This window comes from Coregonus lavaretus (genome assembly GCF_964263955.1).
Source record: "Coregonus lavaretus genome assembly, chromosome: 10".
Taxonomy (NCBI): domain Eukaryota; kingdom Metazoa; phylum Chordata; class Actinopteri; order Salmoniformes; family Salmonidae; genus Coregonus; species Coregonus lavaretus.
The window spans coordinates 52,995,101-53,067,189 of record NC_139997.1 but is presented as its reverse complement, the minus strand read 5'-3'; the positions used below and the strand labels follow the sequence as shown (position 1 = coordinate 53,067,189).

At 42.2% G+C, this 72,089-nt stretch overlaps 1 protein-coding gene across 2 annotated transcripts; it reads right to left on the bottom strand.

Moving 5' to 3' along the window:
• Nucleotides 1–19,866: 19,866 nt before the first annotated feature.
• On the bottom strand, nucleotides 19,867–66,663 carry LOC311136438 (gamma-aminobutyric acid receptor subunit gamma-2; the record flags this gene model as incomplete). Of its 2 annotated transcripts, XM_084170566.1 has the most annotated exons (9): nucleotides 66,528–66,663; nucleotides 63,074–63,141; nucleotides 51,641–51,861; nucleotides 50,951–51,033; nucleotides 49,627–49,764; nucleotides 27,419–27,571; nucleotides 24,191–24,396; nucleotides 22,835–22,858; nucleotides 19,867–20,145 (listed from the first exon to the last, which is right to left on the bottom strand). In XM_084170566.1, the coding sequence occupies exons 2-9, from the start codon at nucleotides 63,113–63,115 to the stop codon at nucleotides 19,867–19,869; spliced, it is 1,146 nt and encodes a 381-aa protein (XP_084026692.1). In that variant the 5' UTR covers nucleotides 63,116–63,141; nucleotides 66,528–66,663. The 2 variants fall into 2 exon arrangements, with proteins under 2 accessions (XP_084026692.1, XP_084026691.1); XM_084170565.1 differs by lacking the exons at nucleotides 22,835–22,858; nucleotides 66,528–66,663 and having other exon boundaries at nucleotides 63,074–63,135.
• Between the last annotated feature and the right edge of the window lie 5,426 nt (nucleotides 66,664–72,089).

The window sequence follows — 72,089 nt, the reverse complement described above, 5'->3', positions numbered from 1 at the left end:
AAGACAGAAACAGTGCAGTGATATTCCCAGCTGTGGTCGTATTCTCTAGTAACCAAATGGATTTTTTTTTATTATTTTATTTATTTTATTTAACCTTTATTTAACCAGGTAAGCCAGTTGAGAACAAGTTCTAATTTACAACTGCGACCTCCGAAACAAGGAGGGACTATGAACTTGTCCACTAAGAAACTCTAGTTATCATTGCAAAAAGTTTTGGTACAGTGTGCAGTAATTAACACTACCCTGACTGTAGGAATGTAATAATGCTACCTCTTTAACATTGACTGATCCAGAGCTTGTGTTTTGTAACTTCTAAGTTCTCCAGGTTCAGTCATAGTGAGGAAGCCACCGCGGGCAGTCTGGCAGATTATGGATTAAAACATTTGCATACCTGGGGCCAGCCCAGCAGGGGGAGCATACTAACAAGCAGCCATAGAGAATGATAGAAGCCACTAGTGGCCTAAAGCCTGTCTTAGCATGGGCAGCACCATTGAGAGATTCCACCATTTTAATGAAGTCAACTGGGTGGTACTTCCAACTTCTTTGGCTGATCCCTCCTGGTAACCCTGTTCTAGTCATGTCCAACCGGTTCATCAGGAGGGATCAGCCAATCCTGAAGAAGAAAATGGACAACTTCAAAGCCTCAATGCCACTGCCAATGTTGTCACAGGTACATTTATATTTACTTTTTTGTCATTTAGCAGACACTCTTATCCAGAGCGACTTACAGTTAGTGAGTGCATACATTTTCATACTGGCCACCCGTGGGAAACGAACCCATAACCCTGGTGTTGCAAGTGCCATGCTCTACCAACTGAGCTACACAGGGCCATGATACAAAGATGAGTATTCTATCTATGTAAGCAGCATATCAGATGCATGGGTGGAACTTCAGGTCTGAAGAAAATTAAACACTGGATTATATTATTTATTCCCAGGTAGTTAGCTTTCACAAAGTGTCAAAGTAAAACCAAAGTTCATAACCTTTTAAATTACTAAAGCACTGTAAACTTGTACTGTACCAGCTCTAGGAAGAGTCTTGGTGGTTCCAAGCGTCTTCCATTTTAGAATGATGGAGGCCGCTGTGTTTTTGGGGTTCTTCAATGCTGCAGAAATATTTTGGTACCCTTCCCCAGATCTGTGCCTCGACACAATCATTTCTCGGCGCTCTACGGACAATTCCTTCGACCTCATGGCTTGGTTTTTCCTTTGACACGCACTGTCAACTGTGGGACCTTATATAGACAGGTGTGTGCCTTTCCAAATCATGTACAATCAATTGAATTTACCACAGGTGGACTCCAATGAAGTTGTAGAAACATCTCAAGGATGATCAATGGAAACAGGATGCACCTGAGCTCAATTTCGAGTCTCATAGCAAAGGGTCTGAAAACTTATGTAAATAAGGTATTTCTGTTTTTTTATTTTAATACATTTGCTAACATTTCTAAAAACCTGTTTTCGCTTTCCCATTATTGGCTATTGTGTGTAGATTAATAAGGATTTTTATTTATTTAATCAATTTTAGAATAAGGCTGTAACGTAACAAAATGTGGAAAAATGGAAGGGGTCTGAATACTTTCTGAATGCACTGTAGGGTGCAATGAAGTCAAACACACTGCAGTATTTAAACACTTTTTCCCCGTGTCACATCAAATTGACATACTGTTTTATTTCGACACAGTAAAAATAGCAGGTAGACTCATTTTATAGGTAGATGCTTCTTGTTTGAAGAACAAGATGTCCATGCACTGTAGTTCTATAAACAACAATATTGCATAAATCTTGCTATGGGAGTGTTGATGATATCTGGCCTGTAGTTTTGATTTGGACATAATGAGACGTGGATGTTAGTTATTTGGACATGGTAGTATATTTGTCAGTCTGCTGCCACCATAACACCATGATATAAATATACACAAGACCAAGCCACCATGAAATCGTATCCAAAGTTTATCACAGCTATTTGACCTTGAATTATATAACAATTCAAATGTGCATGTTTGGCATCCAAACAGCAAGCCCAATGAGGTAGAAAGTCTGCCTCTCTGCAACTCCCAAGTGTCTCTCCATAATGAGCGGCAGCTGCTTGCTAGGCAGTGTTATCAGTCCCCTCCATGGTCAATCTTTCCATCCTCTTCTTTTTGATGACACATTTTTCATAAAATATTCAGTTGGGTAAATTATGAACTTCCCCGAAAACAACATGGAATAACAGAAGTTTGAGATATTTACATATGAACAGGTGTAGATGCTGTTGACAGCTACCCAATTGGCCATGAAGTCCAAATCCCATGTTTCACTGTGTAGTGCTAACTGTGTAATGGGATCTTATTTTTCTTATTTGGCTCAAGGTGACAAACTTTGGATCGGCCAAGTCATTCAGCAGGGGAAAGCAGCATCGACTGTTTTCTGACTATCACCATAAGCATAAACATTCAAGTTCAAAACAAAATGCCAGCTTATGTCATCGATATTAACTGCATCAAATATGTTTTTACAAGTTCAGCCATAATAGGGTGGCACCTCTGGAGCAAATTAGGGTTAAGTGCCTTGCTCAAGGGCACATCGAAAGATTTTTCACCTTGTCAGCTCGGGTATTCAAACCAGCAACGTTACGCTCAAACCACTAGGCTAACTGCTGCCGTAATAGCAACACATACAGTGGGGAAAAAAAGTATTTAGTCAGCCACCAATTGTGCAAGTTCTCCCACTTAAAAAGATGAGAGAGGCCTGTAATTTTCATCATAGGTACACGTCAACTATGACAGACAAAATGAGAAAAAAATATCCAGAAAATCACATTGTAGGATTTTTTATGAATTTATTTGCAAATTATGGTGGAAAATAAGTATTTGGTCAATAACAAAAGTTTCTCAATACTTTATTATATACCCTTTGTTGGCAATGACACAGGTCAAAAATTTTCTGTAAGTCTTCACAAGGTTTTCACACACTGGCCCAGCGTCGTCCAGGGTAGGGGAGGGAATGGCCGGCAGGGATGTAGCTCAGTTGATAGAGCATGGCGTTTGCAACGCCAGGGTTGTGGGTTCGATTCCCACGGGGGGCCAGTATAAAAAATATAAAAAATAAAAATTGTATTCACTAACTGTAAGTCGCTCTGGATAAGAGCGTCTGCTAAATGACTAAAATGTAAATGTAATGTAAAATGTATTTTGGTCCATTCCTCCATGCAGATCTCCTCTAGAGCAGTGATGTTTTGGGGCTGTCGCTGGGCAACACGGACTTTCAACTCCCTCCAAAGATTTTCTATGGGGTTGAGATCTGGAGACTGGCTAGGCCACTCCAGGACCTTGAAATGCTTCTTACGAAGCCACTCCTTCGTTGCCCGGGCGGTGTGTTTGGGATCATTATCATGCTGAAAGACCCAGCCACGTTTCATCTTCAATGCCCTTGCTGATGGAAGGAGGTTTTCACTCAAAATCTCACGATACATGGCCCCATTCATTCTTTCCTTTACACGGATCAGTTGTCCTGGTCCCTTTGCAGAAAAACAGCCCCAAAGCATGATGTTTCCACCCCCATGCTTCACAGTAGGTATGGTGTTCTTTGGATGCAACTCAGCATTCTTTGTCCTCCAAACACGACGAGTTGAGTTTTTACCAAAAAGTTCTATTTTGGTTTCATCTGACCACATGACATTCTCCCAATCCTCTTCTGGATCATCCAAATGCACTCTAGCAAACTTCAGACGGGCCTGGACATGTACTGGCTTAAGCAGGGGGACACGTCTGGCACTGCAGGATTTGAGTCCCTGGCGGCGTAGTGTGTTACTGATGGTAGGCTTTGTTACTTTGGTCCCAGCTCTCTGCAGGTCATTCACTAGGTCCCCCCGTGTGGTTCTGGGATTTTTGCTCACCGTTCTTGTGATCATTTTGACCCCACGGGGTGAGATCTCCCAGATCGAGGGAGATTATCAGTGGTCTTGTATGTCTTCCATTTCCTAATAATTGCTCCCACAGTTGATTTCTTCAAACCAAGCTGCTTACCTATTGCAGATTCAGTCTTCCCAGCCTGGTGCAGGTCTACAATTTTGTTTCTGGTGTCCTTTGACAGCTCTTTGGTCTTGGCCATAGTGGAGTTTGGAGTGTGACTGTTTGAGGTTGTGGACAGGTGTCTTTTATACTGATAAGTTCAAACAGGTGCCATTAATACAGGTAACGAGTGGAGGACAGAGGAGCCTCTTAAAGAAGAAGTTACAGGTCTGTGAGAGCCAGAAATCTTGCTTGTTTGTAGGTGACCAAATACTTATTTTCCACCATAATTTGCAAATAAATTCATAAAAAATGCTACAATGTGATTTTCTGATTTTTTTTTCTGAATTTGTCTGTCATAGTTGACATGTACCTATGATGAAAATTACAGGCCTCTCTCATCTTTTTAAGTGGGAGAACATGCACAATTGGTGGCTGACTAAATACTTTTTTTCCCCACTGTACAGTAGGGTACCATTCAGAATCAAATGAACAAATAACAACAAGCAAACACTTTGGGAAAACATTTGGAAACTGCAATGAAAGTGGAAAGTTAAATATCTCATGGATCTCAGAGCTAGTTTTGTTCAGTTAAGGTTCATTTAACTTTTGTGGTCCATTGAGTGCTTTAGGAGACTTTAGGAAAATTCTGTTCACAGGTGAGAAAGCATCATGCCTGGCTCTCATGGTGGATAAACAGAATACTCTACCATCTGGATTTGGGTCAGGTGGGTCTATAAATAGATCAACATGAAAAACACTAATGCTCTCTGTTGTGACATCATATAGGCTATGATACATATGTAAGGTGCTACAGTGTCCTCACCTACTGTGCACTATGCCTTCTGGGAGAAACGAGCATTCTATTATCATGTGTTTATCATAATGTACGATCTCTGCCTATGGCATGGTGGCTAGAGTGGCTGGTGCATCCTATCTCCTACCATTAAACTGATGTTGTTTTCTTGAACCTAATCACCAGAGGTTCAATTAGTATGTAAAATATGAAAGGCTTAATAACTGGAGAGAACCACAGCGTTCCTCTTTGAACTTCCAAATTTGTTTGCTTTCAAAAACGCACATTTAGAGGGAAATGAAGAGCATACAGAAAGTATCTTGTGGACTTTGATCTAATACCTAAATGGGTTCTCAGGCAGTTACAAAGTTTCATAATATAGCAGAGAGGATTACAATGTAATTACAATGTTTTCACCATAAGATATTGTAGGTCCTCCATACTTTAAAGTGACATATCTCGCTAATATTGATGCATAACATCAAGCTAAATGTGCTAAGTTGATTGATGACTCAGCAGTTTATCAGTTGAATCTCTCATCAGTTAGAATACATTTTTTTCCACGTATTTATTTGGACAGTGAAGCTAAAACGTTTAATTTGGCTCTATACTCCAGCATTTGAGATCAAATGTTTTATATGAGATGACAGTACAGAATGTCACCTTTTATTTTAGGGTATTTTCATACATATCTTTTTTTTTTTTTTTCAATGTAATTGTCTGCATCACTTCCAATCCCCAATGTTTTATATATATATTCAGTGGGGAAAAAAAGTATTTAGTCAGCCACCAATTGTGCAAGTTCTCCCACTTAAAAAGATGAGAGAGGCCTGTAATTTTCATCATAGGTACACGTCAACTATGACAGACAAATTGAGGAAAAAAATTCCAGAAAATCACATTATAGGATTTTTAATGAATTTATTTGCAAATTATGGTGGAAAATAAGTATTTGGTCACCTACAAACAAGCAAGATTTCTGGCTCTCACAGACCTGTTGTCACGATCGCCAATGAAGTATGACCAAAGCGCAGCGTTGGGAGTGAACATGATGATTTTAATTTTGAAACACACGACAAAACAAAACACGATCCGTGACGTCCTCAGTTACACCGACTGAATAAAGAACAAAAACCCACAACCACAAGGTGAACACAGACATTTAAATATGGCTCCCAATCAGAGATAACGAGCCGACAGCTGACACTCGTTACCTCCGATTGGGAGTCACTGACCAAACATAGAACGCGAACACCTAGACAATACCCACAGTACACAACACACGGAAATCTACACACCCTGACTAAACACAAAAAGTCCTAGAACCAGAGTGTGACAGTACCCCCCCCCAAAGGCGCGGACTGCGACCGCGCCTAACTACAAGCAAACAGGGGAGGGCTGGGTGGGCATTCCTCCTCGGCGGCGGCTCCGGCTCCGGCTCCGGGCTTCCTCCCCACTTCCTCTCCAACCCCCCAAAGTACCCCTGGTCCTGCCTAGCCCCGCTGGCCGGAACCGGACTGACGACACGCGCCCCTGGCTTGGTGCGTGGATCCTGGCTGGACGGCTCTGGCGGATCCTGGCTGGACGGCTCTGGCGGATCCTGGCTGGACGGCTCTGGCGGATCCTGGCTGGAATGCTCTGGCGGATCCCGGCTGGAAGGCTCTGGCGGATCCCGGCTGGAAGGCTCTGGCGGATCCTGGCTGGACGGCTCTGGCGGATCCTGGCTGGACGGCTCTGGCGGATCCTGGCTGGAAGGCTCTGGCGGATCCCGGCTGGAAGGCTCTGGCGGATCCCGGCTGGACGGCTCTGGCAGATCCCGGCTGGACGGCTCTGGCGGATCCTGGCTGGACGGCTCTGGCGGATCCTGGCTGGACGGCTCTGGCGGATCCTGGCTGGACGGCTCATGGCTGGCTGACGGATCTGGCTGCTCATGGCTGGCTGACGGATCTGGCTGCTCATGGCTGGCTGACGGATCTGGCTGCTCATGGCTGGCTGACGGATCTGGCTGCTCATGGCTGGCTGACGGATCTGGCTGCTCATGGCTGGCGGAAGGATCTGGCTGCTCATGGCTGGCGGAAGGCTCTGGCTGATCCTGTCTGGCGGAAGGCTCTGGCTGATCCTGTCTGGCGGACGGCTCTGGCTGGACAGGGCTGACGACGCACCCCGTAGGCTCGGTGCGTTGAGCAGGGACAGGCCGGGCTGGGCTGGCGACGCACCCCGTAGGCTTGGTGCGTTGAGCAGGGACAGACAGAACCGCACTGGGGACACACACCCCTGGCCCTACACGGGGATCAGGAACGGGCCGGACCGGACTGGAAACACCCCCCAGTACCTCTCGCCGTGCCTCCACACTTTCCATCCCCTTCGTAACCAGTGGCCCCCTTAAACTGGCGGCCATATCTGCCAACCTCTTGCACTCCTCCGGGCCGTACACCTTCTGCCCCGACGTCGTGAGCCCCCCCCTAAAAATTTTCTGGGGGTCTCTCCTCTCGGTGGACCAGGCCTCCATAGTCCTCTCCCAACCTTCGCTCTTCTGGCTCCACCACCCGTTATCCAACTGCTGCTTGGTCTCGTTGTGGTGGGTTTTTCTGTCACGATCGCCAATGAAGTATGACCAAAGCGCAGCGTTGGGAGTGAACATGATGATTTTAATTTTGAAACACACGACAAAACAAAACACGATCCGTGACGTCCTCAGTTACACCGACTGAATAAAGAACAAAAACCCACAACCACAAGGTGAACACAGACATTTAAATATGGCTCCCAATCAGAGATAACGAGCCGACAGCTGACACTCGTTACCTCCGATTGGGAGTCACTGACCAAACATAGAACGCGAACACCTAGACAATACCCACAGTACACAACACACGGAAATCTACACACCCTGACTAAACACAAAAAGTCCTAGAACCAGAGTGTGACACCTGTAACTTCTTCTTTAAGAGGCTCCTCTGTCCTCCACTCGTTACCTGTATTAATTGCACCTGTGTGAACTTGTTATCAGTATAAAAGACACCTGTCCACAACCTCAAACAGTCACACTCCAAACTCCACTATGGCCAAGACCAAAGAGCTGTCAAAGGAAACCAGAAACAAAATTGTACACCTGCACCAGGCTGGGAAGACTGAATCTGCAATAGGTAAGCAGCTTGGTTTGAAGAAATCAACTGTGGGAGCAATTATTAGGAAATGGAAGACATACAAGACCACTGATAATCTCCCTCGATCTGGGGCTCCACGCAAGATCTCACCCCGTGGGGTCAAAATGATCACAAGAACGGTGAGCAAAAATCCCAGAACCACACGGGGGGACCTAGTGAATGACCTGCAGAGAGCTGGGACCAAAGTAACAAAGCCTACCATCAGTAACACACTACGCCGCCAGGGACTCAAATCCTGCAGTGCCAGACGTGTCCCCCTGCTTAAGCCAGTACATGTCCAGGCCCGTCTGAAGTTTGCTAGAGTGCATTTGGATGATCCAGAAGAGGATTGGGAGAATGTCATATGGTCAGATGAAACCAAAATATAACTTTTTGGTAAAAACTCAACTCGTCGTGTTTGGAGGACAAAGAATGCTGAGTTGCATCCAAAGAACACCATACCTACTGTGAAGCATGGGGGTGGAAACATCATGCTTTGGGGCTGTTTTTCTGCAAAGGGACCAGGACGACTGATCCGTGTAAAGGAAAGAATTAATGGGGCCATGTATCGTGAGATTTTGAGTGAAAACCTCCTTCCATCAGCAAGGGCATTGATCCCAAACACACCGCCCGGGCAACGAAGGAGTGGCTTCGTAAGAAGCATTTCAAGGTCCTGGAGTGGCCTAGCCAGTCTCCAGATCTCAACCCCATAGAACATCTTTGGAGGGAGTTGAAAGTCCGTGTTGCCCAGCGACAGCCCCAAAACATCACTGCTCTAGAGGAGATCTGCATGGAGGAATGGGCCAAAATACCAATAACAGTGTGTGAAAACCTTGTGAAGACTTACAGAAAACGTTTGACCTGTGTCATTGCCAACAAAGGGTATATAACAAAGTATTGAGAAACTTTTGTTATTGACCAAATACTTATTTTCCACCATAATTTGCAAATAAATTCATAAAAAATCCTACAATGTGATTTTCTGGAGAAAAAAAATCTCATTTTGTCTGTCATAGTTGACGTGTACCTATGATGAAAATTACAGGCCTCTCTCGTCTTTTTAAGTGGGAGAACTTGCACAATTGCTGGCTGACTAAATACTTTTTTCCCCCACTGTATATTTTGAGAAAGCAACTATATTTTGAAAATGCATTTACTGTTTTGCAAAAGGCCACAAAGTTCTTTGTATGGAATTGTGAAAAGCTGTTATAGACGGATTGGCTGACAACATCACGAAAATGTTTCATGCGCATCGATGAGGCAGAAGGCTGTGTGGTGTTATGATTCTGAATGGTCAGATATCTAGCAACAATGACAAGAAGCTGCCATGTGGGGAATCGTTTCAGCTCGTTGTATCTTTTTATTGAAACCTTCTAACCCCAAGCCATAAGACTCCTGAACATCTAATCAAATGGCTACCCAGACTATTTGCATTGCCCCACCCCTCTTTTACGCTGCTGCTAGTCTATGTTTATTATCTATGCATAGTCACTTTAATAACTCTACCTACATGTACAGTGAAGGAAAAAAGTATTTGATCCCCTGCTGATTTTGTACGTTTGCCCACTGACAAAGACATGATCAGTCTATAATTTTAATGGTAGGTTTATTTGAACAGTGAGGGACAGAATAACAACAAAGAAATCCAGAAAAACGCATGTAAAAAATGTTATAAATTGATTTGCATTTTAATGATGGAAATAAGTATTTGACCCCCTCTCAATCAGAAAGATTTCTGGCTCCCAGGTGTCTTTTATACAGGTAACGAGTTGAGATTAGGAGCACACTCTTAAAGGGAGCAGGGGATCAAATAAAAATCAGCAGGGGATCAAATACTTTTTTCCCTCACTGTACATATTACCACAATTACCTCGACACATTTACTAGCTAGCTAACCCACATCTGTAACGATATATTTGTGAGGCAACAAGTGCTCATTGTGCAAATGTATTTATGTTTTCAATAAACATTTGGAGCCTATATGTAGTTTACTTGTTGTCAACAATCTAAGCCAATCTTGTCTGTTCTGCCCCATAGTTGCGCACGCGTCGGTTTTGTTGCTAAACAACCAACCCGTCTATAGTAACTAAAATGTATTCTATGGACCGAAAGAGTCAGTAACGATTTGTATTTTTTAAGCAGCTGCAGCTTAGCTTTAACATTGATGATTGCAAAACTCTAGGGGCATAACTGTGGGAAGTAGGGGTGCTGGGGGTGCGGCCCCTGTGTTGAAATGGCAAAATGTCAGCACCCCCTGCAGAAGAGGCATAAGAATTTGTGTTGTTGCAATACATTTTATTTATTTATGCATTATTGATATAAATAATAAGAGAATTGGGGTAGGGGAGAGAAAAAAACATGGGATATATATAAGAAGAAATCTTCAAGCTGTAGGCTACAACCAATCATTGACAATGCACTACTGCGAGGTTCATTCCTTCCTGTAGGGTAGCAGTTAGAAGATCAAGGTCAATCAAAATCAAAATTTCTCAGATTTTTTTTGTGGATTTCTTCAATCCTGGTACAAGCTAGCCAAAAACACCCCCCAATGGATGAAAACCCTGGGCCTGGTGCATCTAGCACCTGAAGAATGACAAGAGTGTCAAGGGGACAACAAGAGCAAAAATCGGGCGACTGCACAAACAGGCACCCAAAGGAAGAACCTACTTTGGCATACAGTGTTGTGAAGCACTGTTCGGGCCCTGTGAGGCAGTGGCCAGGACCCTACAGAGCACCAAATTGAGTACACTCGGCACCCTCGAATGTGCCAATGTGCTGAGGGAACGGGTCAGAGCACTGAGAGATGACTGCATCACTGAGATATGACCATGCCTCTGTCTTCCGATCTCTGTCGTGTCCTCGGAGAGTGCGTTTTCCACCCTTTACCACCTAAAGACGTGGATGCACAATGAGCCAGAAAAGGCTGACACACCTGACACTTATGCAAGTTCACTGTGAAATTCTGGACACATTGGACTTACATGCACTGATGAGGGCCTTCATCAGGGTCACCCCGGAACGCAAGGCCACTTTTGATGTTTTATGATTGCCGGCGTGCAGTTAATATTCTTTATTTGAGGATGCATTCATTGTTTTTATTGCTGTGTTACAAAATGTCACATTATTGCAATGTTAATGTGTTGGGTACTCTTGTGCACCATGCACAATAGCTTGTTGATAGTATGGTGTTAGCTACTGAAATTAGTGCCTTTTCTCTTCTTGAATGCGGTTGTTGTGTTGTGGTTTGTTTAGCAATTAATTCTAATGATTGTGTGCTTTGGTGGGAGTTTCTGGTGATAAGTGCTTGATTTAGTTGAGTGGCACTGGCCCGCTTCTGCATGGAGAGCTCACAGCTCTGTTTTGTAAGCGGTGTGATCATGATTTATGTTCTTATCTATTCAGTTGTGGGGGTTAGGATTCAGACACATGCTCTGCTGTACAATAGAAAGTTTGAGTTGAGTCGGGTCTCTCTCCCTCCTCTCTGTCCCTTTCCGTTTCCCTTTCCCTTTCCCCCTCTCTCTCTCCCTCTTCTCTTCTCACTCCCTTGTGGTGATCTGGAGCAGTGCTCACAATAGTCTCCCACTTCTATTTTCTATTAGTTCTATTACTTATATTTTCTAATTCTAAACCCTAGCGAAAAGGGAATGGGAACAATATTAAATAAGGAACATGGCACTCTCTCACCCTCGGCTTGCAGGCCTGCTCCGGCCCATGTCAAACACGTAGGCTTACTAGCCCACTAGCAAGCAACACAGGGCGTGGCCCCGTCGGTGCTGGATCAAGGTGAGCGCTTTTCTCCTTGATGGCTCGTATAGCTGTCAATGGTGCACAATCTTGTGTTTACTAATTTACACACCCCTCTCATTTTCTCTCTCTCTCTCTCTCTCTCTCTCTCTCTCTCTCATATACACACCCGTTGTAAATATGGAGTACAAAGAAATGTGTGTGCTGTTCACAACAGGCATTTTTGCAAACAGCCATGAGTTAAACTAACTTTTACCAAATCTGGTCCTATGCTTAGGCTGCTCATCACTTTAGGAAATGTATTTTATTGTTAGTCTGCATAGATGCATGCAATGCTTTATTATTAACTTTTTATTCTATTTTAGTCATTTAGTAGACACTCTTATCCAGAGTGCATTCATCTTAAGATAGCTAGGTGAGACAACAACACATCAGAATCGTATCATGTACATTTTCCCTCAACAAAGTCAGTGCTAATGGGAAAAGGTGATTTTCCCCCAATTTTGGATAGCACCCCCTACTCAAAACAACTTATGTCTAACGGGATTTTCCTGGACATTGATTAAGCAACGTCTTGGACTAAAACATGCTCAATGGAGCTATCAACCATGCTTAATTAATCCGTAAATCAAAATGTTGTGTTATTGACTCTCCAGGTCCATATAGTATTTTATAAGTAACCTATCTGTAGGATGAGAGACATTTGTTTTTTTGGAGGAACTCTCCTTTAAAGTGCAGCATGTCTTGTAATTCGCATTACTAGAATCCTTCTTTTGTTATGTCCATGGAATGACTTTGCTCTCCAACCACCTAGCCTATGTAGGTTAGTAAACCTCTATCTTTGCTTGCCAAGCTTATGGCAAGCTATAATCCCGGTGAAAAGCAATTCCTATCGAATGGAGTTCATGACAACATTCTAGGGATATGCACACCTCAATCAACAACACACCTCAATCGATGTACTGTAGGAGTGAACTGTAACTTCAGCAGCATAATGGATCCTGAATATTGCCTCACCTCGCCATGGACCAGAGAGCTGAATGGATGGCACCAAGATGATAATAATGTTGAAAAAAATGAGTGGCTGTGCTGCATTATTAATGGTGGACCCTTGTAATTCCAGTTTTTCTTCAGAAGAGCTTGTACCCCTGCAGATGAAAGGCTACCTTTGATAGTGCGTTGTGTAATAACCAGGGGGATTCGCTGTCATCTCTGACCCAGCAGCTGCGACTCAACCCAGGGGATGAAGTGCCAAAGCAGAGGTCTCCCTGCGCCTGCCAGCCAGCCTAGCATGCTGCTGCCCTGAAACACATCAAACAGCTGCAGGGCTGCTGCTGATGCTCCCATTACATCACTGAACAGTCAACCACACCTCAACTCGCAAACCAAAAGGTTATTCACATGCCTCCGTATATGCATCTTTTTTTGTCCAGGAACAGCACCAACAGCTTTATCGTAGATCAAAAAGGATTTTAACCTGTTCTCACAAGTATTCTATGGTCAATACAGTGTGAGAAATCAGCAGCAAATATTAGTTTGGCATGTTTTGATGCATGGTCACATTTGTTTTGTTATACCATGCCATCCCATTGAATAACAGGGAAGTGCATGTGTAATGTCCACAAGGCATTAATGTGACAAACAAGACACACTGATAATGCAATCATTTTATTGTAAAATTCCACAACTGTGTGCAATTCCCTTATGAAAAGGATTTTTTCAGTACATTTAGTATATTATGCAGACCCTAACAATAATCAATCAGTGTCCATTTTGTACAATACTCAAGAAACACAGAGATGGCAAACAACTAAGATATCAATGGAATTTATAATAGATTTATTTTGTTTTTGGAACCCAGGTACCCAGTACTACAATTATGGTGTGATATATACACTACCAGTCAAACGATTGGACACAACTACTTATTCAAAGGTTTTTCTTTATTTTTACAATGTTTTACATGAAATAACACATATGGAATCATGTAGTAACCAAAAAAGTGTTAAACAAATCAAAATATATTTTATATTTGAGATTCTTCAAATAGCCACCCTTTGCCTTGATGACAGCTTTGCACACTCTTGGCATTCTCTCAACCAGTTTCATGAGGTAGTCACCTGGGATGCATTTCAATTAACAGGTGTGCCTTGTTAAAAGTTAATTTATGGAATGTATTTCCTTCTTAATGTGTTTGAGCCAATCAGTTGTGTTGTGACAAGGTAGGGGGGTTATACAGAAGATAGCCCTATTTGGTGAAAGGCAAGTCCATATTATGTCAAGAACAGCTCAAATAAGCAAAGAGAAACAACAGTCCATCATTACTTTCAGACATGAAGGTCAGTCAACATGGAACATTTCAAGAAGTTTCTTCAAGTGCAGTTGCAAAAACCATCAAGCGCTATGATAAAACTGGCTCTCATGAAGACCGCCACAGGAATGGAAGACCCAGAGTTACCTCTGCTGCTAAGGATAAGTTCATTAGAGTTACCAGACTCAGAAATTGCAGCCCAAATAAATGCTTCACAGAAATCAAGTCACAGACACATCTCAACGTCAACTGTTCAGAGGGGACTGTGTGAATCAGGCCTTCATGGTCTAATTACTGCAAAGAAACCACTACTAAAGGACACCAATAATAAGAAGAGACCTGCTTGGGCCAAGAAACATAAGCAATGGACATTAGACAGGTGGAAATCTGTCCTTTGGTCTGGAGTCCAAATTGGAGATTTTTGGTTCCAACCGCCGTGTCTTTGTGAGACGCGGTGTGGGTGAACGGATGATCTCCACACGTGTAGTTCCCACCGTAAAGCATGGAGGTGTTATGGTGTGGGCGTGCTTTGCTGGTGACACACCATCCCATCTGGTTTGGGCTTAGTGGGACTATCATTTGTTTTTCAACAGGACAATGACCCAACACACCTCCAGGCTGTGTAAGGGCTATTTTAACAAGAAGGAGAGTGATAGAGTGCTGCATCAGATGACCTGGCCTCCACAATCCCCCGACCTCAACCCAATTGAGATGGTTTGGGATGAGTCGGACCGCAGAGTGAAGGAAAAGCAGCCAACAACTGCTCAGCATATGTGGGAACTCCTTCAAGACTCTTGGAAAAGCATTCCAGGTTAAGCTGGTTGAGAGAATTTCAAGAGTTTGCAAAGCTGTCATCAAGGCAAAGGTTGGCTATTTGAAGAATCTTAAATCTCAAATATATTTTGATTTGTTTAACACTTTTTTGGTCACTACATGATTCCATATGTGTTATTTCATAGTTTTGATGTCTTCACTATTATTCTACAATGTAGAAAATAGTAAAAATAAAGAAAACCCCTTGAATGAGTAGGTGTGTCCAAACCTTTGACTGGTACTGTAGATGTTTTTTTTCAGTCTGACAAAATATATAACAATATAAATTATTTACATGTGCTCTTCATATAGGCCTTATTTGTAGTTTCCCCCAAATAAAATAACTCTGTCTTCTTTGATCTTTGAATGCTCTGTCTTCTTCTAACCTAAATTAGGTCATGAGATGGTCGAATAGATGGAAGCCAAATTAAAATAAGCTGAGTAATACCACCTACTATTATACTATACTATAGTAATACTACCTAAATGTAAAATATATTCATATTTGTGATTGACCTATATATCTTGTGTACACTATCTTTTATGATTATCTCATTCCAAGTACCAGGAGACTTCCAAAACCTTTAACCGTGTGTAATACTGTATGTACCATACTGTATATGTGTGTAAACTAACATAAGAAAATAAAGAAATCACAAAAATACAATATAATGTTTTTGTGGGTATAGTAAAGTAACATTTAAATAGTTGATATAAATAATCTAATTTTGTATGACAGCACCGTTCAATATGACGGGTTGGTCATTGGGTATTTATAAACCATACATACACTTGATACCTCAGTAACTACTTTCTCACAGTTAAAAACATCTCTACTTTCTGACTGTGCTCGCTCAGCCTTTCTTGCAAACAAACAAAAATGTTGCCCTATGCTAACTCATTCTCTTTTTCAAAGGGTATACTTGAATTAATTCAAGTGTGTCTCAAAGACAGAGGGTATACTTGAATTAATTAAAGTGTGTCTCAAAGACAGAGGGTATACTTGAATTAATTAAAGTGTGTCTCAAAGACAGAGGGTATACTTGAATTAATTAAAGTGTGTCTCAAAGACAGAGGGTATACTTGAATTAATTAAAGTGTGTCTCAAAGACAGAGGGTATACTTGAATTAATTAAAGTGTGTCTCAAAGACAGAGGGTATACTTGAATTAATTAAAGTGTGTCTCAAAGACAGAGGGTATACTTGAATTAATTAAAGTGTGTCTCAAAGATGGTTTAGTCCTTGTGCTTTGATATTTGTTCATAAGCTATAAACCATGAGATAATGCTATGAGATAATGTCCCGTGTGGCTCAGTTGGTAGAGCATTGTGCTTGCAACACCAAGGTTGTGGGTTAAATTCCCACAGGGGACCAGTACAGAAAATGTATGCACTCACTACTGCAAGTTGATCTGGATAAGAGCGTCTGTGAAATGTAATGAAGATATACAAATAATGTCTTATATTTTCATGCTGTTAATAGTAAATTATATTTAAAATCTGTTAAACATTATTTCTTTATTTCTCTAAGAACACTAAATGCGTTTCTCCCATTCACACATATTTCTCAAAACTCCAGTGCAAAAAAACAGTTCATTTTGATTTAGAGATCATTGACTACTATGGGTTTCTGAAAGGATATATAACATTTGTGTCAAAGTTTGGCACTTAAAGTTGTTCTTCCACTCCCTTACATTCCTCTACATTTTAACTGAAGTAAACTATCAAGTGGCCAAAAAGAAGAAGTGAAAAAACCCCACACACCCTTAAGACAAAACCTTGTACTGCGTGATAGCTTCGCAACAGGTATAAAATAGAGGACCACTAGTGAATGCACAAGGGGAAGAGCTTCAATTTCCACCCACTTTCCACTCCATTCAACTGACAATGGGTAGTACAGTTGTTGGTAAGAAACCTTACAATTTAATGCAGAAACTCTGAAGATCACTCTAGACTAGAGTAGCACATCTGTTCAGTACCTCGGGAGTAGCTAACATCAGTCAAATGTCTGAAAAGATCTTGTCAATTGAGGCTGGTTAATAAGTAACTTCACCACCTACCGTTTTAGCCATACCATTCAGTGAACAGACTATAACTGGTCTTTAGAGGCTATGTAGACTACAACATAGAAAATACAACAACAAGATCAATTCATTTCAGAACGAAAGGATGTCTCTATGATTTTGTTGACAAAGGACATTCTCCATCTCTGTTTCTTTGAGGGCTTTCTAAATAGGGAAATACAATTTTCTTGAAAAATACCCTACAACCCTCAAACTTAACTCTGGACCTCGAAGCCAGTTCCACTCCTTTTTTAAATTGTTCCCCTCCAATCAGGGACTTATTTAGACCTGGGACACCAGGTGGGTGCAATGAATTATCAGGTAGAACAGAAACCCAGCAGGCTCCAGACCTCGTAACTACCCCTGCCCTTCAATATCCCACACAGTCCAGCATAATACAATGATAATAATGATATCAATGAAATGGGATAAATGAAGAAAATAAAACCTTTAAAAAATGGAAGGGTTTGATAAATGTTTGTTTCCTTTTGTGATCTACTATGTACATAATATCATGTGATTTACAATATGTACAGTAAAATGACTTATTCATTTAGATCAGGGTTTCCCAAACTTGGTCCTGGGGCCTCCCAGGGGTGCAGTTTTTTTTCCCAGCACTACACAGCCGATTCAAATAATCAAAGCTTGATGATGAGTAATTTAAATCAACGTCCACCCATGGGAGGCCAAAGGACCGTGTTTGGGAAACCCTGATTTAGATTAAAGCACTGCTCTTTAACATCCTCTGGCTGCCTAAGGTACTCTTCTGGAACAGGTTGGCCATGATTTGGGTATATAAATACCCCATAAGTTGCATTGTAAGCGTTCCATTACCATTATTGACGTGAAGCACAAATAGTTTGAGTACTTATGTTGACATTCACAATGTGCTACACTATAAATGAGAAATGTTGTATTAACACATTAATGATTTAATGATCCATTATAAACACAGAAAAACAGAAAATCAAACAAAAAATAAATTCCTGAACTTCTCCCAGATCTTTCAATAAAATGTCAGCATCAGATCATTGTAATTTCCACAGTGTTTCTCTTAAAAGAGAGTAAGGCTTATGCATCTGGTCTGGTCACAAGCAGATGCCTTCTTCTCCATGTAGCTGTCATGTTCATCAATCTTCCTCAAGTTAAATGGTTTGTTTTTGTCTTAAGTCCTCTAAACCACCCATTGAGACAGATGGAATGGATCCTGTTTTAATGCAGTGACTAAGTAATGCAGTTCAGTCTTATGACAAATGGGGTGTTTTCTCTCAGTGAGAGTTTTGGCATTTTGATGGGTGTAGGCATTCAGAATTACAGCCGCTTCCATTGTAGACACTCAACGTGCCAGCTGAATGAAGTAAAACACTGCTTGCTGCGTTTGCGTGATATTCATTTCCACCAAGTGGTTGTGGGGGAGAGAAAGGGAGCAGAATATGTTTTGATGTAAGAAAACCATACTTTTGTTTTTGATGCCTATTTCTTATCTACACACTTCCCATAGGAGCCAGCACAGCCATACTTGTGTGTCAATTGAAGAAGATAACCACCAATAGCAAAGTGTTTGAAAGGGAAGATGAGTTCCTCAGAGCAGTCTACAAGTTAATAAAGGTTGATATAACAACGTTTTGCCTGTAAGGTCTGGATTGATCCTCTTGTAATACATATTGGTAGAGATGAACGTTAATTTATAAGACAAAATCTGACTTTATTGTCTCATTTTCTACTTTTCCTAAAAAAGTAAGACAAAATCCAGATTAATAATCAGCAGTGTTCTTTTTTTTGTATCCATAGCCAACAATAGAAGACCTTAAAGGGGCAATCTACAGTTTAAACAATAACAAAGGGACACCCCGCCTCTGTTTTGGTTAAAAGCTGAGGGATGGACCTGAAGAAATGTAACCACTCTTAAATGATGCAAGGACTGACCATCCAATACATCTAAATTATAGTTTTAAACATATTTTGAGGCTATACAGTGTTTGTTTACATTTACAATGTTTCCAAACAATTGAGTAAAACAAGCTTATATCTTGGGTTGTGATGGGGTACGACAGTCGAAGTAAGCTTTTGAGGCCTTTATAAGTTATATTCTTCAATTATCTATGAGTATATAATTAATTTATATGTCTGAAAATTGATGTATCAACTGTGGATTGCCCCTTTAAAACATGTGTTGATTTTGGGCCTGAAAGGTGCATGCAATAAATGTAAACCACTACATAATATTAAATATATACAGTGTCTGTACAGTTGACCATAAACAGTATTTTCTAGCGCTCTGACCACACATGAAAAAAGTAATGTTTAACTGTGCTAAAGTAATGTTTTACAGTTAGCTGAAAGAAACCTAGCTATCAAAGTATAATTGAAAATCATACTAACTGTTCAACCTATATATATATATTAAAGTGCTTTAGATTTTGCTTATTTTGGATTTTGGATGGATGGAACATAGCAATAAATAAATACATATTTAAAAAAATGGGAAACTAAGCTGATGTCAAATCTTCCGTTTGTCTTCTACAGTACATGCGTGACTTGTTAATACAAAAAAACGGGAACATGCTTAATACTTTTTTTGTTTGAATGAAGTTTGTTTACTGTGAAAATGTTTACTGTAATATAATATACTGACTAAGGGCAGATACAAAAGAAACATTGAAGCGGCCCTGATTGTGAATACCTTCTACATAAACCAATTACCTGACCAAGGGGAATCTGGGAAACGTAGTCATGCAGAATCACTACGGTGAGCTTAGGTTCTTGCTTACCCAAAGCACAGTCGTAGTTCCACTATCGGACACCAGATCCCTGCATGCCTATTGGTTTTGCTACAACTTTTGCTTCAACCATACAAAGAAATTATGAAAAATATGAATTAACAAACAATGAAATCAAACAGAAACAAAAATAAAAGGAAAACATTTCAGTGGGTCCCCTTCTTAAAAATCATCTAGCTGGAGCAGAACGTATATTATAAGGCTGGCTACATGCTGGATCTAGAGATAGAGATAGGAGATCCAGTAAACCAGGTTAAAGAGACCGAAAGCGGTGGGGAAACCGATGCGAGCGTACGAGTCTATCTTGGCGACACGGATGTGCAACCGCCCATGCCGCCAGGCCCCGGAGCGGCAGTCCTCGAAACAGCAGAAGAAGCTGGTGCAGTCCTTGCCGTCCAGGCACTCGTAGCCATACTCCTCATCTCGCTCCTGCATGTGGGTGGCGTTGTTCATCTGGATGGCGGTGGCTGAGCGAGGCCGTATGTCCACCGTAGGTGTCTGCTTTTAACAGAGAGAGCACAGTTAGCGACTAGAGTCTAAGAGGCAGCACAGGGGACCTAATTTAGTCTCTCTTTATGTTAGTATACAAAATGTAATTTGCACCTTCACTTGCCAATGGGATCTTTTTAAGCATGTCAGTAAAATACATGTATACCAATCTGTGGCACCTGCATTTAATTAGAGTGGCTTAAAGATGACAATGGACTATTCCCTTTGGAACACGCAATGCAAATAACACCTTTGGGTAAAGCCTATGAGTACAAAGTTTAGCTTCTATCAGAAACATGGTGTAGTTTTGCTTTATTTAGCAGAATGATGACTCTAGTGCTGGGCAACCCATTTTAAGCTCTGCTGCTGCACATCATGGGAAAACACGAGGAGCATCATTGTTATCATTAGTCCCAAAGCTAAACACAGTCCTCTTTTGCATAATGATTCACTCAAATTACATCGGACCTGCTATATTTGAAGTGTATCTTATGAAGGCTTCATAAAGCATTCATATAGGCTTCATAAGCACTGCATACATGGGTCACAAATCATCTGTAACTGTATTTCATGCTTTATAAAAGATGAACAACTGTGAACAAATAAATGTATGATTATGTCACGCAGTTATGCCACATTATGAATCTTTATAGAGCATGATATACGGTTGTAGATGATTTGTGAAGCATCTATGTAGTGCTTATGAAGCCTATATGAAGGCTTTATGAAGCCTTCATAAGATGCACTTCAAATAAAGCGGGACCAATTCTTGTTCTGTACATGGATACCATTGTGTGGATTTCACAGGGGGGAAATCGGAATTTATTGTAAATCGCTCATGATGTAAGCTGTATGATAAGAAAGACTCCTGAGCAGGGACTCATTGTTCCTCCATCCTCCATTTCCTGTCCCTAAATTGGTTAAATCAACGTCCTTTTAAGCCTGCTCACCACTTGAGGGCATAGCGTTTTATTTCTGATGATTCCTAAAATAGGTCAGTGACATCAGCGAGTCCTTTGCTCCATCAGTCAAAAGAGGCACAATTAGCATTCAAATAGGGCATTTTCATGGGCTTTTATCTAAAAATAGCATGGCACCTTTAAAAAAAAAAACTCTCTCATGATCAACTTTAAGACGGAGTTTTCTCCGACCCAGCATAATATTTTCTGAATGAGTCAATTAGAAATATAATGACGCATTTATATATTGGATTGTCCCACTTAAAATAAACTGAATGGAATCGCTACTAATTGAACAGAGCCCAAAGCCTGAACAGAGACCCTAGCCTCTAGCCTCTTTCAAAAGCTTTTTTGCACTTAATGAGGCTTTACTGTAGCTTTATTTACAATGGATGCCGTGCCAGTACTATGTTTAGGTAATCATATTGCTTTCCGAATGTTCTGTCCTTATGAAATGAATCATATGTGTGTCAAGTACCACTTCTCAAATGCCATAAGCATTGGGGTAAATTGTTTAAGACGTGACATCATAAAAGCTCAAAACACTGATTTGACTTTAACTCGCACCCTGCAGCTCAAATTTGCCCAGCACTAGAACACAAGGGTTATTGTCGTCCCTTTGAAAACGATACATAACCATCATGTAAAGCATGATTGCTGGTTCCACATCATTGTCTGATTGATTGACAGCTGCCAGGGGATTTGCAGCAGGAAGCAGCAGCAGGTCATGTGACTCGGTTCTCAAAGTGGGGTTGCACGGTAGAAGGAAGAGCGTGGTGGGAGCTAGCTCAAGCAGAGTAGCAAACACAGATACTGCAGCGTGGCCGGGGTTTGCAAAACAAAACAGTGGCATTGCAGCTTTAACCGGATGAAAGTAGACAACCTCTAGGGAGGAATGATTGACGGAAACACTTAGGCTTCTGCTCTGGATCTGTACCACTTTAATCTAAGCTTAGTGTCAGCTGTAGTAAAACTTTTTTAAATTATTTGTCAATTTAAAATAACTATAGAAAATGGCCTTCCTATAAATGGCTGGTTCAAATGTTTACCATACTTACAGTATTCTCTGACTAATGGTATTTCAATTCAGTCAAATGACCCCATTAAGAAATGTTATTTCATACCATAGATTAAGGGTGATTCAGATTTTTAAAGCACACAGTCTTCTTTACTTGAGTGTTAAATATAGCTCTTCAGTAGCACCCTGTGCACTATGAGTGTTTAAAGATTATTGGGGCTAAATCTACTCTGCTGCGTGTGGAGCCATTAAGATGATCACTACTAATTAGGCTTAGCACAGTGTAGTGGTTGTCTATTTCAGTCTGTTAAGGCTCTGCTGACTCTATAGGAAGCGTCAGGTTAAAAGCCCAACAAATACACGGGTAGGTTAACTGACAGGGGAGAAAAAGCTGCCACTGGTTTACAGTCAAAATTGCACAGTGTGAGGCAGAAAGAAATGAAAAAAAGCCAGAATGAAACCATTGTGTGGCATCTTTTTACTAGCTGTGGACGTGTGTGGGCTGGTTGAAAGAGCGGAATGTTGTCACTACACAAGTACGTCTGGCTGCCTCTGCACTTTCCAGTGAGCACTTTGTGTAGTGGTATTGCGGAAGAGATTCTAAGGTAAAGAAAGGGTATCTAAAACAGACAAGTAGCAGTGCGGTGCGCTAGCTGGAGCCAGAAAGAGGCAAAATGCAGCAGACACATGCAGTCAATAGTTGAAACTCAAGGCAATATACCTTTGAGGAAAAGAACCGGAGGAGCTTTTGTCCCAACAGGAAACAAAGAATATGTGGAATTAAAACAGAACAACACAAAAAAGAACACATGTCAAAAAACTAAAACAAAGAGAACATCAAAAGAACATAAAAGTAGAAAGAGAACAGCATACTGAAGAGACACACACATACAGGAGGAGGAAGATGCATGACAGGATACATCACACTGGAGACCAGGTTGATCCCCAGTCAAATCTACCTTTAGAGATATGCTATATCCATGATAAAAACTTGACTTCAATGGTTTAGGGGTGATATTGATCCTAGTAGGGCTCAAAGCTGACCCGTTACACCAAAACAAGACAAAGGCATTTTTATGTACAGTTATTGGCATTTGTATCTAAAAAACACATTGAATATGGATTTGTAGTACTTTATACTCTCTTTCTCCATCTAACTTAAAATACTTTAGCATACCTAATCAGTTCCAGTACGCATACATTTAATAGATTGATTATAAATAACCTGTTGTTGTCCTCATGCATAATACAATTCTCTGAACAATTACCATCATAACATGAAATAGGACATTGTTATGTTTTATCTTTTCAGAAAATGGTTAGACCCTTACACCCAAAGCCTATGAGAAATGAAAGGATGTTATTTCCTCGATTTCCTGTTTTATTCTTAACTATTCATGAAGATCAAAAGGATCTCAGTCAAAGGCTTCCGCATCATATCTTGGCAGACCATGTGAAGAACCTCGGTGAGAACAACCTTGGTGAGAACATCCAGATCATTACTCGTTCATCCTGCACACATTTATATCCAAAAGAAAATCTTAGTTACAGAGAAGCTGAAACTGGAGCATCCCACAGCCTTTTAAGTACCTTGCTAGCTCTGGTGCTTTCACTTTAGCCACCATTATGTTGTGGGGATTTGAAGACCCTAAGAAAACTTCTGGTCATGTGAGAAAGGTCTAAATTACTACTGCACAGGTGTGGTGTGGATTAAGGACAGGTTCTATTTCTCCCGTGCCTCTCCCGCAGACTGCATGGCACTCACAAGGACTTCTCCCTTAAGGAAACCTAGTAGTAGTAGGCGGCTATACATTACAGTAACACAATAATACAGTGACAGTGATTGGTGAGGCTTTCCGAGGCTGGAAATAACTCAGTGTTTGGAAAGTGCTGTAATCTCCACTCCTTGACCTAGCCTCTTCCTCATATATACACATCATCACGGGTAAGGTTAAAACTCTGTGAAAACACGCTAAGCTCAAATGCTAAATGATTTAAGGAGAAATACTGTAAGTTCCCTGACAGAACAATTTTGTCTTCACTACTTGTAGGCCTACTTTGGATATAAAACACTCACCGGGTTTTTCTTTTTCTTGTCCTTTTTTGTGCTTGGCTTCCTGTTGCTCACAAAGTAGTGCAGTGTTCCATACTCTATCAGCGCGGCGAAAACAAAGATGAAGCACACGGACACAAAGAGGTCCATGGCCGTCACGTAGGATACCTTAGGCAACGACTTCCTGGCTATGGTACTCAGCGTAGTCATGGTCAGCACAGTGGTAATGCCTGTCAATGGACAAGATGGCCAAGAGGGTCAAGATGAGGGTATAGAGAGGTTATAGCAGCAAAGGATAACATATACCATTTGTGACCCATTTTAAGAAGCTATGCGTATGTCACACGTCTCTATTTCACAGGAGAGGCATTTGACGTTTTTTTTAAATTATATATTTTTTATCAAAATGTGTTTTTTGGCAGAAACGCCTTCTTGAACATGTCAACTTTCATGTGCCTTAATAACCAACTTGTATGTAATCTGTAAATACGAATATTATTGTTAAATTACAAGCCTAGTTGGTTTAGCCATGGAAAAAGACAGGAACCTTCCCGCTAGCCATGATTGGCTGAGATAATGGATGGAGTTGACATGCCGAGAGATGAGTTTGGATTGGTCTGCCATGTAGCACGCTTCTGTCGATAACATGAGCTGCTCTGTATGTGTAGATAATCCTTGCTACCGCAGCTTTTTTGAAAGATATAATGTTAGCCATGGAGAACTGCAAAAGGGTCGCTACTGCTCTCAACAACATTGCTGCTCTTAATTTAGCAGGCGCTATCGACAAAGATGGGAAAAAGTTGTGATAGACTACTTTCTGCACACGGTCAGTGTGAACCGGAGTGACTTGACACATCGGGCCAACCAAGCTGTAGCTAGCTACAAATTAAATGGAAAAGACACAGGACGTCTTACTTAAAGTGGTTCCAGTTTGCCGTGAAGCGTGTCATCATCCATGTATACGGGTAAGAGTCTAGCTACATTTTCAGATATTATACGTTTCTAATTTTGTCAGGAAGTCGTTTTCATTGCAGGTTAAAGCGTACTGTTCGCTAGCTAGCGAACATTAGCTTTCTGGCTCGCTAGCTAACGTTACGTGTATAATCTGTGAAGTAATATTATTTGTATCTCAGAAAGACATTCGCATTGCTAGTTATAGCCTAATGTTAGCTAACTAACATTGTACTTAGTTGGTTAGCTTTAGCTACCTGCAGATTCGTCCTACAGCATTTAATGCATGGTGGCTAGCTATGACAATCAGTTTGTACTGTAGCTATGGGTGGTGGTCGATCACATTTTTAGGGATGTTGGATTTTAGGATTTGGGGATATGGTGCAGTGGAGGCATTCCAAAATGTAGGAGATGTAGGAGACTAACATGACAAGTTGTTTGAGAGTATGCCTTTATTTATAGTTGTTTTATTTACTTTTTTAATGGTCTCAGAGATGTGAGAAAAAAATATAAAAACTCAAAATAAACTTTCTGTCCAAAAATGTATTCACATAGGAGATTATTAGAATGGAGGAATCTCAGACTGGTTGAACAAAATAAAATATGTATGATATACAGTGGGGCTGGTTGAACTATTTTAGCATGCTGCACATGAAGAGAGCTTACTATTTTATCCTTATGGGTTTTAAATGCATTACATACTTTATTCCAGCAGGTAAAAACATGTATGATTTAGTATAGTGATCAGAAAAAATTCTTCCAGAACGGGTTTGAGTACTGGATTACACGGAACTAAAGGATTATGAAATGCAGAGTGTGTTTAATTGCAACCAATTGACACAGTATGACGTATAGTCTCCCATAACGGATGGCGTAGCGACCAACTGTTTTGGTCCCCCTTGATCCACAACATATCTATGCTTTCGAATTCAGCCAATATGTTCATACCATGCCTTACCACCAGCCATCTGGTGCATGGGCTCTTTGTCACCATGTAAGAGACATGATGATGTGGAGGGAGATACTACACCAGGGGAAACCTTTTAACGTAGCACACAGATACTACACCAGGGGAAACCTTTTAACGTAGCACACAGATACTACACCAGGGGAAACCTTTTAACGTAGCACACAGATACTACACCAGGGGAAACCCTTTAACGTAGCACACAGATACTACAGATGTGTGTTTACCGTGTACAGCTTCCAACATCCCTGCCTCAAACACACACCCCAGCTCTTCAACAAGTCACTCTAATATATCATGAGGGCTTTAGGCTAATATGGTGTTTATTTATCCATTTTTTATGAAAAATGAGAGACGTCATCATGTCTCAAGATTAATGTTGTAATATCCATGGGGGTGCCTGGAGTGATTGTGATATTTGGTTGGATGGCACTGAAGGATTAAGAATTATGTCACAGCCATTAATCCTTCCAGCTAGGTAACCAAAATGTACCTCTCTGTTATCTTTGGAAAGGAAATTAAGCTATTTGACTCCATTTACATTTTGGCAGGCAATTCAATTTGTCATAATATTAGTAAAATGTTATGAAGATTATAAGAAAAAAAATTATAAGATATAGACACCGGCAATAAATTAAATAATACGTTAACCTCTCACAGTAATAGGGTATAACATTGTTTCTAAAGGTCAAACAGCTCTTCTCTGATAAGAAGTGGATGTCCGTGTCCTGGATTGATTTACATTCAGCAATGCTTCTAATGGTCCTGGTGTGAGTGATTGCGGTAAGGGTTGAGAGGCCTGGAGAGGCTTGGAGGTGCATAAGGAACTGACTAAGGAATATGTAACTAAAAGACGACATTCTCTGAAGATGTCCGCCCTTTCGGAGACAAGGGAAGATTCAATAGCTCACACATTCTCCTCAAACATTCCCCCTTTTGCTTTAAGCAAAGTTGGGCCCCTGCATTTTTATGCCGAGGCTGCATCTCCCCTGAGATATGCATAAAAACATATGCGCCAGGCTGGGCTCATGTAATCAAGATGGACTAGTTACTGAAGCAGCTGCCCTCTCTGGGCGCTAAGGGTCGGTCTGGACCACAGCAAGTCCTATTTTATGAGAGGCAGTGATCAATTAGGGACCACACTGCTAATGAACTCCACTGATAATGCTGCAACGTATGTTTGTGTTGGGGCTAGGTTGGCAGATTATGAAAATGAATGCTTTGGCGTGAACCTGATGAGATTAAATACAGGGCAGATGCAGAAATGTTTATTTATCCTCAATTCAATTGAAATCAAAGAATTATGGATGAGATTTGTATTGCTTTGTTGTTACCTAAGGATGTTCTAGCAGGCACAGCATCCTTGTTAATCCAAAAGGAGACCCAGGAGAGGACAACGATGAGGGTGCAGGGGATGTAGGTCTGAATGGTGAAGTAACCCATCCGCCTGCTCAAGTCGAAGAAGACTGTCAGCACAACGTAGTCGCCTAAAGGAGAGAGAAGACAAGAGAAAAAGCAGAACATTGAATCACCATATGGAAATTACACTGAACAAAAATATAAACGCAACATATATATAAAGTGTTGGTCCCATGTTTCAAGAGCTGAAATAAATCATTCCAGACATTTTACATACACACAAAAAGCTTATTCCTCTCAAATTGTGTGCACAAATTTGTTTACATCCCTGTTAGTGAGCATTTCTCTTTTGCCAAGATAATCCATCCAAATGACAGGTGTGGCATATCAAGAAGCTGATTAAACAGCATGATCATTACACAGATGCACTTTGTGCTGGGGAGTATTTATGTCTGTAATAAAGCCCTTTGGTGGGGAAAAACTAATTCTGATTGTCTGGACCTGGCTCCCCATTGGGTGGGCCTGGCTGACAAGTAGATTGGCCTATGCCTTCCCAGGCCCACCCATGGCTGCACCTCTACCCAGTCTTTTGAAATCCATAGATTAGGGCCTAATTCATTTATTTCAATTGACTGATTTTACTATATGAACTGTAACTCAGTAAAATCTTTGAAATTGTTGCATGTTGGGTTTATATTTTTGTTCAGTATATATAATATGCAGGAAGGCGATGCAGTCAATACAATTGAATCACCATAGAGAAAAACATAAATGCCACACAGTCAACAAATAAACAGTAGACAGAAGTAGATAAAGTTGTGGGATTTTAGAATTGTGTATACTGGAAATCAGATTTGCACATAACATCACAACATCCCTCCTGAAGACCACATCCCCCCCTTATCACAGGGTATCCCTGACTCCTACACCATCTGGGATCGATTCTGTCTGCTATATGGAGTAACAGTGCCAGCAGCTCACCCTGCTTGTGTAGGTTTACAGTGAGCTCACCGTATGTTGTACACTAATTGATTAACACCATAGTGTAAGCTGTGTCAGAAACCCTCCCGTCCCATACTATATTTTGTGCTTGTAAGCCTGGGAGGCATTGAGCATTCTCTCATAGCCCCTTTTCTGCTCTGCGAGTGGGGCAGCGCTGCTTCTCAGATGGGACGAGAACAGCTGGCTTTATTAATAAAGCACCAAGCAATTTGGCAACCTGGTAATTTATCTCACGAGTAAAAAAAGAAACACACGTTGTCTGCCATTTCTGCAAAACGCCAACATCTGTGTGTGCACACAGCAGGGCTATGTGATCAATCCCAGGTTACACCTCTCCTCACCTCCACACTGATGGCGTAATTAGATAGCCGAGTACAGCGACAGAGAGAGAGAGAGAGACCTCATTACCGCTCATATCTCCATGTTATTTTCTGCTGACAAGGCAGTTGGTAAGAGGAGAGAGAGACATGAAGGATGTCCTCAGGGGTCTGTGGTCCACTATTTGTTTTTATTAACATTACATAAGTTGAGGGCTGGAAGTTGCACAGACAGCCCCTGGCAACTGAGAAACTGCCAGTTAATACACTTATTGAGCTTGGTCAGCAGTGGCACATCCACATTGCATTACCCTCCACTATTTATAATGATGGGCTTCGCCAACGGACCCAAATACTACCTTAGTGTAAGACACCCCCGGTGCACAACAGTACAGCACAGCTCTGGCAGAGTGTTTCCTACAGTGATTACAGAGAACAGTGCTCTCCTGATAGAGACTTGGGGTGAGGATATTGACAACCTCCTCCATTAGGGCTCAAGGCTAATGTATCAGTATCAATTCAATAATGCCTTCCTGTTGTCCTGAAACACTCAGCTTTCTTGTTTATCGCCTTGTTTATTTGTTTAGCTCAGAACCCCATTATCTCTCACCATGGCAAACATTATCACTCCTTCAGTGGACAACACAAGAGTTGGAGCTAGCAAATGAATGAGGTAAAATGGAGATACGATAGCTAGATATATCTGGTTAATCTCACACAGTAGACAGTATGATGAACAAAGTACATAGCGTGTAGCTTTGATACACACAACACTGATCAACACAACCCAATCATGTTTCGCTGGGGCTACGCACACCACGGCAACAGTGACACATCACACATTATCATGGCCCACGGCTCACCATTCCTGGCTCTGCTCTTTTTTTTTCTTCTGTGTCTCAGAAAAAGCCCTAAAAATAGCCCTCCCAAATTATTTAGTGAAATGTAATATTGGGTCCTTGGCATGTGCCGCATAGGTCTCCCTCTCTCTCTCCCTCCCCAGAATCTACAAAGCTTCAGTGAGGGAAGTAGCCGGCTCATCCCTATGCATTTCTTAGTGCACTCCAGGACATCAAAGGGCCATGCCTGCTTCTCCCTAATGACAGCCTAGCTCATGCACACGCACGCACGCACACACACACACACACACACACACACACACACACACACACACACACACACACACACACACACACACACACACACACACACACACACACACACACACCTCAAAGCTCCTCTCTTTCTGTCAGAAGATCTGATCTATCAGCCCACAAGATAATGGAACAAATGGCGTAGGTGTAGAAATGCCTGTCCTGCTTTAATCTTCACACCGTGGGAATGCATGAAGCAACGCTTCCTTCGAACAGGCAGGCAACTCCTCTGGTGGGGCTATACCTAATATATTTATATATTTATTTTACTTCTCTTTGAAAATGCAACACCCTTATCCAAGAACATTAAAGATGGTTGGTAATCGGCTCAATGGGTTTGGTTGGGTCATGCCAATGAAGATGGAGCCTCTTCCATATTCAGCTTGAGATAGATCTTGGATTCAATTAGTCTATGTGGGTTAAAATATTTATCCCTCATCTAATGGTTAGCCTAACTAGTAGGCTATTGGTTGGTGATTTTCTGTTTTGTTCTATTCAAATAGACTCTACTACACAACAGAAGAATTTAGAAAAAATTATAAAAGCTGTGAAAAATCCACCACATACAGTAGCCTAAACAATGACTCAAAATTAAACTCATTGTTTATATTGAGATATTGTTTTCTGTAGTTGTATTAGTATAGCTGCACATTTTCCTGATGCAGGAAATTTAGTAAGAAACCTCACAGATGTAATCTTCTCCTCCTGTAAAGATTTATGGAATGCAATAATAACTTGGGGTGGAAAATCATTCAGAGCACACTGTTAAAACCTCTGGGACTGCCAGATAGAATTATACACACAACACAGGCCTCACTCTCCTCATACTCCTCCCATCCCAGATCCCACTGCAACAACATTACTGTGGTAAATAAGCAGTTCCATTTTCTATTTTAGATGGAAAAAAATAATGTCTTTGGATGGGCGGAGGAAATGATGAAACATCACTCCCAGGAATGTTGCTGGCTGCATATTGCCGGGGCGACTGCTTTCAGGAGAGGGGATATGGTAATCCCAGGTTGGGTTGCTGACTAGGAGAAAAGCTGCTGCCACAGGAAAATCTCTCTCACCCCCTATAAATTGGCATGACGGAGACAGGCAGGCTTGGACCTGCGGCACATGTTGGCCGTCCCATGGTCAGAGGCATCTGGTGACAGGATGGCATGATGTCTTGGTATGGCCTCAGCCTCGCTGTCAGGGGTCGACTATGAGAGGAGACGGTATGCAGAACGACAGAGCACAGTCTATGAGAAAGGATGGTAAGCATGACTGTGGGGTCAGCTACAGTATAAGAGGGGATGTTGAGCAGCACAATACACTGGGGAGTGGGGACACAGCAGTTACAGTGTCTGTCTAGGGACATTATTAATGCCCATGTGCGGAGGATTGAACAGCATGTCTTAGTCAGGAAATAGTGTGCCCGCTGTTCAAAGAGATTACCATCATGGTCTCAGGTCTAGGGTCGAACTACCACATCTGGGGTTTACGTAACCACCCAGATCTGAATTTTAACTCCCAGTGCAGTCAGTCCCCACTCCCCATATCTAATATATTTATTTCCTTATCTTCCTCCGCTTGCTACCCATTTGAACTGGTTTAGGGGAAGACTTATCCCCCTCACAGAACAATCAGAATGCTGATGAGCAAACTCTAATCCTGGATGTGCTGGGAAAAATAAGATAATCTGCAATTCAAAATGACAAGATCCAACTAGTGAAGGCAAGCCAATGCGGTGGTTGGCGGTAGACCTGGAGCTTCAGCAGTAAGGAGATGCACACTTATAGCTCAGAGGTATGCAGTACACAGTGCAATTAGGGCAGGCTTTCCAAACCCAAAACAGAAGGCAGGGGGTCTGTTCAATCATACTCTTTCTGTACTGCACATGCTGTCATTGGTCCAGTTGTCATAGCAATATTTTCTCTAGGCACGGATCCATCCTCACAAAGTAATACGCTTAAGAGTGGTTTTTTCGAGGGGTTACTACAAGCTGAGCATATTTCACATTTCATTTGGACATGGGAAAGGTGCAAAATAGCTTACACGACAGCTCAGCTGTTGTAGTGGAATTATATCACAGAGATTCATGGTGAATGTAACCATATAATGTACCATTATGTTAGAGCAAGGTAATCATCTCATTGCCTGCAGTCTAAGTGATCTGACGTCTAATGTATAGTCTCAGAAATATAATATGAGTTGGTTGCTCGGGTTTCCACGAAGGGATTACATACTATATTACAGTACTATGTTCTTTTGTAGTAAACAATAAAAAATGATGTCATAAACTAATCAGCAGCCACAAGTTATAGTGAGACCAGCAAGTCTCCTCTCTCCTCCTCATTTCCTTGTTTATTAGCTTGGAGACTGAAGGTGTCCCAGTACAGTATAATGGTGGTGTCACGCCCTGGCTCTGGGGACTCTTTAATGTTGAGCCAGGGTGTTAGTTCCTATGTTTAGTTATTTTCTATGTTGTGTTCTAGTTCGTGTTTTCTATGTTGGCCAGGGTGGTTCCCAATCAGAGGCAGCTGATTCTCGTTGTCTCTGATTGGGAACCATACTTAGGCAGCCTGTTGGCACTTTTGTTTTGTGGGATCTTGATCCGTAAGGTTTGTGTTTAACCCTAGGACTTCACGTATCGTTTATTGTTTTGTTCGTGTGTGTACTCATTAAAAGAATGTACGCTTATCACGCTGCGCCTTCGTCCGTCACTTCTTATAACGATCGTGACAGGTGGGTGAGAGCAATTAGGGCTAGAGTGAGTACGGAGCCATGGACTCCTGTGTCATGCCCATAGGGGGCACTAAGGCACGTGCCCACTCAGATCTGTCCTGTTTTTACATTTTTCAGATGTTTTTACTAAACTTCATTTTTAAGCCCACACTTTATCATAATTATTTATAAAAAGACCCATCTGAGGTATTTTGCCCCCACCCCCAATTCTCCCTAGTAAGTGGCCCATTCCTAGGTGCACGGAACAAAGATACCGGACCCTACGCTGGATGCAATTACTCTAGTGCGTGCAGTATCGTCAGTGGAGGAGGAGAGAGAGTATAGAGTGACACTCACAGCTGCCGGTGATGGACAGGAGGTATGTTTGTAAATTAATCTGATCAAGCTATGTAGCCTACTGATTCCTTGATGAATAAATAAAACATGTTTTGTTGTTTCTCTGTAATACTAGCCACCTAGCAATTTTATTTTATGGAAATTCATAGACAGTGAATAAAAATTCATAGACAGAGATTGAAAGACATTTAGATTGTTCTTTTCAAAACTCAAATTACAACAAATAGATACAGAATTATTGACAAAAAATGATTTAATTATTTGGTTACGATACCATATATCAGTGTGACAGTTGTACTAAACTTCTAAGGCATAAAAGTTCTTAAAGAATCAACGTGCAACATTAATGAAAAGTACAATTAAACAGGTAAAGAGGTATGCTTAGACAACCTTTGTGGAAAAATATACATTTTTTTACATAGAAAAGGGCATAATGATTATGGCTCTAGATTGCAAGAAAAAAGCTGTTTCAGGTGTTTGAAAAATGCTAAATTCTCCAACTTCTGGAGGGGGTACTTGGTGCCCCTCTAAAATAATGGCTGCATGATGTCCCTGCTAGAGCGAGTAGGGAGCCCTGGACTCTCACAGTAGACTTTGCATGCCTGGATAATTTGATCATGATCTCTACGACTCTCCTCTCCTCATACCTACTGCTCCACAGAGTGGCATTGACTCTGCACTGCTTCCTGCAGCTTAAAACTCAATGTATTGATGATACTGGTACTGGGTTGTCTCAACAGTGTGGGGTTGGGAGTGGAGCGAGGACAATTAAATAGCAACGATCGTAAACATTTATAAATGGTCAAAAATACAGTTTTGATCAATGTAACAGCTGCATAATGGAGTACGATAATCAACCCTTTTTTATTTTAAAAATCCATGAAATATTGACTGTATTATAACACATAAACAATTGGATAATGAGAGATAATATTAATGGAATCCAGAGATTTTGGTGGGACTTCATGTATTCAATTGAATGTCAAATATAATTTTATTCTTCTTTGAAATGATACAACCACATATGGCCCTTTTATATGTTTTGTTAATATACTGATAGAATAATTATGTTTGAAACTACCAACTATTTTCATAAACATATGGACATAATCAAATTATCTAGAATTTTGAATGATCTAGAATTAACCAATGCACATTTATTTGACATTATGGGAGTGGCGCAGTGGTCTAAGGCACTGCATCGCAGTGCTAGCTGTGCCACTAGAGATCCTGGTTCGAATCCAGGCTCTGTCGTAGCCGGCCGCGACCGGGAGACCCATGGGGCGGCGCACAATTGGCCCAGCGTCGTCCAGGGTAGGGGAGGGAATGGCCGGCAGGGGATGTAGCTCAGTTGGTAGAGCATGGCGTTTGCAACGCCAGGGTTGTGGGTTCGATAAAATAATGTATGCGCTAACTGTAAGTCGCTCTGGATAAGAGCGTCTGCTAAATGACTAAAATGTAAATGTAAATGTAAATAGCACCTTATAACACAGTCATAACATGTCATAACATGTTATAATAGTTGACATAACTTGTCATAACCTGTCTTAACATTGTCATAAGACTGTCATGACACATATTTAGACCTGTTCTGATATATATTACGATATTTTATTGCTGGTTATGACACCTACATAAGAGTGTCAAAACCAACAAAACCTTCCAAACTAGGCAAAACATTCCATTCCAGCATAGCCTACTTGTAAAATTGGCAATTGTATTACCATGTCACACACATTGATGTCAAACATGTGCCTACCCCAATGCTATGTTGCTGATGACTGGAATGAATGCAGGAGCAGGACAACATGTGTGACTTATGACTGACATATGGGGAATGTACTGTGTATACAGTTAGGTCAAAAATGATTGCCAACCTTGATAAAGATGAGCAGAAAAGACTGTATAAATAAATAATACATACCATACCTGGAATTTGATAAATGGCATTGGCACTTGGATTGGAACCGGTGCTATGGTCAGATGACATGAAAATAGAGCTCTTTGGACTAATCAAAATCCACAAAGTAATGGTTAATTGACCACAAAATCAACATTTTGCAATGGCCATCTCAGTCTACGAACTTGAACCCCATTGAAAAGTTGTGGTTTGAATTTAAGAGTGCAGTCCATAAGAGCAGACAAAGCATATCAACGTTCTGGAAAGATTCTTTATGGAGGAATGGTCTAAGATCCCTCCCAACGTACTCTCCAATCTCATAAAATGTTTTAGAAAAGGCTCATTGTCGTTATCCTTGCAAATGGAGGGTGCTAGTGTATTGTAAACAGGGGTGTGAATAATTTTGACCACTTTCTTAAAGAAAAAATATATATAACTTGCTAAACACAATTCTATTTCTCTGAGCAATTGTATTAGTATAATATAATATAATCACTCTTATTTTATAAAATGTTTTGCTCATATTTATCAAGGGGGACAATAATTATGGACCTGACTGTATATCTTTAGCGAACGGTGGGGCAGAGAAGCGACCCCGAGTCGCTGGTGTGAAAGGCTAACGCCTTACGCATCGAGCCAATAGGGTTAACCCACTTGGTGGGAATTGTAACATGGCTCATATAGCGAGGATTGCTAACCTGCCCCCTTCAAACGGTTAAGAACCAACTATGTGCTACCTTTTTGTAGCATTTCTGACAATGCTAACATCTTTTTTAGCCGAAACTCAGAGTTCTAACACAGGGTTGGTTGCTTGGCAACAACACAGCTGTTTGCACCATGCTGCCACTGCCAGTTATAAGAAGTGTATGCGAACAAACCTAGGCTACTGTTTATAGCTAGCTATATGGTGGTATTCAAGCTTAGGTTAATCAATAAATGCAAACATATATTTTGATTAACTAGGTAGCTAATGTTACGTTGCTAACTTTAGCTCGCTTGTACAAAACCTAGCAGCTAGCCTATGTACCTAGCTAACACCAGTCAGCTGAAAGCTAGCTAGCTAACGAACAGGGAAATAAAGTTAGCTAGCCAATGAATGCGTTTTTGTTTTGATTAGCTAGGTAGCTATCTAGCTAGCTAGCTAATGGAACATTATACTAGTCAGATGAGAGCTACCGTTGGTTAGGTAGCTAACCAACAAGTGAGGAAAGCTAGGTAGCTATATTTTGCAAAGTAAGGTTTTTCACATAAGGCCGAAGTTATGTGTAAACTGCTGATCTAGACACTTGTGTGTAATCGGAGCACAAACAAATATGTACAAATAAACTAGTGAACGTCATTGGCTGCTATGATAGCCAATTAAGTTTAGCTAGCTAAGTAACCTTAGCCAACGTAAGATTGTAACGTTAGCTAACATGTATGGCCAGTTCATGCACCACAATAGATCATACTTTCTTACACAAAGCATAACTAGTTAGTTACGTTAAGTTTAAAACCACCAAACTTTGGGAAACTGCCATGCTACTCACGTCATTTGCATTCCACAGACCAAGCTAAGTATGGTCAAATGAGGTAGCTAGATTTCAGACAGGACAAACACTGCAGTTAGCTACGCTACATTTCCTCGAAGAACAACCAAGACCACTCAAACCATAGCCGAGAAAACAAATTGTTGTGTTAAGAAACAGTAAGCTAGTTATGAACCGAATATAGTAAATGGTTGAACCCCAAATGCACACGTAAACAGAACCTCAGTTGTGCAGACTTGACTGACAGCATCACTGTTTCAAACATGTGTAGAATAAATTCCAGCTCTGACATTAGCTCTTTCTCCTGCTGTCTTATCATTCTCATAATCCAAATGTGTGCTGACTGATCAACACATTGTCAAGTTACTGTTCAGTGTGTTCACAGAAAATCTGAAGTCGCCTTGCACAAGTAAAAAGTAGTCAGGGGGCTGCACACGATGCACCAGGGTAAAACAACATTAAAATCACTGCATGCGCAACATGCTGAGTTGCAGCCTGGTCCCATAGACTAGACGTAACATAGTAAATGTAAATCCGGGACACTAAAATTAGTAGATATGTATCCTTTGGTATGGTTACATAAGACAGAAGGTTACTTAAGGCAAAAATGAGGGTGGCTGGTCGGAGAGGAAGGATGGGCATATAACACGAATGTCTAGCAACCCAAAGGTTGAGTGTTCCAATCTCATTATGGAAAATGAGCATTTTAGCTAATTACCAAATTTGCAACTACTTACCACTTTTTAGCTACTTTGCAACTAGATACTGTAGTAGGTCAGAGCTGTGTGCTGGAAAACCTTAGTAGAGCATGGGTGGAATAGGCATTGTGGTGCTCATGTGAATTTCCTTTATTTTTCCACTTCAGACCAACGCCTATTCTCACTTAAAACATAGTTTTTAGTTTTGAATAAAGTTTACACACTGAGTGAAACAACTGCCATTTGTAAACATGATGTTCTTTAACTGAACTCATTGCATATTATCTTTTTATGCTGTAACTTCAAAATTCAAAAGTCACTCACACATCTGAGCTATCTTTTTTGCAGGTGCATGGTAACTTTAACACCTCTTTACTAGTCATGCTGTTAACATTATGGCAATTGATGTTAGTGTAGATTCATGGCTGTGCTATAGAAAGTCATGATAACCATAACCATACTGTGCAACATTACCTGGACTAGCTAAATACACTTTATAACCCTGTCATGAAGCACTATAACCATCATATGTGACTTTACTTGAACTAAGTAAATACACTTTATGACACTGTCATGAAGCATTATGTCCACCCTGTGTCACTTTACTTGGATTAAGTAAATACACTTTATGACACTGTCAAGACGCATTATGACCACCCTGTGTCACTTTATTTGGACTAAGTAAATACACTTTAAGACACTGTCAAGAAGAATTATGACCACCCTGTGTGACTTTAATTGGGATAAGTAAATATACCTTATGAAAATGTCAAGAAGCATTATGACCATCCTGTGTCACTTTACTTGGACTAACTAAATACACTTTACCACACTGTCAAGAAGCAGTAAGACCATCATAATCAAATAAGCCAAGCCTATCACGTACATGCCCTTATGTCAGTCATCAGTCACAAAGAGGGTGTCTTGTCCTGCTCCTGAAATCTGCTCCTGCATTCATCCCAGTCATCAGCGACAGAGCATTGGGGTAAGTACATGTCTGACATCAATGTGTGCAGAACTATAATGACAAGAATATGGCCAATTTCAGGAAATGTTATAAAACAAACATACTGTTTACATGTAGGCTATGGTGTAATGGAATGGTTTGCCTTGTGTGGTAGCCATAAAATAACACAATATTTATCACAATAGGTCTAAATATATTTGTCATTACTGTGTTATGACAATATTATGAGAGATTATGACACGTTATGTCAGCTGTTGTGACATATTATGACATGGTTATGACTGTTTTAACATGCTATGATGCTTCAAATAAAGTGTTATCAAACTTTTATGTATACGACTTTTATGTAATCCTTTTCACACTTTTCCCGATAGTAAAATCCAGGAGAAAAGGTGGTTTGCACAGGTAAACGTATGAATATTGTCAGTTTCTATTTTGAAAGCAATTGTGAAGTGGCAATTAGTTGACAAATATACTGAACGAAAATATAAATGCAACATGAAAAGTGTTGGTCCCATGTTTCATGAGCTGAAACAACATATCCCAGAAAGCTTATGTTTCACCGGGTCGTGGCTGAACAACGACATGGATAATATAGGTTTGGGTTTTCTGTGCATCAGCAGGACAGAGCAGCTACGTCTGGTAAGACGAGGGGCGGGGGTGTGTGTCTATTTGTCAATAACTGCTGGTGTGCGATGTCTAATATTAAAGAAGTCTCGAGGTATTGCTCGCCTGAGGTAGAGTACCTCATGATAAACGGTAGACCACATTATCTACCAAGAGAGTTCTCATCTATATTATTCGTAGCCATCTATTTACCACCACAAACCGATGTTGGCACTAAGACTCACTCAACGAGCTGTATAAGGCCATAAGCAAACAAGAAAATGCTCATCCAGAAGCGGCGCTCCTATTGGTCGGGGACTTTAACGCAGGCAAACTTAAATCCATTTGACCTCATTTCTAACAGCATGTAACATGTGCAACCAGAGGGAAAAAAACTCTAGACCACCTGTACTCCACACACAAAGCTCTCCCTCGCCCTCCATTTGGCAAATCTGACCATAACTCTATCCTCCTGATTCCTGCTTACAAGCAAAAACTAAAGAAGGAAGTACCAGTGAATCGTTCAATATGGAAGTGGTCAGATGATGCGGATGCTACGCTTCAGGACTGTTTTGCAAAGAGTGGGACACTTATAAGAAATCCCGCTATGCCCTCAGACGAACCATCAAACAGGAAAAGCGTCAATACAGGACTATGATTGAATCCTACTACACCGGCTCTGACGCTCGTCGGATGTGGCAGGGTTTGCAAACTATTATGGACTACAAAGGGAAACCAAGTCGGGAGCTGCTCAGTGACGTGAGCTTACCAGACGAGCTAAATGCCTTTTATGCTCACTTCGAGGCAAGCAACACTGAAGCATGCATGAGATTACCAGCTGTTCCGGACGACTGTGCGATCACGCTCTCAGTAGCCGATGTGAGCGAGACCTTTAAACAGGTCAACATTCACAAGGCCGCGGGGCCAGACGGATTACTAGGGCGTGTATTCAGAGCATGTGCGGACCAACTGACAAGTGTTATTTTCCCAATGCAATCTCTTCTTTGGTTTATCAGGAGCATCAGTGTCCAGGTGTTAATTATGGGATTATTACTCTGTCACAGGCTGGACGTAAAGCGAGGTATTTTACTCAGCAGAGAGGATTGTGTCTGAATCACAGCCCTCACAGCCTGTCTCTGCTCCCACTCATCTGCTCATTACTGGCATCACCTAGGAGGAAGACAGGGGTTCAGACACCTGCTCCTTTGGGAACATAGCTGTTCCGCCATGGTAAATTGATTATACAGTGCATTCGGAAAGTATTCAGACCCCTTCCCTTTTTCCACATTTTGTAATGTTAGAGCTTATTCTAAAATGGTTTAAAGAAAATATGTTCCTCATTAATCTACACACAATACCCCATTAGATTATTATTTTTTATGTTTACAAATGAAAAGCAGAAACACCTTATTTACATAAGTACCCTTTGCTATGAGACTCGAAATTGACTTCAAGTGCATCCTGTTTCCATTGATCATCCTTGAGATGTTTCTACAACTTGATTGGAGTCCACCTGTGGTAAATTCAATTGATTGGACATGATTTGGAAAGGCACACACCTGTCTATATAAGGTTCCACAGTTGACAGTGCATGTCAGAGCAAAAACCAAGCCATGAGGTCGAAGGAATTGCCCGCAGAGCAATCGTGGTAGAAGGGCCATGGTCAGGGAGGTGACCAAGAACCCGATGGTGACTCTGACAGAGCTCCATAGTTCCTCTGTGGAGATGGGAGAACCTTCCAGAAGGACATCCATCTCTGTAGCACTCCACCAATCAGGCCTTCATGGTAGAGTGGCCAGACGGAAGCCACTCCTCAGTAAAAGGCACATGACAGCCCGCTTGGAGTTTGCCAAAAGGCATTTAAAGGACTCTCAAAACATGAGAAAACAAGATTTTCTGGTATGATGAAACCAAGATTGAACTTGGAGACAGAATCATTAGATCATTTGTTTTGGTTCTGTCCATTTGTAGCTTGTTTTTGGACACAGGTCCAGGAATGGCTAAAGGATTGCAATATTTACCTGGAGCTAACCTTGCAGATAGCATTACTGGGTGATCTGAAAAGTCATAGTCAATCGATCAATAATATAATAATACTTTTAGCAAAAATGTTTATTTTTAATTCACAATCTGTAGAAGCAATGAGAATAGAATGGTTCAGAACTTTTGTAAAACATCACAGTACGTTTGAAATATGGCAAATAGAAATCCTATATGGATGGTGTTAAGAGATAGATGGGAGGTATTGAATGGAGTTGAAGGATGGGACTAATAACAAATAACAACAAATAATAACAAGATAACTAATAATGTAAGCATACTGTGTCCATAATAAGTATATAGGTTGTATGTTGGAAGCTTTTGGGACAGTTAGAAAGATATGGCATATAGAAGCAAACCGGATGGACATCATGAAAATGATCGGAGAGGTTGAGAGTAGAAGAAGATCAGGAGCAAAAACAAATAAAATATAATTATTGTAAAATTGACTGTGTCCATAAGGTGTAGATAGTAAGTATAGGCTGGAAGTAGAGGCCTGGGCATTGTTGTTCACTAATTTACCCCAAGTAGGGAAAGGATGGCGGGGTTGAAAAGTAATAAAGGGGAGTATATATATAAAAAACATGGGGGATTGGAAGTGATGCAGATGATTACATTGATGGAAGTTACAATATATCTGCAATATTAAGCTGATCTACCCCCCCCTCAAAAAAATAACCTGGCACCATCCCTACGGTGAAGCATGGTGGTGGCAGCATCATGCTGTGGGAATGTTTTTCAGCGGCAGGGACTGGGAGACTAGTCAGGATCAAGGGAAAGATTAACGGAGCAAAGTACAGAGAGATCCTTGATGAAAACCTGCTCCAGAGTGGCCCAGCCAGAGCTCGGACTTGAACCCGATCTAACATCTCTGGAGAGACCTGAAAATAGCTGTGCAGCGACACTCCCCATCCAACCTGACAGAGCTTGAGAGGATCTGCAGAGAAGAATGGCAGAAACTCCCCAAATAAAGGTATGCCACGTTTCATACCCTAGAAGCGTCATACCCAAGAAGACTCAAGGCTGTAATCGCTGCCAAAGGTGCTTCAACAAAGTACTGAATAAAGGGTCTGAATACTTATGTAAATGTGATATTTCAGTTTTTGCTTTGTCATTATGGGGTATTGTGTGTAGATTGATGAGGGGAAAAAACAATTGAATCCATTTTAGAATAAAGCTGTAACATAACAAAATGTGGAAAAAGGGAAGGGGTCTGAATACTTTCCGAATGCACTGTATACTGTATGTATCCTTCCTAACCCTTTTAACACAAACTGCGTGGAGATCAGATAAAATGGCACTTAATAAATGTGCTCTATCACTGAGGAACTGTTTTTAACTGGAATGGAGAACCTGAAATAGAGTATATGTAAGTATAGTTCAATACAAGTTGTTCTTTCTACTTCATTCATTCCACTGCCCTATGAAAGACTCTTTGAGCTTTCACTTCTTCTTGGTCATCTTCTTAAACAGCCTGGCACCTTCTCTCCTTAATCTGCTTTTGATTACTTCTATCGAACCTGTTGCAATGCCATTACCGCAGTGCCCCTGGGATGATTCCCAAACCTCTCTCTACCACAGTCACTATATTGCCACAAGGTTTGTCTCTTCACCCTAAGTGGATTGCCTCAGAAAATATCCTGTGTTGGGATTACAGTACAGTACTACTAACACACGCTGCTGGAACAAAAGCCCTCCGTCCATCCATCTATTCAGAGCTTGTGTAGAGGTTGTCTAGTAATAATATAACAACATCAAATATCCAAGAACTGAGATTAAAAAAGGAAACAAATACCCCCCCTTCATTAGAGTTGACCATAGAAAATAGGACTTTTCTGGAGATAATTGGTCAGTTTTCAGTCTAGCATCACTACTGTCCTTCTGCGGCGGTTCATCTTGGGTTTTGTTTGTTTCTTTGCTGGCCCCCATGTGACCGAAGGGCTAAAGAGGGGACAATGACGCATTAACCAGGCGGGCGGCGTGTGCCCTGTGTGCTGTGCTTGTCCCTCGTCCCTCACCCCTCGACCCGGCCACTTCCTTTCATCCACAATGCCTCCAGATTTCATCTGCAAACTGTGGGGCTCCATAATCGGAGGAGGATGATGATGTGTCCCGAGGCTTTCTTGACTCCAGCTAAATCACACAGATCGACGCACACAGACAACAGAGCTGCACGCCACAGCATCTAAAAGGTCACTCTAAGAATAGCACTCGCCCAAAAAAACACACACACAGAAACACACACACACCAATACATAACAAATGAACCATCAGCTACACTGCTTAAAACCATACTATGATTCATCTAAGAGAGACAGAGGGGGAAATGTGGAATATGGAAATTGAAACGATTGATTCTTTTTACCTTGAGAGTATAGCCATAACCCGGGTTCTGTTTAAACAATGCTTTTTCAATTCATTCATTATGTTAATGCACTCAGAAGGAGACTAATGAATGTGGGGAGTTCCTTTTGCAATAATGCTGATGATTAACCCATTTGTTCCCCAAATTTTTCCAGACATGCCACTATGCAAATCTTATGCCATTAGTAACCCTAACATGTAACCCATCGGTCACACAATTGTGACCGATGGGAACATACAGTGCTCTGCCTATAATAAAATGAACAGACATTTACCTGTTACAGGAGGGGGTCGCAGTTCCGGAGCGACCCACTAGGTGTCATCCTCCGACAACCTTAGGCACCCCCTCACTCACAGTCTGGACTAATTATTATCCTATTGGTGTCACCTGTGTCTACCTGTTCACCTGTGTATTCATGCCCTCACTTCCCTGTGATCCCTTGCTCTGTTTTCTCTGCTAGTTTCTCGATGCCAAACAGTACTCATCAGTGTCTGATCGTGAGACATATGTACAGGTACTTGAGAAGTGTTCTCCCTGTTTCATTGTTGTTTTCAGTTGTTGTTAGTATTTCATATTTCTGCTGTCATCCTGTTTTTGGAGACCAATTTGCTCCTTCTTTATTTTATCGTTATTTTGTCCGTTATTTTGTATCCTGGTTTTGGCACCACCAGTAAAGATCCTTGTTTCACCTTCTCTGCCTACTGCCTACTGTCTATCCTGCACCGCACCTGGGTCACACCTCACACCAACCCTTACATTTATCCCTATTCCTCAACCACAATATCTATATAGCCCACTTACCCACACACCCCAGCCCTGTTACTCAAGCCCTAACCCTACACCCACATGGCAATACCCTAATATTGATACAATCAAGTACCAATACACCCATATCCTAGCCCTAAATGCACAATTTGTTACTCATGCCAATTCACCTCATCCCTTTTACTTGCCTGTCTCAGCCCTGTTATCCACTTTCCTTAGGCCTGTATTCCCCAAGTCACCAACAGTAACCGCTATTCAGCTATTTGCTACACATCCTAATCCTGTTATGTGCATAGCTTAGTCCTGTGACCTCCGACCTGTTTACACTAATAATTTCATAGATAAACTCATAGCACAGTGGTATAACACATGTGCCCCAGCCCCATTCACTTTTTCCTACCACAAACTTGAATGGGCATTTGAATGGGCAGTAGACATCCATCCAGACCATTTACCTGTATGAGCCTTGTGTATCCCTACACCCCATTACTCATAATGTATAAACCAGGTAAATCTATGAGCATACTCATATAGAACAGGTTTACCCCAGTATTCTTACAGATCAGCTGTACACTTGCACGTCTAACCCAATATTGATAAAAAATATATTTAAAAAACTGGTCTACTGCGACATGTCAGCCCCAATTGTCATAACAATAGGAGTACTCCTGCATTTCAGACCCAATATTCATACAAATCAGGTCTACATCTGTGGTCCTCTGTAGCTCAACTTGTAGAGCACGGCGCTTGTAAAGCCAAGGTAGTGGGTTCAATCCCCGGGACCACCCATACACAAAAATGTATGCACGCATGACTGTAAGTCGCTTTGGATAAAAGCGTCTGCTAAATGGCATATTATTATATTATTTACTTCGCTCCAATTTACATACCTACAAAGTCTGCGCCTGTGCTTGAACCCAATTAGCCAACTAAACCAGGTCTAAATGTGCTGAAGCCTGAATACTCATAAACTATAAACCAGGTCTACTCCTACACTTAAGCTCCAGTACTCTCACAAACCAGGTCTACACCTTTGACTGAGTCCCAATAATAATATAAACCAGATTTACACCTGCATATCTCAGCCCAAATACTAATACGAACCAGGTTTACACCTGTGGCTATGTCCCTGTCACGCCCTGACTTATGGGACTCTAGTATGTTGAGTCAGAGTGTGGAGTTCTATGTTGTTATTTCTATGTTCACTTTCTAGGTTTTGTGTTTCTTTGTTTGGCCGGGTGTGATTCCCAATCAGAGGCAGCTGTCGCTCGTTGTCTCTGATTGGGGATCATACTTTAGTAGCCTGTTTGCATCATTAGTTGTGGGATCTTGTTCCGTGTTTAGGCTTGTATGTGTATAGCCTTAGGACTTCACGTTATGTTGTTTTGTTCGTGTGTTTATTTTGTTAAATAAACATGTATGCATTTCACGCTGCGCCTTGGTCTGACCCGTCCTTCAACGTCCGTGACAGTCCCAATACTCTGATAAACCAGGTCTACCCTAGTGACTATTCAGCAAGACTTACATAAACCAGGTCTACCATTGTGCAAGAGACACTAAACAGACCTATTGACATTAAATATTTGTTTAGTTATTACACAAATTCAGTTTATGGGTCTATACATGGCCAATTCCCCCTGAAATAACAAAATATTACATTTTACAGTCAAAACCACTGATTTAAACATATGTAAAGGCTAATGGATAATGGTACAATCATCTGTAACATCATCTTGATCAAGTATATCCATAACCCAACTCAACTTCAATCTACTGAAAAAATAAATAATCTGCTATGATTAAATATACTGTGTATAATAAGTTAGAGCCACTGTATTTTCCCATTGGTAACAATGATATTTTCATATCCCAGAAGCATCAATGTATTGAACATGAAACATGAACGCATGTATGTAAACTAGACCCTTTAAACATTATATTTACAAAGAAAATATTTTAAAATGTCAACAATGTATTTGTTTTTTAAGCTGTTAAATATTGACTTCTGGTGCCAAATTAGTCTGTAAAAGTGCAGCTTTTTGATTATGGTCACCTTAATAATGCATAATATAGGACTTATTTGTTGATAAGTACAACTTTAACTTCTCTAGAGCCTGTAAAGTGTTGTGACCAATGGGATTAAATGGGTTAACACAAATGCTCAGAAACAAATGTCTGTGTTTGGCAAGGGACAAATCAAATGGAAGAAAACAACAACGTCTGACACAACTTACTCTCAAACCCTCAAGTCACTTTCCTTTCGCCGTCTTACTCTCTCTCTTTCTCTCTCTGCTCGCCCTCCCTCCCCCTCTCTCTCCTCCCCTTGTCTCTGTCACTGATCCGCCCTGATCTCTGGAGCAGCCTGCCAGATGGGTGGAGCAGATCCGGACCGTCGGCTTAACCCGGTGACTGAAGCGTTGAGTTTGCATTAAGGTTACCCAAGTATGGAGGGAGACCCTGCAATGACTTACAGACAAATCCTCTAGTGTGTTGTCTGTTTCTCACTCTCAAACTGCTTGCCCATGTAAAGTTAGTTCCTTAGTTGTCAGCAGCAATGGGCAACAGCAGGGGGCTAGATCAGGACACTGTCTGAGGAGGACGTAGGGATCCACAGGTAGACTGGTGGCCCTCCAGTGGCCTTGATGTGATGTGACATAGTGAAGGTCTAAGTTTGTTGACGTTGCCTGAGGAGGAACACCAAATCAAAGCAGACACAGCCTCCTTATAAAGCAAACAACCACAGCGGAGGATCAGATTGTCTTGCCTTTTGTTCTCTCTCTCTTTTTCCTCTCAGAGCGTCACTTTTCATCACAATTCACTAGAATTTCAACATGTCACCGTGAGCATCTAATGTAACATATATTCGAATAATATGTCCAAAAATGGCTCGTCAGATATTGTGAGACAATCTATTCCCCTGGCCACTGAGCGTACTCTGTTCTCCCTCACTGTGAATAAACCTTAGCAAGAACAGACATCTTGTTTCTCTGTGTCCTTGTGCTCCTCCTAACTGACCTATTTTACAACATGTACGTAACTCAATAAATCACTCTAATCAAGTGACTCTAATGATTTATGTGCTTTTGGCCAAACTTTAAATATTAACTCAAGCTATGTGCTCTGAATGTACAATATGCAACATATACCCAATGCCCTACAAGTAGTCAACATTTCCCATATCAGCACAGATGGTACGGTAGTTAAAATACAGAGTGCAAGGGCATGATCCCTTCTCCGCTCCCTCTGAATACATTTTCACCAGATGGTGTGTTCCAGAATCTTAAACAGAGGCAAACTCCACAGTGGACTGCACCATTACAACAGGGGCATCCACTTTCCCTTGTTATGTAAGAGAACACTATTTTGTTTATCTAACCAATAAGTCAAAAGAACAGAAAGTAACTTTCCATTTAGTCCTTCCCCACACAGCATATATTGCAAGTTCAATCAATCTGATTATAGTATACCATTTCCAATCAATGTAATTCCCTCTCAGTTGTATAGACAGTGGGTTATTTTCCAAGGCATTGTATTGTACCTCTGTTTTGTTCACTGACTTCAGGCTAGTGTGTGAATATAAAAGTCAACAGCTGTCGGAGCAGCCGTGCATGGTAGATTTAGCGCGTTGCTTTGTCATTATTATTATTATTTGTATCTATGAAAATGAGGTGTGCCAGGTTTCGTCAAACTGCATGCATTTACTGACAGGTCAGAATGACTGTTGCTGCTCATTCAATTTATCTTCTCCATACACAGCTTTACACTTTCAACAGGTCAGGTTACATTTCACTAACTATACATGCAATAGTTCGCATGATAAATAGGCTACTTAAAAGAGTACCTCAAACATAACCTCTTGATAACGGCTATATGCTGAAAGGAGTTGGATCTGTTGTCATCAAAGACATTCTGTTCATCTTTCACATTACTAGTTAGGACCACTACATGGAGTTTTGAAAAAGGAATATGCTATCTGACATCTGTACACTCTTAGAAAAAAGGGTTCCAAAAGGGTTCTTCGGCTGTCCTCATAGGAGAATCCATTTTTGGTTCCAGGTAGAACCCTTTTGGGTTCTACATGGAACCCAAAAAGGTTCTACCTGGAGCCAAAAATGGTTCTTCAAAAAGTTATCCTATGGGGACAGCCGAAGAACCCTTTTAGGTTCTAGATGGCACCTTTTTGTAGCCTAACCATCATATGTGTAATGACACCAGTATTAAAAGCAATGACCAAAAGATTCAATATAATAAATGCATCGTACATTATGTCCCCTTTGCAGTAAATGGATAACTAACCGGAAATGTCTTAGAACATAGCAAAATGTGTACCTTTCAGAACAACAACATTGCCTTCTAAATATACTAAGATGTAATCTGAAGAAAATACCAGACATAATTGCTCTACTAAAGCATGTCTGATACAATCATTTATGTTTCTTTAGGCCAGGGAGATAGTCCAGATAAATATAGCCAAGAAAGATCCCTTCTGCGTGATCAATATCCATTTAAGTGAATAACCTAAATAAATTGAGTATCTTTTTAAGATCTTTCTTAATTTGTACTCTCTCCCTCCAGAAGCCAAAAAGACTCTTGCCACGTTTATGATAATGGTAACAGATTGTGTTTCCTCTGGTTATCACTTAATCTTCTGTAGCTGCCATTTAGGGGAAATAACTGCTAAAATGGCATTATATCTTCATGACTGATTAAACATTGGGTTGGCCGGCCTCCAGAGTGGCGCAGTGGTCTAAGGCACTGCATTGCAGTGCTAGCTGTGCCACTAGAGATCCTGGTTCGAATCCAGGCTCTGTCGTAGCCAGCCGCGACCGGGAGACCCATGGGGTGGCGCACAATTGGCCCAGCGTCGTCCAGGGTAGGGGAGGGTTTGGCCGGCAGGGATGTCCTTGTCCCATCGCGCTATAGTGACCCCTGTGGCAGGCCGGGCGCAGTGCACGCTGACTCGGTCCCCAGGTGTACGGTGTTTCCTCTGACACATTGGTGCGGCTGGCTTCCGGGTTAAGCGGGCACTGTGTCAAGAAGCAGTGCGGCTCGGTTGGGTTGTGTTTCGGAGGACGCACGACTCTCGACCTTCGCCTCTCCCGTGTCCGTACGGGGGTTGCAGCGATGGGACAGGGACTGTATCTACTACAAATTGGATACCACGAAAATAGGGGTAAAATACCCCCCCCCAAAAAAAAACAAAAACATTGGGTTGGCCTTTAGTTTTACAGACAATATCACGGTGACTACCCAACCAATCCATGCATTTCCATACAAGCCTCTTAACACACCACCACACATAATAAGCATTCAACTCCAACAACTAAAAACAGCCTCTGACCAGCCTCTGATACACTGTAGCTGCAGAGGAGCCATTTTCCTCAGGAGACAAATTCATTTCCTGCTTTGTTTCTAGTGGAATCCACCAACAGACAATGTGTGCATGCATAATGTCCCGTGTGGCTCAGTTGGTAGAGCATGGCACTTGCAACGCCAGCGTTGTGGATTCAATTCCCATGGGGGACCAGCATAAACAGAATACGAAAATGTATGCTCTGGATATGAGCATCTACTAAAATAATGCATATGTTTCCCTCTGTTATTTACCAGGCACAGAGTCTTCTAATTCACCAGGGTGCACATTCATGCAAGCTGCATGTGCCAGAAAGCAGAAGTGAGGGGTATGGGAAAAGGGGGCTCCTTGAGTAAACCACAGCACATTCAGAACAGGGAAGCTCAGAGAGACAGATACAGAGAGAGAACGAGAGCATTACCTGACACGGTCCTGACGATCTCGGACGTGTTCCTCAGGCCAACGAAGGAGAATTGGTAGAGCCTCCAGGAGCGGATGTCTCCCACCTCCACGGAGCTCCTCTTCCACTTGTACACTATCTCCTCTCTGGGGTAACCATCTGAAAAGAGGAAGGGTGGCGAGACAGTTAGCTCTGGACATTACTATCTGGTGGTCTATGACTGAATCCATCCCATATTCAAATGTGTTAAACGGGTGATGTGTTACACTATGTACTTCTGTACCACTCCAATGGTTTTTAGGTTTAAGGTGACTGTAATGTAAAGTGGACAATGAATATTCAGGAACATCGTAAGGTGCAATCCTAAATAATGAATTGACACTAATAACGACTGACCTTGAGTCAAGTCTTTGTTGATTTCTGTCCAGAGAAGAAAACAACAATGCATAGGCATCATGCTAAATGGGGTGGTTTAATGCACCTCAACTTTCCCAAGCGCAAGCTGTAGTGGGCTATGTAATTGAAAAGATATCCTGTAACAGTAAACCCCTGAGACACATAGGTTTGAAGGTTGTAGTCTTTATCTGCTGTCCACATTAAGGCCATGCTATCCTTCCAAAGATCCTTCCATGGCTATGCTTTCAGGATACATTACAAAATGGTTGCAGTGAAACTGTGCCATGTGGCACTTTTTCTCAGTGTGTGCTGAAAGAAATATGCCGCATCGTGTGCTGCAACTGAGGGAAGCTAATGCATTTCAAACTGATTTCAGCCACTGGAATCATCCGTGGCTTTCATCAATTTTAAATGTGTTTTTCTGTTCTATTTTTAGGGCTTCAACTTTCATTTATCTTTCTTGTTGCCCTGGAGCTATTTAGGAATCTCTCTCTCTCTCTCTCCGAAGACCATCCCATGGTGCATCTGTAGCTCACTTACTGGCTCATTACCACAAACCCCTTCCCCACTAGCTCCTCACGAGGAACACTGATTTCTCTGGCTGTGGTCTCTCTCACCAACCCTGCCTGCCTGGCTACTGTACTGGATCTAAACGTATATGGTTTGGAGGTCAATGTAAAAATGTATTGCTTCTCCCCTCTCAAAATGTCCTGCTTTCTCTCTCCTTTTTCCCTATCTCGCAATAGTAAAAAAAGGAAAAAAACATGGGAGCATTTTGTGCAGTGTGCTGATGTCTTCATCGGCATGGTATGGTGCTTGTTCTTGGCTGCCACTGCTGATGCAGTTGGAAGCGGGCATGTGGACGGCATGCAGAGAGATAGAGTGTGTGTGAGCAAGAGAGAGAGTGAGAGAGACGGTGGGGTAATAGAGAGCATATGGCCAGACTTACAGCTTGAAAACTCCAGGGGACAGGAGTGCTCATCCATTGGAAAGTTGTTCAGTTTAAGCTGGCACTCGGCATCAATAGTCAACCTGCAAACAGAAAAACACACAGTTTACATCTGCTGTGATGGTCGGGGTTGTCAACAAAGCGTCTAACATATTTCTGTTTTGTAACAATCCTGTCCGATTTATACTGTTCAGTGGACTTGAAAGTCAGACACATTAAACCTTCTTAATGACAAAATGGGCATTAATGACACTACCCATCCATGCACTTTTGTCATGTATTATTCTATTCAGCATTAGGACGATACAATTAGCCATGGGTGAGGTTGGAGTTCCCTAACAAATTAATGAACTGTGGTTGCATTCTGGGAGAACATCAATCACTGCTGGGTTGAGGAGTCCAGTCCAGCATAGTTCCTCCTCTAATTATACATTATTATCTAGCTAGCTAGTAGATACCGCTCATCCTAGACCATTGCGTTCTCTAGACTAGACCACATCAGCACTGCCAGGCTGAAGCTACTCTCCTTTCTTAACCGGGGGCACCAAATTATGATAATTAACGTGGTCCAAAGCTCAATCAGTGCCGATTGAGAACTACCGCCTGTCAGATACAGTCAACTGGAAACAGTCTCTGTTTCCTCATTTGTGTCAGGGTCACCCTTCGGTGCTTCTTCATTGGACATCTCACCGCAGTGTGTAGAGTATCCGTCCATCGTTCCAGATCCGGAGCATGCGATTGGGCGTGGTGATCCAGTGGGCGTCAGCCTTCTTGGAGTTGCGGAAGAAGGTGTCGGGTATCCAGATCTTGCCTACCATGTTGCTGTTGAGACGCAGGACCTTCATGGTACTGTTGAACTTCAATCTCCGGTCATACCACGTCTGGGCAAAAAAGATGTCGATGGTGTACTCCTACGGAAGGAAAAGAATCACAGGCTCGATTCAATCAAACCGGCATGGCGGTATTACGCAGTAGCTCTTTTTCCTAAGGCCAAATGAGATCAGATAATGTTTTTTACTACTGTAACAACCTGCTACTACTAATACAAGGTAGACTTCCCTTACAGGTAGATGTATCCCATTTCAGAATAAGAAGTATGTGCATAGGCAGTATTTCATAAACAAAGACAGTTCCTAATTAATTGCCCATCACTATGGTAGTTTTGAGTGAATTCCATTCACAGTCATCATTTACACTACCAGTGAAATGTTTGGACACACCTACTCATTCAAGGGTTTTTCTTTATTTGTACTATTTTTTACATTGTAGAATAATAGTGAAGAAATCAAAATTATGAAATAACACATATGGAATCATGTAGTAACCAAAAAAGTGTTAAACAAATCAAAATATATTTTAAATATGAGATTCTTCAAATAGCCACCCTTTGCCTTGATGACAGCTTTGCACACTCTTGGCATTCTCTCAAACAGCTTCATGAGATAGTCACCTGGAAGGCATTTCAATTAACAGGTGTGCCTTCTTAAAAGTTCATTTGTAGAATTTATTTCCTTCTTAATGCGTTTGAGCCAATCAGTTGTATTGTGACAAGGTAGGGCGGGTGTACAGAAGATAGCCCTATTTGGAAAAAGACCAAGTCCATATTACGGCAAGAACAGCTCAAATAAGCAAACAGAAACAACAGTCTTTCATTACTTTAAGACATGAAGGTCAGTCAATACGGAACATTTCAAGAACTTTGAAAGTTTCTTCAAGTGCAGTCGCAAAAACCATCAAGCACTATGATGAAACTGGCTCTCATGAGGACCGCCACAGGAATGGAAGACCCAGAGTTACCTCTGCTGCAGAGGATAAGTTCATTAGAGTTACCAGCCTCAGAATTTGCAGCCCAAATAAATGCTTCACAGAGTTCAAGTAACAGACACATCTCAACATAAACTACTCAGAGGAGACTGTGTGAATCAGGCCTTCGTGTTCAAATTGCTGCAAAGAAACCTCTACTAAAGGACACCAATAAGAAGAAGAGACTTGCTTGGGCCAAGAAACACGAGCAATGGACATTAGACCGGTGGAAATTTGTCCTTTGGTCTGGAGTCCAAATTTGAGATATTTGGTTTCAACAGCAATGGCTTTGTGAGATGCGGTGTGGGTGAACGGAAGAACTCCGCATGTGTAGTTCTCACTGTAAAGCATGGAGGAGGAGGTGTTATGATGTGGGGGTGCTTTGCTGGTGACACTGTCTGTGATGTATTTAGAATTCAAGGCACACTTAACCAGCATGGCTACCACAGCATTCTGCAGTGATACGCCATCCCATCTGGTTTGAGCTTAGTGGGACTATCAATTGTTTTTCAACAGGACAATGACCCAACACACCTCCAGGCTGTGTAAGGGCTATTTTACCAAGAAGGAGAGCGATGGAGTGCTGCATCAGATGACCTGGCCTCCACAATCCCCCGATCTCAACCCAATTGAGATGGTTTGGGATGAGTCGGACCGCAGAGTGAAGGAAAAGCAGCCAACAAGTGCTCAGCATATGTGGGAACTCCTTCAAGACTGTTGGAAAAGTATTCCAGGTGAAGCTGGTTGAGAGAATGCCAAGAGTGTGCAAAGCTGTCATCAAGGCAAATGGTGGCAATTTGAAGAATCTCAAATATTAAATATATTTTGATTTGTTTAACACTTATTTGGTTCCTACATGATTCCATATGTGTTATTTCATAGTTTTGATGTCTTCACTATTATTCTACAATGTAGAAAATAGTAAAAATAAAGAAAAACCCTGGAATGAGTAGGTGTGTCCAAACTTTTGACTATATACACGTTAAAGTCTGTGTTGAAATTTAACAACGAATAAAAACACTACCATAGAGCACCCTGGGATCCTTAACTGGATCTGAGTGCCCTGAGACCCTTAACAGGATGAGAGTCCTCCAGAACTGTTAATACAAATCACTCTCCGGGTTCCACCAAACCTTTTATTCTGAGGGCAGTTTTACATTGGAAGAGCACTTTCTCAAAGAAAAATGGCTTCCTTTCCAGCCATGAATCCTTTGTCCCGATGAAATAGTGCTGCTGAACTGGACCATCTAAACTTGAAAATGAAATGTATAACAGGGCAAAGAATGGCTTCCCTGGGGCGGCAGGTAGCTTAGCGGTTAGAGCGGCGATCCAAAAGCTGGAGGGTTGCCAGTTCGAATCCCGGGTCTGACAGGAAAAAATCTGTTCGAAGGTGAGCTGGCAACTGGAGAGTATCAAATCCTAGAAGTCATTGCCTGCTGTTGTGCCATAGAGTAAGGCTCTTAACCCCCCCCCACAATAACAGCTCCCTGGGTGCCCAGTGTGGCAGCCCCCTGGACCTCTCCAAAACCTGTGTGGCTTTCGGAGGGGTTGGGTTAATTAAAAGTGAAAGTCACATTTCGGTTGGACCTTGTGTGCAATTGACAAATAAAGTGACCTTAATCTTCCATTGTTTAGCAGAAGCATTATCTAACCTCATAACCTCCCTGAGAATTGTTTCCTGCAGTGATCTCTGTCTCCCATTCAACAGGGCTGGGAAATACAGGTCACTTCATCCTCTTCTCTCAACTCCTCCAGTCCTTCTCTCCCGTCCTCCTGGCTTGGGCCACTACAAGCCACCAGGACAGCTTTAATGCGCCTTGGCATAGATTCTATATGTGTCTGGAACTCTATTGGAGGGATGCAACACCATTCTTCCATGAGAAATTCCATTATTTTGTGCTTTGTTGATGGTGGTGGAAAATTCTGTCTCAGGTGCCACTCCAGAATCTCAATTGGGTTGAGATCTGGTGACCGAGACACACACACACACACACACACACACACACACACACACACACACACACACACACACCCTTTAAACCCCTATGCTCCTTTGAGACCCTATTTCAAAGTCACTGAGATCTCTTCTTCTAGCCATGGTAGCCAAAATAATGGGCAACTGGGCATTTTTATACATGACCCTAAGCATGATGGGATGTTAATTGCTTAATTAACTCAGGAACCATACCTGTGTAGAAGCACCTGCTTTCAATATACTTTGTATCCCTCTTTACACAAGTGTTTCTTTTATTTTGGCAATTACCTGTATGCAGAGCATTCAGAAAGTATTCATTCCCCTTGACTTATTCAACATTTTGTTGTGTTACAGCCTGAATTCAAAATGTATTAAATCGATTGTTTTATCACCCATCTACACACAATATCACATAATATCCCATACATTTTAACATTTATAAAAAATGTAATACAGCAATATCTAATGTACATAAGTATTCACACCCCTGAGTCAATACTTTGTCCAAGCACCTTTGGCAGTGATTACAGCTTTGAGTCTTTCTGGGTAAATCTCTAAGAGCTTTCCACACCTGGACTGTGCAACATTTGACCATTATTATTTTCAAAATTCTTCAAGCAATGTCAAATTCGTTGTTGATCATTGCTAGACAACCATTTTCAGGTAGATTTAGGTCAAAACTGTAACTCGGCCACTCAGGAACATTCACTGTCTTCTTAGTAAGAAACTCCAGTGTAAATTTGGCCTAGAGTTTTAGATTATTGTCTTGCTGAAAGGTGAATTCATCTCCCAGTGTCTGGTGGAAAACATACTGAACCAGGTTATCCTGAAAAACTCCCCAGTCCTTAACGATTATAAGCACACCCATAACATGATGCAGCCACCACTATGCTTGTAAATATGGAGAGTGGTACTCAGTAATGCGTTGTATTGGATTTGCCCCAAACATAACACTTTTTATTCAGGACCAAAAGTTAATTGCTTTGCCACATTTTTTGCTGTATTACTTTAGTGCCTTGTTGCAAACAGGATGCATGTTTTGGAACATTTTTATTATGTACAGGCTTCCTTATTTTCACTCTGTCATTTAGGTTATTATTGTGGAGTAACTACAATGTTGTTGATCCATCCTCAGTTTTCTCCTATCACAGCCATTAAACTCTGTAACTGTTTTAAAGTCACCATTGGCCTGGTCTTTGTGGTTGAATCTGTGTTCGAAATCCACTGCTCGACTGACTGAACTTACAGTTAATTGTATGTGTGGGGTACAGAGATGAGGTAGTCATTCAAAAATCATGTTAAAAACTATTATTGCACACAGAGTGAGTCCATGCAACTCATTATGTGACTTGTTATGCACATTTTTACTCCTGAACTTATTTAGGCTTGCCATAGCAAAGGGGTTGAATACTTATTGACTCATGACATTTCAGCTTTTCATTTTTAGTTAATTTGTAAAAAACTTGAAAAACATAATTCCACTTTGACATTATGGAGTATTGTGTGTAGGCCAGTGACAAGAAATCTCAATTTTATCCATTTTAATTGCAGGCTGTAACACAACAAAATGTGGAAAAAGTGAAGGGATGTGAATACTTTCTGAAGGCACTGTATATGAAGTCTATTCAATAGAGCACCGAAGAAAGGAGAGAGCAGTGTGTGTGGGTAGTCGTGTGTGTGTGTGTTTGAGTGAGAGATAGAGAGAGGAGAGACAAAGAGAGAGGAGAGTGAGAGCGAGAGAGGAGAGAGAGAGAGAGAAAGGAAGAAAAAGAGGGAAAGTGAAAGAGAGAAAAATAGAGATGTGCAGAGAGGGGGTATAATATTTGATTATTATTTGACCATTTTATTTTTTTCATTATGCTTTATGGAATGGTCCTGAGGTTAAAAAGTGATGTGCGGGTAGAGAAAAATCTGGGGAGTTGTGTGTGTGTGAGAGGGTATAGAGGCATTAACTTTTCTACAAAGCTTAGCCCAACAATAAAGCCCAAATCCAGACCAAAGAGTCATACACAAGATAAAAAGCAACTCTGTTACCCAGAAAACATTTATGCCAATTCAATAGGCTATTTAAAAAATATATAAATAAACAGACAGCCCAAAGTCAATGACATGGCTCCCATGCCTTTTAATTTGGGCCTTGCTCCTATCCTACCTCTGTCTCTCAACACAGTAGGGGGGGTCCATCCCATTCCACCCCAGCCTGATCTAAGTCTCAGAGCTAATGGGCTTTCACAGTCTAAAAAAACAAGTATAATCAAACAGTCAGGATATCGAGGCCTACTGTACATGAAGCCTCATAAATCAATTCAGTATACAGTATATATCAGTATACAATTTACATCACATACTTTGTAGCATATATTTTTATAAAGTATAACCTACTTTATCAAACATATTTTAAGCTAATCAGCATTCTATAGACAACGATCGGTTGTTGTAAAATACATGTCAATACATTGATTCATAAATAAGTGTTCATAAATAATACCATACATTTGGAATAAAAACATACAGTATATATACAAAAGTATGTGGACACCCCTTCAATTTCAGCTATTTCAGCCACACCCATTGTCAGGTGTATAAAATCGAGCGTACAGACATGCAATCTCCATCAATAAACATTGGCAGTAGAATGACCTTACTGAATAGCTCAGTGACTTTCAATGTGGCCCCGTCATAGGATGCCCCCTTTCCAACAAGTCATTTTGCCAAATTTATGCCCCGCTAGAGCTGCCCTGGTCAACTGTAAGTGCTGTTATTGTGAAGTGGAAACCTCTAGGAGCAACAACGGCTCAGCCGCGAAGTGGTAGGCCACACAAGCTCACAGAACGGGTAGCACAAGCATAAGATCACCATGCGCAATTCCAAGCGTCGGCTGGAGTGGTGTAAAGTTCACCGCTATAGGACTCTGGAGCAATGGAAACACGTTGAATCACGCTTCACCATCTGGCAGTCTGACGGACGAATCTGGGTTTGGCGGATGCCAGGAGAACGCTACCTGCCCCAATGCATAGTGTCAAGAGTAAAGTTTGGTGGAGGAGGAATAATGGTCTGGGGCTGTTTTTCATGGTTCGGGCTAGACCCCTTAGTTCCAGTGAAGGGAAATCTTAATGCTACAGCATACAATGACATTCTAGATGATTCTGTGCTTCCAACTTTGTGGCAACAGTCTGGGGAAGGCCCTTTCCTGTTTCAGCATGACAATGCCCCCATGCACAAAGCGAGGTCCATACAGAAATGGTTTGTCGAGATCGCTGTGGAAGAACTTGACTGGCCTGCACAGAGCCCTGACCTCAAACCCATCGAACACTTTTGGGATGAACTGGAACGCCGACTGCGAGCCAGGCCTAATCACCCAACATCAATGCCCGACCTCACTAATGCTCTTGTGGCTGAATGGAAGCAAGTCCCTGCAGCAATGCTCCAACATCTAGTGTTGTCCACACACTTTTGGTCATGTGGTGTATTATGCATAGCCTATATACGTTACCTGTTCGGCTGATATGTTTGATTCTTGAAAGTATTTGTGTTAACTACTTATAGTTATTAGGTCGACTACTGTAGGCTGTCTGTCTCGTAGAGGAAGAACACACAGTTTCTGGTGCGTCTTGCTGGCTTTCAATCAAATGGCTAGGGGCTTGCCCAGATTCCGTATGACCCTTAGGTTGGAAAAATGGCTGCCTCCAGCTTTAAAAAAGTGTCTGTCTCAAATCTGTCTTAAACAAGGGATTCCGTGGCTAAAGTAAAACAGTAATTAAATTAATTGATTATTCATGTACATTAACTATACATTGACACATTAAACCTAAAACTGGAGGTATAAAAAATGTTGAGGTGGTTTTCGTCAAATTCGTGAATATCTCGTAGGCTACTTATCTCTTTTACCACCAGAGTCTACTAAAACTGGTTTGGGGGATAGTATAAAGCTGCTGATCCCATGTAGATTCCTGTTATAAGATAGCTAGATGCTTCTTTTTCGGAATTAGAAGTGTGAATGTACAGACAAACATTTGCAAACATTGTTACGGCAGCTTCGGTTGAATTTCAACCTCAGACTACTGACCATAATAGAATGCATCTTACTATCTTAGATTAAGATGGCGGAGCTGAGGAGGGCGCACGTCTTGTCGGTTCCTGCTCGAGTTTGCTTTTTTATGGCTATTTTTGTGTTAATTATTACTTTCTTTGCTCAGAATGTAGTGTAGCTCGGTGGAGCTACTCGTACCTTGTTATTGCCGGGGTAGATATTTCCCCTGTGCCTGTTATTGTTGGAGCTACCGTTACCTTGTATTGCCAGGGCAGATTTTCCCCTGTGCCTGTTTCCTTTGTCGATATCCAGCGCTATTTGTGTACGACGGAATAAACTCTGCATTTGGTGATTACCCTCCTGCGCCTGACTCATGGCACGGGTCCAGGAGCATTCCACGATGATGGCCAGCTTGGGGGAAGCGATGGATCGGGTTCTTCAGGTCGTCCAACGCCTGGAGAGGAGAGGACCCGATCTGTCGAGACCAGCTGGCCAACCGGATCCAGCCACCTACACCCCAGCACCCGGAGGGATCCAGATATCCTGACCACGGGCGTTCGACGGGACGGCGGCGCTCTGCCAAGGATTCCTCCTCCAACTGGAGCTTTACTTCTCCAGCATCAGGCCGGCGCCATCGGAGCGGGAGAAGGTGTCCGTCCTCGTTTCCTGCCTCTCGGGGAAAGCCCTGGAGTTGGAGGACTACGGGGAGTTCGCTCGCCTCTTTCGTGCGGACTTCGATCACCCGCCCGAGGGTCGAGAGGCAGGTGAGCGGCTGGTCCACCTGAGGCAGGGGACGAGGACTATCGCTCCGTCGCACTCACCGCTGTCATCATAAAGTGTTTTGAGAGGCTGATTATGGCCCACATCAAGGCCAGCGTGCCAGGCACACTGGACCCACTCCAATTTGCCTACCGCTCCAACAGATCCACGGAAGATGCCATTTCCAACGCTATTCACACAGCCCTAACACATCTGGACAAGAGGGACACCTATGCGAGAATACTGTTCATTGACCACAGTTCAGCATGCAACACAATTTTTCCGTCTAAGCTCAACACTAAGCTCTGACCCCTGGGTCCAGACACTACCCTTTGCAACTGGATCTTCCTGACGGGCAGACCACAGGCTGTGAGGATTGGCAACAACACCTCCTCCACACTGACTATTAACACAGGGCCCCCCCAGGGGTGTGTCCTCAGCCCTCTGCTGTACTCCCTGTTCTCCCATGACTGCGTGGCTTTGCACGACGCCAACTCCATCATCAAGTTGGCTGACGACACCATGGTTGTAGGTCTGATAACCAATAATGACGAGTCAGCCTATAGGGGCGAGGTAAGTGAACTAGCATTGTGGTGCCAGGACAAAAACCTCTTTCTCAACGTCAGCAAAACAAAGGAGTTGATTGTTGATTGACAGGAATCAGAGGAGGGAACACGCCCGATCCACATAAACGGGACTGCAGTAGAGAGTCAGCAGTTTTGTATGGGAATTGCTCCGTCCACGATCGCAAGGCACTCCAGCGGGTGGTGAAGACGGTCCTGTACATCACTGGGGCTGTGTTCTAACCCATTCAGGACATCTACTAGAAACAGGGTGTTGGGAAGTCCCCCAACATCATCAAGGACCCAACACACCCCAGCCATGAGCTGTTCACTCCCTTACCGCCGATCAGACGATATTGGAGCATGAGCTCTGCTACCAACAGGCTCAGAGACGGTTTCTATCTACAAGCCATCAGAGTGCTGAACACTTGAACTGGACTGACCACCTGCACCTTAGCACACACACACACACACACACACACACACACACACACACACACTACCGTTCAAAAGTTTGGGGTCACTTGGAAATGTCCGTGTTTTCGAAAGAAAAGCAATTTTTCTGTCCATTAAAATAACATCAAATTGATCAGAAATACAGTGTAGACATTGTTAATGTTGTAAATGGCTATTGTAGCTGGAAATGGCAGATTTTTTATGGAATATTTACATAGGCGTACAGAGGCCCATTGTCAGCAACCATCAGTCCTGTGTTCCAATGGCACGTTTTGTTTGCTAATCCAAGTTTATCATTTTACACGGCTAATTGATCATTAGAAAACCCTTTTGCAATTATGTTAGCACAGCTGAAAACTGTTGTGCTGATTAAAGAAGCAATAAAACTGGCCTTCTTGAGACTAGTTGAGTATCTGGAGCATCAGCAATTGTGGGATCGATTACAGGCTTAACATGGCCAGAAACAAATAACTTTCTTCTGAAACTTGTCAGTCTATTCTTGTTCTGAGAAATGAAGGTTATTCCATGCGAGAAATTGCCAAGAAACTGAAGATCTCGTACAATGCTGTGTACTACTCCCTTCACAGAACAGTGCAAACTGGCTCTAACCAGAATAGAAAGAGGAGTGGGAGGACCCGGTGCACAACTGAGCAAGAGGACAAATACATTAGAGTATCTAGTTTGAGAAACAGGCGCCTCACAGGTCCTCAACTGGCAGCTTCATTAAATAGTACCTGCAAAACACCAGTATCAACGTCAACAGTGAAGAGGTGACTCCGGGATGCTGACCTCCTAGGCAGAGTTGCAAAGAAAAAGCCATATCTCAGACTGCCCATCTTAATCTTTTATTTTTATTGGCCAGTCTGAGATATGGTTTTTCTTTGCAACTAGTCTCAAGAAGGTCAGTTTTATTGCTTCTTTAATCAGCACAACATTTTCCAGCTGTGCTAACATAATTGCAAAAGGGTTTTCTAATGATCAATTAGTCTTTTAAAATGATAAACTTGGATTAGCAAACACAATGTGCCATTGGAACACAGGACTGATGGTTGCTGATAATGGGCCTCTGTACGCCTATGTAGATATTCCATTAAAAATCTACCGTTTCCAGCTACAATAGCCATTTACAACATTAACAATGTCTACACTGTATTTCTGATCTATTTTATTTTATTTTAATGGACAGAAAAATTGCGGACATTTCTAAGTGACCCCAAACTTTTGAACAGTAGTGTACATGTTACACACACATCACAACTGCTGCTACCAGACTCTTATTTACTATTACTAATACTGTACAATTTAAACACTTTCCCCCCAATCCCCCTTTCCCTGATACATATGAAATATTCTACTAGAAATTGTGCCTTCCTGTATTATACTTACGCTAAAATGTCTATTCTATTCTACTGAGCCATTTCCTTTATGTTGATATTCTTATTTTATTATTTCTTATTGTTGTTGCATTGTCGAGAAGGAACCTGGAAGTAAGGATACATATGACTAATAAAACTTGAAACTATCTTTGCACAGGACATTTCAACTTACGATCCACCCAAGCAGGCCTTGCACCAAATGGATGATCCTAAGAGCTCTGGCAGAGTGAGTAGTCCTAGTGCATACCATACTATTCACCATCATGCTCATGCTTCGAGACACCCCTGAATCATCAGTCGACCCATAATCCTCTTTGTAGAAAAACTAGCATCCTCACCACCATTTCCTCAACAACAGCCATGTGATTTAATGTGAACGTACCCACAAGACTGATTATATCTGAATGTACAGCAATCAATATGGTCTTCACACATGCATGTGTATGCACACACATAGGCACACTCACATGCAAACAGACACACAACGCACACATACACAGCCTCAAGGTGATTAACAGGAGATCAAACTGTCTCTTAACCCCGTGATGACAGCAACAGAGCTATACTTGTGCTAAGACTCTCTCTGTGGCTTGGTGCTCGCCGATGATGGAGATGAGAGATTGTTGTGCTGAATTACAATGAAATTGGAACCTCAGCAGGGATTTCAGTTAGAGTACAATGGGACACAATGGCTGCAGGCTCTTCAAGCCATACCCATCCTGCCCTATTTTTACAGCCCAGCTTAACTCCTGTACTCTGTCTACAAATAGCAACAACCATCTTGGAGTTGCTTATTCTGTATGTTTATCTGACAACCATAGCCAAGGAAATGCAACAAAAGCTATGATATTACCTTGAGCAGGAATTAGGCCATATTATCTCAGGTTTGATGTATGCAACAATCCATGGCATGACATGAAAGCAACACAAGCATAACACAATTTTGTAATTCCTTACATAACGCAATTGATCAACATTACGACTTCCATTGTATCTATCTATTTTGAAATGAAGCTTTGTGTGTACATAAACAGACCATGATGTCAAATGTATGGAAAAAGTGCAATGATGAGACAATGAACAAAAACAATTTGCCAGCTACCGAAAGGGAATATTACTGTAGCTTCAGAGTGTAATTTGAGAAGGGACTAATATACTCACCATATTGATAGCATTTACTGGGCCGATACTGTTGACAAACATGTCCGTGTGGATCACGGTTGGTTTGACTGAAAGAAGAAAAAAACAAGTGTAATGATGCACATTCGATGAACGATGGGTTATTCTGTGTTTAGGTTGTTATTGGTGTTATATATGTCTCTGTCTATCTTACAGTGGGGAGAACAAGTATTTGATACACTGCCGATTTTGCAGGTTTTCCTACTTACAAAGCATGTAGAGGTCTGTAATTTTTATCATAGGTACACTTCAACTGTGAGAGACGGAATCTAAAACAACAATCCAGAAAATCACATTGTATGATTTTTAAATAATTAATTTGCATTTTATTGCATGACATAAGTATTTGATCACCTACCAACCAGTAAGAATTCCGGCTCTCACAGACCTGTTAGTTTTTCTTTAAGAAGCCCTCCTGTTCTCCACTCATTACCTATATTAACTGCACCTGTTTGAACTTGTTACCTGTATAAAAGACACCTGTCCACACACTCAATCAAACAGACTCCAACCTCTCCACAATGGCCAAGACCAGAGAGCTGTGTAAGGACATCAGGGATAAAATTGTAGACCTGCACAAGGCTGGGATGGGCTACAGGACAATAGGCAAGCAGCTTGGTGAGAAGGCAACAACTGTTGGCGCAATTATTAGAAAATGGAAGAAGTTCAAGATGACGGTCAATCACCCTCGGCCTGAGGCTCCATGCAAGATCTCACCTCGTGGGGCATCAATGATCATGAGGAAGGTGAGGGATCAGCCCAGAACTACACGGCAGGACCTGGTCAATGACCTGAAGAGAGCTGGGACCCCAGTCTCAAAGAAAACCATTAGTAACACACTACGCCGTCATGGATTAAAATCCTGCAGCGCACGCAAGGTCCCTCTGCTCAAGCCAGCACATGTCCAGGCCCGTCTAAAGTTTGCCAATGACCATCTGGATGATCCAGAGGAGGAATGGGAGAAGGTCATGTGGTCTGATGAGACAAAAATAGAGCTTTTTGGTCTAAACTCCACTCGCCGTGTTTGTAGGAAGAAGAAGGATGAGTACAACCCCAAGAACACCATCCCAACTGTGAAGCATGGAGGTGGAAAAATCATTCTTTGGGGATGCTTTTCTGCAAAGGGGACAGGACGACTGCACCGTATTGAGGGGAGGATGGATGGGGCCATGTATCGCGAGATCTTGGCCAACAACCTCCTTCCCTCAGTAAGAGCATTGAAGATGGGTCGTGGCTGGGTATTCCAGCATGACAACGACCCGAAAACACACAGCCAGGGCAACTAAGGAGTGGCTCCGTAAGAAGCATCTCAAGGTCCTGGAGTGGCCTAGCCAGTCTCCAGACCTGAACCCAATAGAAAATCTTTGGAGGGAGCTGAAAGTCCGTATTGCCCAGCGACAGCCCCGAAACCTGAAGGATCTGGAGAAGGTCTGTATGGAGGAGTGGGCCAAAATCCCTGCTGCAGTGTGTGCAAACCTGGTCAAGACCTACAGGAAACGTATGATCTCTGTAATTGCAAACAAAGGTTTCTGTACCAAATATTAAGTTCTGCTTTTCTGATGTATCAAATACGTATGTCATGCAATAAAATGGAAATTAATTACTTAAAAATCATACAATGTGATTTTCTGGATTTTTGTTTTAGATTCTGTCTCTCACAGTTGAAGTGTACCTATGATAAAAATTACAGACCTCTACATGCTTTGTAAGTAGGAAAACCTGCAAAATCGGCAGTGTATCAAATACTTGTTCTCCCCACTGTATGTAAAGGCTAAATAGCTTGTAGTGCTGTAGCAGTTAGTGTGTATGCGTTTGTAATGATGGCATGGTGGAGCTGCTCATGGTGCGCGCTCTCTCTCTCTAAATATATATAGAGATGTCTTTGAAAAACACAAAAAATATGGCGGTATACAAAATTAAATAAAAACATTTTAGAATGATAACATTAATGCAGTGGTATAAACAAACTTCTACTTTCATCATGGGAATACTCATCAAAGGTGCAATGACGTGTAAAACCTAAAGCAAAACAATAAATGAAGCAAACTATCAGTACGTCCATTTGGATGTCCGATTTCATTTCGCTCCAGGATGGCATTACATTATTTCTTGTTTATACCTGCATGCTATGAAGCACACCATTTATTTTCATCCATAATGACAATCCAGCCTGCGCCCTTGTGATATCATAAATCGAGGAAAGGAAAATGTATTTCCCTGTCTATCTCTCTTCTTTGCTCTATTGCTATACATAGACTGCAGCAGCATTAAAATTGAATGAGCTGCAAAATGGACTTCAAAAGGACTGTGGCACAATCTGCAATGAATCCAAATCCCAGTGATTGTAGGAGAAAAAGCGCTCTTGGTTGTTGTTAGCTAATTATAACCCACTGTATCTGTGCAGTGGTGTAAAGTACTTAAATGGATACTTTGGGATTTTGGCAATGAAGCACTTTGTCTACTTCCCCAGAGTCAGATGAACTTGTGGATACCATTTTAATGCCTCTGTGTCCAGTAAGAAGGAAGTTAGAGGTAATTTCACAGGCCAATGCTAACTAGCATTAGCACAATGACTGGAAGTCTATTGGTATGTGCTAGACTTTCTACAGAGGGTTCTACATGGAACCCAAAAGGGATATACCTAGAACCAAAAAGGGTTCTGCATGGAACCAAAAAGGGTTCTGCTATGGGGACAGCCGAAGAACCATTTTAGAACCCTTTTTTATAAGAGTGTAGATATACTGTAGCTACAGATGTAGGATCTTAATTTGATCACTCTGTTGTCACTGAGAATGTTCCTGCGTTGCAGGAAATGCAGATGAGCTTAATGATTTACACACATTTACTGAACACCTGCACTAACACATGGTTATATTAACATTATTGCACTTTTCTCGTAGACTGATTTTGGTCAGCTAGTAGCCTAACCAACTGATCAAGCAACATTATGGACTAAACATTAAAATCCTGTCGCTGCAGAATAATTTTCCTGCAACGATACGGGTCAAATTAAGATCTTACACCTGTATACGCATTCTGTCTGAACATGGGAGCTGAGCACAGCTGCCAGTCAAAGTGAAGGGAGAGAAAGCTCTTTCACTGGGTCTATACTTGGCCCACAGCAGTGACAGACAATGCTAATAGGCCCATGATGCATTACCAGCCCGTCCAGGTTTCACAGCTAACGCTGTCTCTGCATAACAATGCTAGCATGCTGTTTCGTCTACATGAGTCATACTGTGGTGGGCCTACGGTCCTGTAGTCTGAATGGGCTCATTGAAATGAGAGGGCTGTCTCTGATGATGCTAGCAGTGATGATGGTGTCTGCTCATCCCTCATGGCTTGTGTTGACGATGTTGATGAGAATGGAGATTGGTAACGGGGAGGGCGGCCATAGCAGCAGCAGCCAATCAATGTGCAGTGGTATGACACCTACCTCCTATATCTGGTCGAAGTTTGTTATCGTAGCCATCTAGTAGGCTGTTTAGGATGTTGGTGACATCGCTTTCATACACTTTGGGAGTCAACACCCAGGTTTTGTTGGTCACTTCATCATCATCGTTTTCAGTCTGGATGGAGCTGAGGAGAGAAAAAGGGAACAGAGGAAATATGAATAAATGATTTTTCCATCAGCACTATAAGCAGCGAGGTAAAATGAAAAGAGAGAAAATCAGCACCTATCCACAACATCAGCACAGCAAAGACCACTACATCATGCTAGGCTAAGCTTGCTATGCATTTAGTGTCACGATCGTTTACGAACGAGAAGGACCAAGGCGCAGCGTGATAAGCATACATGTTTATTTAACGAATGAACACGCGACAAAACAACAAATGAAACGTTAAGTCCAAGGTAACACACAAACATACCTTACACGGAACAAGATCCCACAACTAACTTGTGCCAAAAGGCTGCCTAAGTATGGTCCCCAATCAGAGACAACGAGCTACAGCTGCCTCTGATTGGGAACCACCCAGGCCAACATAGATCTACACATCATAGATTCTATAACAATGAACAAACACAACACGGAATATACCCATCCTGACTCAACAAATAAACGTCCCTTGAGTCAGGGCGTGACAGTACCCCCCCCCCCCCCCCCCCCAAAGGTGCAGACTCCGACAGCGCCACATAAACATAACAGGGTAGGGGCAGGGTGGGCATTCCGCCTCGGCGGCGGATCCGGCTCCGGGTGTGACCACCACTTACTCTCCACCCCCCCGTTGCGCCCCTGGTCTGGTCTGGACCTCGGCGCGCTGCTTCCCCTCTCCTTCCTCCCACGAAGTACCAAGCCCTGTCTGGACCCTGGTGTGGGAGACCCCGAACCTGGAGAGGGGCTGACGTCTGGGTCTGGACTGGAACCGCTGACTGGAGCTGGACCCGACGACGGTGGATCGAACTGCTCTGGCTCCGGGGTGGAGCCGCTGACCGGAACTGGATCATGCATCGGTGGAGCGGACTGCTCTGGCTCCGGAGTGGAGCCGCTGACCGGAGCTGGACTGGACCCCGGTGGAGCGGATTGCTCTGGTTCCGGAGTGGAGCAGCTGACCGGTGCCGGACCAGGCACCGGTGGAACAGGCACGGGCCTTGCCGGACTGGACACACACACCACTGGCTTGGTGCGGGGAGCAGGAACGGGCCGGACTGGGCTGACGACGCGCACCCCTGGCTTGGTGCGGGGAGCAGGAACGGGCTGTACCGGACTGGCGACGCGCACCACTGGCCTGGTGCGGGGAGCAGGAACGGGCCAGACTGGGCTGACGACGCGCACCACTGGCTTGGTGCGGGGAGCAGGAACGGGCCGTACCGGACTGGCGACGCGCACCGGTGCGGGGAGCAGGAACAGGCCGGGCCGGCGACGCGCACCACTGGCTTGGTGCACGGGGCAGGAACAGGCCGGGCCGGGCTGGCGACGTGCACCACTGACTTGGTGCGAGGGACAGGAACAGGCCGGACCGGGCTGGCGATGCGCACCACTGGCTTGATGCGAGGAGCAGGAACGGGCCGAACCGTACTGGGAACACCCACCACTGGCTTAGTGCGGGAATCAGGAACGGGCCGGACCGGACTGGCGACACGCACCACTTGATTGGTGCGAGGAGCGGGACTGGGTTCCTTCATTAACCCCCGCTCCTTCTGCTGCCTAACCAGCTCCTCTCGCCGTGCCTCTACACTTTCCTTCTGTTCCCTCTGATCCAATGACCCCCTTAATCTGGCGGCCTCCCCTGCTAAACGGCTGAACCGCTCTATTGCGGCCTCCTGCTGCCTCGTCGTCCACGGCGTGAGCCCCCCCCTAAAAATTTTTGGGGCTTGTCTCTCCCCCGTGATCATGGCCTCCATCCCTCTTGCCAGACTCTCGCTCATCTCCTCCCAAGTCCATCCTCTCTCCTCGTCACGCTGCTTGATCCAGGATTGGTGGGATCTTCTGTCAGGATCGTTTACGGACGAGACGGACCAAGGCGCAGCGTGATATGCATTCATGTTTATTGACGACTAAACACACGACAAAACAACAAACGAAACGTGAAGTCCAAGGTAGACAAATAACATACCTCACACGGAACAAGATCCCACACCCCACTAGTGCCAACAGGCTACCTAGGTATGGTCCCCAATCAGAGACAACGAGCTACAGCTGCCTCTGATTGGGAACCACCCTGGCCAACATAGATCTAAACGATCTAGAAACTAACCTAGACAAACCCAACACAGAAAATACACACCCTGACTCAACAAATACAAGTCCCTAGAGTCAGGGCGTGACATTTAGGCTCCATTCTTACAAATGTGCACTTCCCTCTGGTTGAAATTAAAGGACAAGCCAGAAACTGGATAAAAGGGCAAAACTCCTGCTGTTTGCCACTGATCTCTATGTGTTGCCCTACATGAAAGTTCTCACAAACTGACACCAGTCCCAAAGTGCAGCTGGAACTGAGGATAACGGCAATGAATAGTGCCATAGTCCCCAAAAACACAGTTAGGAGAGAAACACGGCGAGAGAACATTCTGTTACCAAAACCCTTTCATAAAACAGTTGGTAGAGCATGGCGCTTGCAACGCCAGGGTTGTGGGTTCGTTTCCCATGGGGGACCTGTAAGTCGCTCTGGATAAGAGCGTCTGCTAAATGACTAAAATGTAAAAATGTAAGAAATGCAAGGTACAAACAGTTGCTCTGTTGTTCCATTTCTGAGATTTTGTAAAGACAACCAAGAGTGCCATAGTCCCCAAAAACCCAATTAGGAGAGAAACATGGGGAGAAAACATTATGGTTACCCAAACCCTTTCACAAAACACTGAAGAAATGCAAGCTACAAACAGTGTATGTTCCATTTGTGAGATTTTGTAAAATGAATCTTTGGTTCTCCTCACTCTTTTCAGTGCTCAAGCAGAAGGGTCAGTATTGTGAGTTGGCTCACCTCTGTAAAACGTCTCAATGCATTAAGACGTCTCAACAATCCCAATAAATGTTTGCTTCACTCAGCCAAGAGTCAGCTAACTGAATTACATGCTGAATAAAAGGTGTTTTGCAATGGGTCTGGAATATTGAGGCTGGAGACGTGCATACACTAATAATGGTGCATTGGAGTGCACCACAGATGAGCTTGATCTAGAAGTGCTAACGGCAACAAACTGCCATGAAGTGTGTGATCAGCCTAGCAAACACAGATTGTGGGCTCTGGGAGGTTGTTACTGCCAACGGCACAATACAATGGAATATGAAGGATTTCCATTGTATCAAAACTCACAGCTCTAGAGCTCACCCCAACTCAGTACCCATGGAATCTGAGGGATATATAATAAAACAACCTTGAGAACAGCCAGCCACCGAAAGCCCTTTGAGCAGAGAGAGGCTTTTGAGCTTGGAATAATGTTTAGCAAAAACAAAAGAAAACAGCACATATCTCTAATGGCTTTTTCATGCACTTAGGTATGGTGCAGGATATCGTGTTTTGACTACCAGTCTTCCTCAGGCAGCATTAAGTGCTCTATATTCCTATATGGGGGCACCACCCTCACATTAAAACTTCATAGACGGATTCAGGACAGCTTGGATCTTTTTGGGCTACCTTGGACACTGTAAATGGATCTGATTCTAATCATAGAACTAGAATGTACATTGAAATAGAATGAACATTTTAGTTATGTGGTTTTAATCTACTACAGAGTTGATTGAGCCAATAGCATTCAAGTGCTGTTCCTAGGTTTTAACAGAACTCTGTACTGTCAATGGAAATCCTCCAGAGGTGGCTGGATGAAAGAGAAATCTGTGCATGTACCTCAGACAGATCTGAAGTATCAGTGGTTCATTTGGTAAAGGGAGGCCCATAAATATGTCCAAGCTAGAGTGTGATGCTGGAGTGCACTGGAGTACAGTAATGTTATTGTAGCTACCTCCATTGAGAAGGGCCTAGCTAACCACAAGAGGACTGTTTCCTATACTCAAATGTTTAAATTGTCCTTTACGGTGGTTGCATCATGTGAAAACTGTTATCAGATGAAAAGAGAACTCAAATGTCAGCATGTGAAACATGGTCTTCAGGAAACCAATTGGGATGTATTTAAAAATGAAGGTTACATGAGTACTGTTAAATATGCTGTCTGATTAAATGTTTATCAAAACCAATAATTAATCAAATACAAATATACATTTAAGACCCCCAAATCAGTGACTAAACCATCATTTCAAATGTTACAAAAAAGGCTGTGATGATTTGATGTATACTTAAAATGGTCTCTTGAGCATAATATTATCACGTGCAAAAATCACTGCTTCCCTGTTGATAGTATGTCACGTTTCCGTAAGCTATCATTCCCTGTGTTTGTGATTGTGGCTAACGCTGGCACGGCCCCTCCGAACTCTCTTCCCATGCAGCCAACCACACACAAGACACCAGGCAATCACTAGTCACCATTCTTACAATCATTACACCTAATGAAGACTCATTATGCTAGCTAGCAAAATCTTAATGAAAGACAATAACACAGACTGCCTTAATGGAGGACCTCACACCATTTTGCTTGATATTGCCATAGTGAAGGCACTAAGATATCCCTGGTGGAACAAGATGAAAATGCCTATGTATGTTCATTTCATGGAGGGTGAGATTGCAGTTTAGCTGAGATTTTGTAAAATGGCCTCCCTCTCGGTGCCCTGTCCTGAGGATGCAGAGCTTTTAGCAACATATCAACTGACCTGTGGTGGCCTGGTACTCCCTAATTAGCTCACCTCTTGCAGCAGCGATATTCGTGGACTCGGATAAGCCTAATTAAATGGAATCAGACAGATTAGAAAGGATCGTTTAAGAGGCGCAATACACTTTTTCCATCAATTAAAAAGTGAAAAAGAGATGTTCTCAATGAGACTAACCTGGACAAATAAAGGTTAAATAAATTAACAAATAATGATATAAATAAAACTCAGGGCAGATTAGGCCAATTTGAGAGGCACAAGACTCTTGGTTTAATTTGTATCAACAGTTCAGAAAAAAGGACCTGTGTCACGGCCGTCTACGGAAGGAGTGGACCAAAGCGCAGCGTTTGTAGCGAACATGACTTTATTAAAGTTAAAGTGCACGAACGAGAAAACAATAAACAATGACGGATAGTGAAGTCCTCAGTACACAGACTGAAACATGGAACAAAAACCCACAACCCTAAGGTGAACACTGACAGTTTAAATATGGCTCCCAATCAGAGATAACGAGCCGACAGCTGACACTCGTTACCTCCGATTGGGAGTCACATGACGAGACAAGACACTACAACCAAAACCAAAACCCAACCAAATGAACACACCCTATACCCAACACAACCAAATGAATACACCCTGGCTCAAACTACACAGTCCCGGAGCCAGAGCGTGACAGTACCCCCCCCTAAAGGCGCGGACTCCGACCGCGCCTACACCCCCAAAATAGGGGAGGGCTGGGTGGGTGTTGCTCCTCGGAGGCGGCTCCGGCTCCGGGCTTGACCACCACCCCACTTCACTCCCCC